At 52.0% G+C, this 70,361-nt stretch overlaps 5 protein-coding genes across 5 annotated transcripts; 3 read left to right on the forward strand and 2 right to left on the reverse strand.

The window, feature by feature from the left end:
* Positions 1–1,968: 1,968 nt before the first annotated feature.
* LOC309684371 (olfactory receptor 14C36-like) lies at positions 1,969–2,904 on the forward strand (the record flags this gene model as incomplete). The annotated part of the gene is made up of 1 exon (XM_082500295.1): positions 1,969–2,904. One exon carries the CDS (start codon positions 1,969–1,971, stop codon positions 2,902–2,904), a length of 936 nt encoding a protein of 311 aa, XP_082356421.1.
* An 11,470-nt stretch (positions 2,905–14,374) lies between these two features.
* LOC309684372 (olfactory receptor 14J1-like) lies at positions 14,375–15,310 on the forward strand (the record flags this gene model as incomplete). The annotated part of the gene is made up of 1 exon (XM_082500296.1): positions 14,375–15,310. The coding sequence occupies one exon, from the start codon at positions 14,375–14,377 to the stop codon at positions 15,308–15,310; it is 936 nt and encodes a 311-aa protein (XP_082356422.1).
* A 9,801-nt stretch (positions 15,311–25,111) lies between these two features.
* On the reverse strand, positions 25,112–26,047 carry LOC309684373 (olfactory receptor 14I1-like; the record flags this gene model as incomplete). Its single annotated transcript, XM_082500297.1, has 1 exon — positions 25,112–26,047. One exon carries the CDS (start codon positions 26,045–26,047, stop codon positions 25,112–25,114), a length of 936 nt encoding a protein of 311 aa, XP_082356423.1.
* Positions 26,048–37,223: 11,176 nt separating this feature from the next.
* On the reverse strand, positions 37,224–38,159 carry LOC309684374 (olfactory receptor 14I1-like; the record flags this gene model as incomplete). Its single annotated transcript, XM_082500298.1, has 1 exon — positions 37,224–38,159. One exon carries the CDS (start codon positions 38,157–38,159, stop codon positions 37,224–37,226), a length of 936 nt encoding a protein of 311 aa, XP_082356424.1.
* Positions 38,160–61,367: 23,208 nt separating this feature from the next.
* LOC309684375 (olfactory receptor 14A16-like) lies at positions 61,368–62,294 on the forward strand (the record flags this gene model as incomplete). Its single annotated transcript, XM_082500299.1, has 1 exon — positions 61,368–62,294. The coding sequence occupies exon 1, from the start codon at positions 61,527–61,529 to the stop codon at positions 62,292–62,294; it is 768 nt and encodes a 255-aa protein (XP_082356425.1). The 5' UTR covers positions 61,368–61,526.
* Positions 62,295–70,361: the final 8,067 nt, after the last annotated feature.

The raw sequence follows: 70,361 nt of genomic DNA on the forward strand, positions 1-70,361 counted from the left end.
CGTTAACCCCTGCACACGAAGATGTCCCTGGGCAGTGCCCTGATGCCAGGAGGGGTCTGCAGGGCAGAGCTGTGCACGCAGCAGGCGGAATGGGGTCTGTGAGCATGAAGAGGGAGGAGATATGGGGAGAGAGAAACAGGTCCTGGCCAAGACAAGCTCCAGGTAAGAGAGTCATGGGCAGGGAGGAAGAGAGCCGGGCTCCCAGAAATGCTGTGGGAAGGGGGATACAGGCATCTCCCTGCCCTCCCCGACAGTGCAGATGCCTTCCCTGGAGCAACCCCTGGTCCCCTCGCTCACACAGCAGAGCCTCTGCCCTTCGTGTCATGCGGGTTTGGTCATGAGTTGCCTTTCCAGCAACCTGACCACCACAGAGGAGATTTGCTCAAGTGTCCGACTGTGTCTCCCTCACCTGCCTGCCCTGGAAGAGGTACCTTGGCATCCCCTCTTCTCCCGTCTGCCCTTGTTCTTACTGTTACACTCCCTGGTGGGGGGGGCTAAGGATTGAAGCGCAGCTGAGACACCAACACTGCACGTACTTTCGTGCACGTATGTCCATGGAGGAAAAGCAGCCAACTTGCATCCTGTCTGCCTTTGGCGCTCTGGGAATCACAGTGTATGCGGCTGGAAATGACCTGATCGTGCCTTCAGGATAAGCAAATTTAAGATAAGTGATTCCTTCTTTGAGGGGTCCTGCTGGGCTGCAGGCTGCCCTCCAGAAGGACACAGTTCTCCCACGGCATCTCTGTGTTATCTAGCAGTCCCACAGAGAAGACATCGTGGTGCTAAAGCCATGGAAACGCTGCTGGGCAGCTGTCTGTGGGCAGCTGTAATGAGCCCTCTGTGTCCCTGGCTGGGAGGGCAGAGCTGAGGTCTTCCTCAGGTACGATTAGAGGGGCTGAGGGCTTTAGAGAGATGCACTTAGAAGGCACATTCCTCTGCTCTCACCAGTGCCACAGAATCGTAGACTCCTAGAATGGTGTGGTTGGAAGGGGCCTTTACGGGTCACCTAGTCAACCCCCTGCAATGACAGCCCGTTTGTGTCTCAGGACCCACAAGGCGCAGCAGGATTTCTGTCTTAAAAACACTCCCAAGGTGTGTTGGGGCAACTAAAACAGTACGAACACAACAACATCCCCACAGCTCTGCTCTGCAGCCGGGTGCATTGGGAGCCACAATGCTGAACAGCTCTTTGCTATCAAAAGTGGATTTAATCTGAGATCACCCCAAGTTCCTATTTTCCTTTTGCTGTAGGGCGGGTCTAAGTCCTGCAGAGCCAACAGCAGAACCTCCTGTTCTCTGGGGCACCCTCAGACAGCACCAATCTCAGCTCACAAAAGGTCTTCCTGGAAAGGTAAAAGTGGTTTGGGGGTGTTTTATGAGAAATTGAATAGATTATACTCAGAGAATTCCAGCTCTGGAGCCCCAAACAAAAGAAGGGCATGGGCCTGTTGGAGTGGGTCCAGAGGATGGCCACAAAGATGATCAGAGGGCTGGAGGCCCTGTCCGATGAGGACAGGCTGGGAGAGTTAGAGTTTCTCAGCCTGGAGAAGAGACGGTTCCATGGAGAACTTACTGCGGCCCTCCAGTAACTAAAGGGGCTACAGGAGAGCTGGGGAAGGACATTTTACAGGGGCATGTAGTGACAGGCTGAGGGGGAATGGCTTTCAACTGGAAGAAGGTAGATTTATATTAGGAAGAAATTTTTCACTTTTATGGTGTTAAGGCACTGGAGCAGGTGTCCCAAAGAAGTTGCGGAAGCTCCAACCCTGGAGGTGTTCAAGGCCAGGCTGGATGGAGCTTTGAGCAACCTGGTGTGGTTGGAGGTGTCCCTGCCCATGGCAAGGGGGTTGCAACTCAGTGATCTTCAAGGTCCCTTCCAACCTAAACCATTCTATGATTCTATGAATTCTACCCTAACTTGTCACTGTCTTTACATTTTGAAAAGGTCCCTGTGCCCAGAAGAAGAAAATGCCCAATGGCAGCTCCATCACCCACTTCCTCCTCCTGGCATTTGCAGACACATGGGAGCTGCAGCTCTTAACCTTCTGGCTCTTCCTGGGCATCTACCTGGCTGCCCTCCTGGGAAACGGCCTCATCATCACCGCCATCACCTGCGACCACCGCCTCCACACCCCCATGTACTTCTTCCTCCTCAACCTCTCCCTCCTCGACCTGGGCTCCATCTCCACCACTCTCCCCAAAGCCATGGTCAATTCCCTCTGGGACACAAGGGACATCTCCTTTTTGGGATGTGCTGCACAGGTATTTCTGCTTTTCTTCTTGCTCGGAGCGGAGTTTTCTCTTCTCACTGTCATGGCCTATGACCGCTACATTGCCATCTGCCATCCCCTGCACTACGGGACCCTCCTGGGCAGCAGAGCTTGTGTCCACATGGCAGCAGCTGCCTGGGTCAGTGGGTTCCTCAATTCTCTCCTGCACACGGCCAATACATTTTCACTGCCCCTCTGCCAGGGCAATGCCCTCTACCAGTTCTTCTGTGAAGTCCCCCACATCCTCAAGCTCTCCTGCTCACACTCCTACCTCAGGGAAGTTGGGCTTCTTGTGGTCAGTGCCTGGTTAGCATTGGGGTGTTTTGTTTTCATTGTGGTGTCCTATGTGCAGATCCTGAGGGCGGTGCTGAGGATCCCCTCAGAGCAAGGACGGCACAAAGCCTTTTCCACGTGTGTCCCTCACCTGGCTGTGGTCTCCCTCTTTATCATCACTGGAGTGTTTGCCCACCTGAAGCCCCCCAACATCTCCTCCCCATCTCTGGACCTGGTTGTGTCATTTCTGTACTCGGTGGTGACTCCAGCAGTGAACCCCCTCCTCTACAGCATGAGGAACCAGGAGCTCAAAGATTCCATTCAGAAACTGATTTCATGGTCACCTTCTAAGCAGCAGTAAAATTACCATCTCTCTCCACAGATGACTCATAGGATGTTCTACGCCAGTCCTGAGCTCTCTTTCTTCTCTTCATTCTTACTTTCATTCTTACTTTTTTTTTTAGATTTTTCCTGCAGAAAGGTTTCGATGCCTTCCACTTCAAAAGAGGCATTAACCCACTATCTCTCCACTGGTGCCTCTATAGCAGTGTCTAACACCAGGTCAGGACTGAAACTCTCACAGCATCCCTATAACAAAATGGGATCTACTTTGTGCTATGCAGAAACACTGGTCCTTACTTCTAAAGCTGGTCTCAGGAGAAGGCTTGAGCAATGGCATCCCCAAAAGGACTGTTGCTTTTGGGTTCTTTTAGAGCTCGAGGATTGGATTTAGGACTCACTCGTCAGCATGTAGTGACAGTGGAAGCAATGGCTGGTCACTGAGTGACATAGCCAAGGTTGTCACATACAAGCCGTGACAGACAACTTTATTCTCAAGGGGGAAATGGAGTTTCCTGGAGATCCCCTGGGCTCTCCACAAGCAGCATTTGCCTGGGGTAGGCACGGAATGGAGCCCCACAAAGTGAGAAATCACCCAAGATGGAGACACCAAGTTGAGTGGTGCTGTTGACTTGCCTGAGGGATGGGATGGCATCCAGAGGGACCTGGACAAGATGGAGAAATGGGCCCATTTGAACCTCATGAAGTTCAACAAGGCCAAGTGCGGGGTCCTGCACATGGGTTGGGGCAACCTCCCATATCAGTATAGGTCGGGGGGATGAAGGGATTGAGAGCAGCCCCGCTGAGGAGGACCCGGGGGTATGGGGCAATGAAAAGCTGGACATGAGCTGACAATGTGCACTCACAGCCCAGAAATCCAGCCGTGTCTTCGGTTCCATCAAAAGAAGCATGGCCAGCAGGGAAAGGGAGGTGGTTCTGCCCCTCTATTCTGCTCTCATGGGACCCCACATGGAGTGCTGCCTCCAGCTCTGGAGCCCTCAGCACAGGTGTCGTGGTTTAACCCCAGCCAGCAGCTAGGACCATGCACCCACCGGTGCAGTTCTCCCCCTTCCCCCAGGAGGAAAGGGAGAAGAGGGTGAAAAAGAGTGGAAAGGGAAATAAAACAAATAAGCAAACAAAAAAAAAAAACACCCAAAGTCATGCGTTGAGGTAAAGAGAGCTTAATAGAACAATAACAGAAAAGGAAAACAACAACAACAGCAACAACAATATTACTACTGCTACTAATGACAATACAAGTCACTGTCACCACTCAGTGAATTGGTGCCTTCCCGAGCAGCGTTTGCACGTACCCGCCCCCTGGTTAAACCCATCCAAATACTGAGCATGACTTCTGTGGAATGGAATATTTCATTGCCCATTCCATCATTCTCTCTCGGCCCCTTTGAGCTTCTACAGAAAGCTGAAAAAAAAGTCCTTGAAAAATATGAACAACACCTAGCAACAACTAAAACAATATGCATTACTGACATTCTTTTCCTACCAAATCTGAAACACAGCAGCCACTGGAAAGAAAATTAGAGTTGTGGTCAAGGTCTCCCTGTCCAAATGGTGGGCAGTGACGAGTGGCGTTCCTCAGAGGTCCGTATTGGGTCTGGTGCTGTTTAACATCATTGTTGGTGACATGGATGTTGGGATGGAGTGCACCCTCAGCAAGTTTGCCAATGGCACCAAGCTGTGTGGAGCGGTCGACATTCTGGAGGGGAGGAATGCCATCCAGAGGGACCCGGACAGGCTTGAGAGGTGGGCCTGTGCAAACCTCGTGAAGTTCTATTATGCCAAGGGCAAGGTCCTGCATGTGGGTCAGGGCAATCCTGTGAACAAATCCAGGCTGGGTGAAGAATGGCTTGAGAGCAGCCCTGAGAAAAAGGACTTGGAGGTGCTGGTGGATGAGAAATTCAAGATGAGCTTGCAATGTGTGCTGGCAGCCCAAAAATGTCAACCGCATCCTGGGCTGCATCACCAGTAGCATGGCGAGCAGGGCGAGGGAGGTGGTTCTGCCCCTCTACTCACTCTGGGGAGACCCCGCAGTGCTTCATCCAGCTGCTGGGCCCCAGCATAAGGAGGACATGGATCTGTTGGAGTGGGAAAAGAGGAGGCCACAAAGGTGATCAGAGGGGTGGAGCACCTCTGCTGTGAGGACAGGCTGAGAGAGTTGGGGTTGTTGAGCCTGGAGAAGAGAAGACTCCGGGAGACCTTATAGCAGACCGAGTAGCTGAAGGGGGCCTAAAGGAAAGCTGGAGAGGGACTTTTTACAAGTGGTAGTTGTGGAGCTGGAGCTGGTGGACAGTCAAGGTAGGCCAAAGCATCTCAGCTGAGACAACTGATTTCTCTCCCTCCGGGAGAAAAGGAAGCCTGGACAATTGCACCCAAGCTGTCCATCGCTGGAGGAGGATGGGCAAGGAGTGGGTGCGGATGTTGCAGAGTCTGCTTGGAGATGTTCCCGTAACCCAGACCCCTTCAAAAGAGCATGCCGTTCACTTTGTCTCTTTGCTTCCCTCTGTGAATGGAGGGAGCTCGTGACCTTAGCGTGTGACTCGCTGTGAGCCCATGTGAACCGAGTCCAGGGCAGGGAGTGCTTTGGTGTTCGTGGGATCCCAGTTTGGCACAAAAATGTGTTTTCCTTTGGTCTAAGGCTATCCACTGTGGAGAGTGGACTTCAGCGGAGGTAAGGTGGACTTAATGTACAGCAGAGGAGTGTATTTTGCATTTTGTATATTGTATTTTTCTATTCAACCATGCCTTCCTTTGGGCTTGTTTTTGGGTTGCAAAGAAAATTCTGTGTCTGGGTGCAGTTCATTCCCCAAGTGAAACAGGTGGAAACTGGTGCCAAAGGGCTGAAACCTGCAACTCCAGAGTGTAGCAGAGAAAGCTGAGATTTGAGGAAAGGTGGTGTAAGTCCCAGGTGGCTGATGAGAGAAAGGCGGGGTTGGAGGTGAGGACAAAGGCTGCCCACAGAGTGTCTGACATACAGGGTCTTGACTGCCCTACTCAGTCAGACTCTGTTTGGAGAGGTCCAGTTTCAGTGTCATTTGAAATTGCTGATATCAATAGACAGAGAAATTAAGCAGACAAATAAAAAAAAAGTAAGAAAAATAAATCCTTTCTTCTCATTATTTACTATTGAAACCTTTTCACTTCTGAAATCTCTCTAATTAACCACAGCAGAATTGTATAATAAGAAAATTATGCCCAGAGCCATTGCTCGTTATGGCATTTTGCATGTTAATGAGCCCTCTGGTGCCCAGTTCCTGAACTGCAGGTACTGAGGGTGGATTGAAGTGGTCTCTAGAGCAGTGCAAGTCAGCCTCCAAGGTTCTGAGGGCGTCAGCGGTCCCCACTGAGGGCCATCCCTGACTGTCCCTGAAGCAGAAAGCCAGAGGCACTGCTTCCAGTTGGAAATGAAATGTGAAAGTGTCTGTGAAAGCCCTTGCCGTGTCTCATCAAGCAGGATATTCAAGCGCTGATCCCCACACCCTGGCAATGGGGACTTCTTCCTTCAAGGGATGCTCAGGGCTCTTCCTTGGAGCGGTGAGATGAGGGAGTGTGTGTAGGAAACGTCTCGGGCTGTCTGGAGGGTGGGTGAGGAGGCAGCGAAGCAGTGTGTCTGTGAGGAACTGGAGTTCTCTCAGGGGTTCCAGTGGAAGAGTCCACAGCCATTGTGGAAAGGACAAGGATTTCAGTTCTGCTGGGGGGGGTGGGGTGTCGTGCATGCTGACCACAGGCTGTCCTACACTTTCCTCTGCCTGTGCCCGTTTCTCTGCAGATTTCAACCACCACCCCTGCTTCCCCACCTCACTCCCACCCCGTGCTGGCCCAAGCTTTACTCATGACTCTCTGTCTTCATTAATTCTTCAAACACAAAGCCATGTTTTTCTGAGCTTTTGCCAATGAGTTCCCCATAACCTGTGCAGCTTCTTCCAAAGCCCTCCTAATGCTCCTCTGTCTCCAGAGATGGAGCCACAAGAGGGAACCCCACCCCTGAGCCTTCCATCCTGTCTGTACTGAGAACTATGTGCCCATCCATTGCAGCACCACAAACTGTTTCATTTCTTCTACTGCACCTTCGCAGTGACTCCATCGCTGTCAATGGCAGAGGGCAGGGGCTGTGCGGCTGGGTAGCAGCTCCACAGGAAAGGCTCTGGTGGTCTTTGGGTTTCATTTGGTACAACAGGAGCCATCAGTAAAGACAGCCAACAGCATCCTTTGCTTCTTTTATCATTCCCTGAAATCACAAGTGCTTCTCTTTTATTCTCCTTATACCCTCCCAAAAGAACAGCCCACCTGTGCTGGTTTGACGTGAAACAGAACCCCTCTTCTGTTCAGCAACTTTACTTTGCAGCTGAGCCACTTTGAACTAACTGAACTCTCTGAAATTAACAGCATATTGTGGTGACACTGTTCAGACCGATAAAACCTGATTAGTTGTAATGTATGCCGAGGAATGGTATGCAGAATTCTCTTTCTCCTACTTATTGGTATAACACCCAAGGCCAGCTGACTTGTTTCTTTGCCCCATTGGAAGGTCAGAAACAGAAGAGCATAGAGGAGTCGCACCTGTCTGGAGGAGGGGCCAGGACAGGTGACCCCAAACTGACCATCAGGGTAATTCATCCCATCTGTTTCATGCTCAGTATAAAAGCTGAGGGATCAAAGGGTCAGGTTTTTTCCTTCAATGGCTGTTGTCTTGGGAGGTTTCTGGCTGTTTGTCTGTCTTTGATTGCTATCTGTGCATTCCTGAATGCAGTTCTCATCCATCCCAGAGTTGAGCTGGGGACTTTCCCCAGGCCTGCTGGTGACGTGATTATCATCCTGGGAGTTTGATCCAGTTCAGTATGTATGTCATTATTTCTTTTTTATTTTGTTATTAATATTGTGTTAAAGTACCAGACTTTCTTCTAAGTTCATAAGTATTTTTCTCTTCTTCCTGTCCATGGAGAGAGAGGTAGGGGAGAGCGTCTGTTGTTTGCTGCAATGGCCAGCGTGCTCCAAACCACAGTAAGAATAAGGGAACTGTACTGTTGGACTGAAGGCAGTCCTTGATCCTGCACATGGAATTCCGTCAACAAATAACTTGTGTTCATTTAATATTTGGTTGGCTGACTCAGGGAATTGTCCCTGACACTCCCTTGGCTGGACTCAAACAGTGTTTTCTCTGGGAAGCTGTCTGGAGGAACTGCCTCATATCAACTTCATTCCGTGGTCTGTAAACTTAGGGCCACGCGCTGCAGTTGAAGTGGAAGGTTCGTGGGTGATGGTGGTGACTGCAATGACACATCATGCAGCTTTTGGTCTGGGTCTCTGGACACTCTGAACCAATGGAACACTGAAGTGCAGTAAATCTGGATTTGGAGCATACGGAAAACACCATGAAAATGTTTAATCTGGTTGAAGCAGCAAAATTCTGTGAGTGTTTGCCCCTGTAGAGGCAGTATGGGAAGTGCACAGCATCAAATAGATGGTGCAGCTTGAGCGGTGTGAGTAGAATTGTAGAATCATAGACTCATAGAATAGTTTAGATTGGCAAGGAAATTAAAGATCACCAAGTCCCAGCCCCCCTGCCCTGGGCAGGGACACATCCCACTAGACCAGGTTTCTCCAAGCCCTGTCAAACCAGGCCTTGAACACCTCCAGGGATGGGGCAGCCACAGCTTCCCTGGGCAACCTGCGTCAGTGTCTCACCACCCTCACAGTGATATTTTTTTCCAAATATCTATTCTAAATCTCCCCTCTTCCAGTTTGAAAGCAATCCCCTTGTCCCGTCCCTACTTGCCCTTGTAAAAAGTACCTCCCCAGCTTTCCTGTTGCCCCCCTTCAGATACTGAAAGGCTGCTATAAGGTCTCCCAAAGAGCTTTCTCTTCTCCAGGCTGGATGCTGATGGTCCAGGGCCAGATGCCTGGCTGGACATCTGTGCCACCCACCACATGTGCTGTTTCATAGTCGGAAGCCATGGGCTGGAGCCTGCAGGTCCCTCTGTCACTAGAAGCTCATGACTGTCCTGCTCAATGACTTGCTGTGGTTCAGGTTGAAGGTCAGCCATCTCCCCTCCCCACAAGGTGTTGCATGGACAGCAGGGCCAGGGAACCCTGTGGGGTGTGCGTACGCCTGCCTCTGTTTCTGCTTGAGCCCCACTGGTGAGATGGGCCAGCATCCTGGGTGCTGGCAAGGGTCTCAGGCTCCCATGTGGGGTTTTGGAAGCTGTGGAGTGGCCACAGGGGACAAGCAGGCACCCTCCAGTGAAGCCCATAAGTGTTGCCCAAGCTCCCTCTCAGAACCTCAGGCCGTTTACCCACTGCTGTCCCATGTGCTGTTCATGGCCCAGCACAGGGCCGTCAGGACGACGACAGGGAGCACATTCATCACTGCCAGCGGCGGCACGTTGCAGCTGGAAGAGCCGAGGGGTCGTCACCACCAGTGCAGCAGCCGACGTATTGCCCACAGTCCTCACAGTGCCTGCGGTGCCCTTGTTCCCGGGGCTGATGTCACAGAGTCGCTGGTTCCGGGTGCTGGGCATGGTGGCCTCTCAGGGGGAAGGAGGGGCAGCCTGGGGGGTTCCAAGCAGGAGGGGAGGCAGAAGCTGGGATGGGACACCCCCGAGAGACCCCGCTGAATGCTCTGCCTGTGGGATGAGGGTGTGCAGGCCCTGTGGCAGGCAGCAGCGCCTGGCTCCGAGCACTGCCTGCTGACAAACCAAGCGTGGCATCATTGCCCTTTGGGCAGTGCCTGCTGCGACAGGGCTATGCGTAGATGTTTTAAGGCAAAAGAGGGTTGATTTAGACTACATAGACTACATCTTTGGCAGCAGGCTGGCCAGCTTGGTGAGGCGGGCTTGAATCCAGAAGACTTGGGGCTGGGGTGAAGGGGACAATGCTCATGCCATCACAGCTTACTGGGGAATAAGCCCGGCCAACCAGAACAGTGACAAATATTCCTAGGTGGACTCCCAAGGTGATATCCAGAAAGCCAACCACCTCCACGGTGCGTACGACTGTGATGGATCCTCTCGCTCTCCTCCAGGAAAATCTGCATGCTTGATGACCTCTCTGAAATGCCTGAATTGATGAGGCCTTCTACAGACAGCTGGAAATAGCCTCATGGTCACAGGCCCTGGTTCTCATGGGGGACCTCAGCCATTCTGGTATTTGCTGGAGAAACAACACAGCCAGTCACACGCAGTCCCAGAGGTTTCTGCAGAGCATTGATGAGAACTTTTTGACACAGTTGGTGGGGAAACCAACGAGGAGAGGTGCGCTGCTGGACATATTGCTGACAAATAAAGGAGGACTAGTTGGGGATGTGAAAGCTGGGGGTAGCCTTGGCTGCAGTGACCATGAGATGGTGGAGTTCCGAATCCTGTGTGGAAGAAGCAGGGCAAAAAGTAGAACTGGACTTAAGGAGAGCTGCCTTCGGACACCTCAAAGACATACTTGGAGGAATCCCATGGGCAAAGGCTTTGGCAGGAAGGGGGGTGCAGGAGAGTTGGTTAATAGAAAAGGTCCACTTCCTCCAAGCTCAAGATCGGTGCATTCCTAGGAATAAGCAATTGGGAAGAGGAGGCAGAAAATCTGCAAGGACCTTCTGGAAAAAATACAGGTGCAAGAGGGAAGTTTACAGAAAGTGGAAAAAGGGACTGGCCACTTGGGAGGAGTATATAAAAATTGGGGGAGTATGTAGGGATGGAGCGAGGAAGGCTGAAGCCGGCCCTCAGCAATCCCAGACCCTGGAGGAAGAGAAAAAGCCTGGAAAAGGGAAGATTTTCCCTTGGTCAAGGTGGATAGGGTTAGAGATCATTTAGGCAAACTTGACACCCACAAATCCATGGACCCTGAAGGGACGCACCCGGGAATGTTGAGGGACCTGGCAGATATTATTGCAAAGGTGCTCTCCATCATCTTGGCTTTAAACTGGAAGAGGGCAAGTTCAGATTGAACATTAGGAAGAAGATTTTCACTTTAAGGGTGGTAAGGCACTTGAACATGTTGCCCAGAGAGGTTGTTGAGGCCCCATCCCTGGAGGTGTTGAAGGCTAGGCTGGACGTGGCCTGGGGCGACCTGGTCTAGTGAGAAATGTCCCTGCAATGGCAGGGGGGATGGAACTTGATAATCTTTAAGGTCCTTTCAAACCTAAACCATTCTATGATTCTATGATCTTTGAAAGGTCACAGGGGACAGGAGAAGTGCCTGAGGACTGGAGGAAAGCCAAAGTCACGCCAGTCTTAAAAAAGGGCAAGAAGGAGGACCCAGGAAACGGCAGGCTGGTCAGCGAGACCTGGAAAGGCTGGAGAGTTGGGTGGAGAGGAACATAATGAAATTCAACAAGGGCAAATGTAGAGTCCTGCACCCTGGGATGAAAAATGCCATGCACCGGTAAAGGTTGGGGGTTCACCTGCTGCAAAGCAGCTTTGCCGAGAGGGACCTGGGAGTCCTGGTGGACAATAAGTTGACCATAAGCCAGCCCTGGTGGCCAAGAAGGCCTATGGTCTCCTGGGGTGCATTACAAAAGAGCGTGGGCAGCAGGTGGAGGGAGGTCATCCTCCCCCTCTGCTCTGCCCTGCTGAGGCCACATCTGAAGTATGGTGTCTAGTTCTAGGCGCCACAGTTCAAGAAAGACAGGGAACCACTGGAAAGAGTCCAGTAGAGGGCTACAAAGATGTTCAGGGTACTGGAGCACCTCTCTTATGAGAAACAGCTGAGAGAGCTGCGTCTGTTGAGCCTGGAGAAGAGAAGGCTGAGAGGGGATCTCCTCAATGCTTATCAATATCTAAAGGACGGGTGTCAAGAGGATGGGGCCAGACTCTTTTCTGTGCTGCCCACTGACAGGACAAGGGGAAACGGGCACAAACTGGAACACAGGAAATTCCATCTGAACACAAGGAAAAATGTCTTTACTTTGAGGGCACCAAAGCACTGGAACAGGCTGTCCAGAGAGGCTGTGGAGTCTCCTTCCGTGGAGATATTCAAAAGCCGCCTGGCTTCATTGCTGTCCAACCTGCTGAAGATGACCCTACTTTGGCAGGTTGGTTGCACTAGACAATCTCCAAGGGTTCCTTCCAACAACTACCATTCTGTGATTCTGTGGTCCTGTGATTCTGTGATCTTCTATGTTTTCCGTTGGCCAAAGGGATTCCCCACCAGTGCCCCCAGATGCTGCCCTATCTCTCACAATTGCTCCATTAGAGCATGCAGTTCCCTGCACGTGTCCTGAACCACCTCTGGCACCTCAAATGTCACCCGGTGTTTGCATCGGAAAAGCTCCCTCCTGGCCTCTGTCTCCATTGCTCACATGGCAGCTCAGAGAAGGAGCTCACACCGATTTAGGGCAGCTGAGCTGAGGCAAGAGGAATCCTCCCTCTGGTGGGTCTGTGGGGTGCACTGGAGAAACTGAATGTCCCTCCGGCCTCAGGAACACTGCTGAGAGCAGAGATGCCTCATTGACTTGGCTCAATCCCTGCCCTGCACCGGTGGAAATGATCCCTGGCCTGTCACTGCCTCCGTGCCCTGCCTGGCAATGGGGCAGGAATGGGGGTTTCCAGAGGGGCACACGGATACCTCCTGTAGGTCCGCACACCCTGACAGAGCACTTTCCACCACAGGGATCAGTCCGTCCAGGGTTCAGAGAGGGACACTCGGTGATGACTGCATTCTGCTTCAAACTCTGCTCCCCAGGAGAGACCCCGCTGCCTTGGAGGAGCTGTCAGCCCTGGAGGCGCAGGGACACCTCGAGGGATTGGGGCAGTGTGGGGAGGAGGCAGAGAAAGCCACAGCTGGTCCTCTGCTGCTGAGCTGGGCCGGGCTGCTGGGACGGAGGGAGGTCCTGGCAAGCGGGCAGCACTGCAGAGAGACAGCTCTGCCCAGGAGCAGCTCCTCTGCACAGCGCAGCAGGGCTGAGGGCACTGCCTGCAGGCAGCGAGGGCAGAGCAGGGAGGCAGAGAGAGGTTGAAGGCAGTCTGGAGAGGGAGGATGCTGAGGGCGAATGGGGGGAGAGCTCTTCCCAAAGCAAAGCAGCTGCAGTAGCTGGAGAGATCTCCAAAAGCTGGCACCTCCCACAGCCCGTGGGATCTTTCAGGAGGACGCTCACAACTTCTCTGCTGTGGAAGAAGAGGACATTCTCTAGATTGGGGCTTCCCTGCTTCACCATCAGAGGATCAGGGCATGACAGCTGCCTTCTCCCAGGAATGGCCAAAGGGCTGTGAAGGTGGGTGTGCAGGCAGGGATGGGCAGGGCTTTCCTTGCCAGCAGGGTCCCTGCACCCCGGGGTCTGTGTGCCGGGCAGGGACTCTGCCATCTGCCAGGGTCAGCTCTCCGCCTGCCCAGAGAAGTCCCACGTAGCTTCTGTGGGGAGAAGCTGTGGGTGGAAGGAGTGACCCCTGGCTGGGCAATGTCCTTCACCTTGAAGAGGGTGCTGTGTGGGTCAGGGTTCTTTACACCTCCAGATGACCTCTGGTCATTCCTGGAGGGACTTTTCAAGATGGAGTTCCCTTAATATGAAGGTAAATTTCTTTTGCTGTTTCTTCTCTTGGTTGGCTGGGTGGGCAGTGGCACATGTCCAAGAGGACTTTCAAATGAAAGATCAAAGGAGGGATCCCTGTAGAGATAAGGAGCTTTCCTGAGTCTGTGTCTTCGGTTTCCAGCTCTGGGGGCTACAGACAGCACCAGCATCCCCTTTCCAGTCTCACAAGGGTCTGTGGGACCTGCCCTTTAGCCCCTGCACACACGCAGAGACTGCAGGGCAGAGCTGGGCACACGGGGGCTGCCATGGGGTCTGTGAGCACTGGCAGGGAAGAGACGTGGGGGCAGGGAAAAGGCTGCTGGCACGGAGAGCTCCAGGCAGTGGAGATGGGCTGGGAAGGAGGGAGCTGCTCCTGGAAGCCCTGCTGCAGGGGAGATAGGGGCACCTCCAGCCACCCCTGCAGTGCAGATGCCTTCCCTGAGCCACCCAGCACAGCCCTCAGCCCTCACGGCCATGGGCTCTGGGGTGGGAGTCAGCTCTGTGCCCGGCAGAGCAGCAGGAGAGGCGAAGGGAATCCCTCCTGCCACGTGCCCCATTGCTGCTGCCCAGCGGTGGGGCTGAGGGCACCTGCCCTGCATGATCAGTGTCTGGGCGGTGGCGTGCCCAGCAGGGTGAGGGTAACGCTGTCCTGAGTGCCCGGCTGCCTCTCCCCGTGACTCTCCCAGCCAGACCCTCACGGGATTTCTCCTGGTTTCTCCACGTGTCTCCTTTAATGTTACATTTTATTGCTGTCAGCCTCCCTGGGATGGGAATTTCAGCTGCAGAGTCCCACACTGATCTTGTTCATCCACTCCTGCCGGTGTGTCCATGGGAACCAGTGTCCCCGCTTTCCTCTGACCTGTGGGGCTGTGGGCAATGCAGAGAGAGCCTACGGGAAATGGCTTTCATTTTTCTTACAGAAGTCTGCATTGACTTACTCTGTTTCCCTCCTTGGACAGGTGCCCCTGCCCAGAGGCAGCAAATGTCCAACAGCAGCTCCAGCACCCACTTCCTCCTCATGGAGTTTGCAGACACACGGGAGCTGCAGCTCTTGCACTTTGGGCTCTTCCTGGGCATCTACCTGGCTGCCCTCCTGGGAAACGGCCTCATCGTCACCGCCATCGCCTGCAACGACCGCCTCCACACCCCCATGTACTTCTTCCTCCTCAACCTCTCCCTCATAGACATGGGCTCCATCTCCACCACTCTCCCCAAAGCTATGGCCAATTCCCTCTGGAACACAAGGACCATCTCCTACTGGGGATGTGTTGTCCAGCTCTTTTTCTTTGTCTTCTTGATTGTAGGGGAGTATTGCCTTCTCACCGTCATGGCCTATGACCGCTACATTGCCATCTGCCAACCTCTGCACTACAGGACCCTCCTGGGCAGCAGAGCTTGTGTCCGCATGGCAGCAGCTGCCTGGGCCAGTGGGTTCCTCAATTCTCTCCTGCACACGGCCAATACATTTTCACTGCCCCTCTGCCAGGGCAATGCCCTGCACCAGTTCTTCTGTGAAATCCCCCACATCCTCAAGCTCTCCTGCTCACACTTCTACCTCAGGGAAGTTGGGCTGATTGTGGTTAGTGCCTGTTTAGCCTTTGGGTGTTTTGTTTTCATTGTGGTGTCCTATGTGCAGATCTTGAGGGCGGTGCTGAGGATGCCCTCACAGCAGGGACGGCACAAAGCCTTTTCCACGTGCCTCCCTCACCTGGCCGTGGTCTCCCTCTTTATCAGTACTGGAGTGTTTGCCCACCTGAAGCCCCCTTCCATCTCCTCCCCATCTCTGGACCTGGTTGTGTCATTTCTGTACTCGGTGGTGCCTCCAGCAATGAACCCCTTCATCTACAGCATGAGGAACCAGGAGCTCAAGGATGCCCTACACAAACAGGCCCAATGGACGCTGTTTCACCGAAAATAACCTGCCGCCCCTTCCATGCACATTGCCCAAGGCTTATCTTAGGCTCTGAGCCTGCTTTTTTCTCTTGTGATAATCCTGCTTATAGATATTTTTCTGAGTTTACACTGCTTGTCTTTAGGCTTGATCCTACTGTGTCTTACCCTTGCACAACACTGTTTCAGGTGTGGCCTGACAGATAACAGCTCTTCAATAAAAGGGCACCTCCCAAGTGCAGTGCCTGAAGGATGGACTGTTCCTCCAAAGTTCCTTCCAAAAACACGTTCAAGGAATCAATATTTTAATGAGTCTCTTCTTGTGTTTTCAATATTTCTGGAGCTAAGCTGATGGTACTATTGGGTTCCACTGCACCAAATATTCTGGATTTAAAAGCGCTCTTCTTGGTGCCCAATGGAAGGGGAGACAGTCCATGAGCTCCCATTATCTCCTCAGTCTTCTTCATGTATGAGAGGACTGACGGCATATACCGGACATTCTGGAAATGCATTTTTTAGGGGGGAGGAGAGGCGGGATTAGGGACTCAACACTTGCCCTTGGACTGGAACGGATGGAGACTCCAAAGGTGAAACACCCTCCAAGGTGAAGTCCACCAATATAAAGCACTGAATCAATGTGTCCACGCACAAGGACGCTGCAGTGCCGAGGGAGTCAGCAGGGCCTCATCAGGCACAGGGAGGGGAGAGTGGGGAGACGCATGAGGTGCCTGAGGGGACCCCAAGGCCAGGACTGCTGTGCCCTCATGCGCCTGGCCAGATTCACTTCTACCTGGGCTTTAGCTTTCCTAACCTGATCTCTCGCTGCTCGGACAATTCTTTCCAGGATACCTGTCCTTGCTTCAACCCTCTGTAGGCTTCCTTTTCCTTTTTGAGATTGACCAGGACCTCCTTGGTCATCCACGCAGGCCTCCTGCTGTCTTTGCCTGACTTCCTCTTTGACGGGATGTATTGCTCCTGAGCTTGGCTGAGGTAGCCCTTGGATATTAGCCAACTTTCATGGGTCCCTCTTCCTTCCAGGGCTTTGTCCCAATGTAGTTCACCAAGCAGGTCCCTGAAGAGGCCAAAGTCTATCTCCTGAAGTCCAGGATAGCGAGCTTACTGTGTGCTCTCCTAGCCACCTTAAAGATCCCAGACTCTGCCACCTCAAGGTCACTGCAGCCAAAGTTGCCCTTGACCATGACATTCCCCATGGGTCCCTCTTTCTTGGTCAGGACAAAGTCCAGCATGGCACCTCTCCTCATTGGCTCTGCTGTCACTTGGATAAGGATGTAATCGTTAATGTGTTCCAGGAACCTCCTGGATTGCCTGTGCGCTGCTCTGCTTTCCTTCCAACAGCTATCAGGGTGGCTAAAGTTCCCTCTGAGGACCAGGGCTTGTGAATGTGAGCCTACTCCAATCTGTCTATAGAGGACCTTATCCACTCGGTCTTCTTGGTACCCCCATGTACTTCTTCCTCTTCAACCTCTCTGTTCTTGACCTGGGCTCCATCTCCACCACTCTCCCCAAAGTCATGGCCAATTCCCTCTGGGACACCAGCGTCATCTCTTATGCAGGATATGCTACACGGGCCTTGCTGTTTGTCTTTTTCATTTCAGCAGAGTTTTCTCTTCTCACCATCATGGCCTATGACCGCTAGGTTGCCATCTGCCATCCCCTGCACTATGGGACCCTCCTGGGCAGCAGAGCTTGTGTCCGCATGGCAGCAGCTGTCTGGGGCAGTGTTTTTCCCTATGCTGTGCTGCACACGACCAATACATTTTCACTGCCCCTCTGCCAGGGCAATGCCCTCGACCAGTTCTTCTGTGAAATCCCCCATATCCTCAAGCTCTCCTGCTCACATTCAGACTACCTCAGGGAAGTTGGGCTTCTGGTGCTTAGTGTCTTACTAGCATTCAGGGCTTTTGCTTTCATTCTCTTTTCCTATGTGCAGATCTTGAGGGCTGTGCCGAGGATGCCCTCGGACCAGGGATGGCACAAAGCCTTTTCCACGGGCATCCCTCACCTGGTTGTGATCTCCCTGTTTATCAGCACTGCCATGTTTGCCTACCTGAACCCCTCCTCCATTTCCTCCCCATCTCTGGACCTGTTGGTGTCATTTCTGTACTCAGTGGTGACTCCAGCAGTGAACCCTCTCATCTACAGCATGAGGAACCAGGAACTCAGGGATGCCCTGTGGAAACTGATGACTGGTATCTTGTCAGAAGCAGCAATGAACTGCCCATCTTCTACATATCACACATGATGTAACTCATTACAGGCCCAGACCGTCTTTAGTACTTTTTTTTCTTTCCTTTGTTTGTTTTTTAGCTTTTCTCGGTTTTGTTAATGCTGTCAATAAAAGTGAAGAATCATCCTTTATCCTATTGCTATGTCAGGATCTGTCTGTGTTGTGGGAGCCACAGACTTTGTGTAAATAAGAAACTGTTCTCTCTTTGTTTTTAAAAAACTGAAGGGCCCTGCACTGACTTGTTTGTCGGAGATCCTTTTCCCGAGAACTTCTCTGGAGGTGCAGGGGCCACGTCTGTGTGCTGAGGTGAAGGGGGCAGGAGCCACCCGAGCTGGGTCTGCCTCCCAGCCTGACCAGCATGGCCCTGGGCACCACAGCCCCCAGCTCTGCAGAGCCGCACCACCAGCTCGGGGGCTGTGGGACGCCTGGGGAGGGGTGCAGGAACGGCTGGCCAGGCCAGCACGGATGAGCTCTCTCAGGAAAAGGCTCTGAGGGGAGATGGGCTGTGGTAGGAGAAGAGCAGGGCACCGTGTGTGTGCAGGGCAGCCATGGAAAGAGGAACCCTTTGCTCTGGTGGGACAGCTCACGGCAGGCTGCCCTGTCCCTGGGGCCAAAGGACCTTCCTGAGGGTGCCCTGGGCCAATTCTCTCATGCCATCCTGGGAAGGACGTTTGGCACGGGGGGCTGCAAGCTGCCTGGGGTGGTTATCTCCTCAGCATGAAGGCTGGGTGGACCATTGCCAATGAGGCTGCTCTGCTGGTCTGTGCTGGGAGAGAGCAGGAGGTGTCCAGATTCAGGGAGGGTGTGGGCTGGCGGGGCTGGCAAGTGCCCCAGAGAGGAAAAACCTCAGGGAAGAGCTGAAGTGGGGGAGTGTGCAGGGTGGGGGCACATAGCAGTGTCCTGGCACAGCCGGGCTCCTGCGAGAGACATGAGGGACCAGCAGAGCAGGGTCTGGGCTGTGCCTGTGCTCACTGGACACCCCGGGAAAGTTGTCCCAGCGCCATCATCACAGAATCGCACTATCATGGAATTTCCTATATTGGAGAAGACCTGTAAGATCTAATCATAGTCTAATCATTAACCTAACACAGACAAGCCCACCACTAAACCATGTCCCTCAGCACAATAACTACATGACCCTTAAACACCTGCAGGGATGGGGACTCCACCACTGCCCTGGGTAACGCATTCCAATGCCTGATGACCCTTTCAGTAAAGAAATTCTTCCTAATACCCAGTCAAAACTTCCCTTGGCGCAACTTGAAGCCATTTCCTCTTGTTCTAACACCCGTTACCTGACAGAACACGTCGACCCCCACCTCTCTGCCACCTCCTTTCAGATATGTTTAGAGAGCGATAAGGTCTCCAATCAGCCTCTTTTTCTCCAGGCTAAACCACCGCAGTTCCCTCAGCCGCTCCTCATAAGACATGTTCTCCAGACCCCTCACCCATTTCGTTGCCCTTCTCTGGACACGCTCCAGCGCCTCAACGTCCTTTTTGTGGTGAGGGGGCCGAAAGTGAACACAGTACTCAAGATGCGGCCTCCCCAGTGCCCAATACAGGGGGAAAATCTCCTCCCTGGTCCTACTGGCTACACTAGTCCTGATACAGGCCACGATGCCAGTGGGCTTCTTGGCCACCTGGGCACACTGCTGGCTCATGTTCAGCTGCTATACCAACAACAGAGGTCCCTCTCTGTGAGCAGCTTTCCAGACACTGATCCCCAAGCCTGTAGCATTGGCGGGGGTTGTTGTGGCCAAAGTGTGAGACGCAGCACTTGGCCTCATTGAAACTCCTACAGTCTGCCTTGGTCCATGGGTCCAGTCTGTCCGAATCCCTCTGCAGAGCCTCCCTACCCTCAGGCAGATCAACACTCCCCCCCAGCTTGGTGTCATCCGCAAACTGACTGAGGGTGCGCTCCATCCCCTCATCCCGATCATTGATAAAGAGGTTAAACAGGACTGGCCCCAGCACTGAGCCCTGGGGGACACCACTCCTGACCGCCCGCCAACTGCAATTAACTACGACCACCACCACTCTCTGGGCACGGCCTTCCAGACAGTTTTTTACCCAGCAAAGCGTGTGCCCATCCGAGCCATGAGCAGCCAGTTTCTCCAGGAGAATGCTGTGGGAAACAGTGTCAAAGGCTTTACTAAAGTCCAGATAGACAACATCCACAGTCTTTCCCTCATCCACTGAGCGCGTGACCACGTTGTAGAAGGAGATCAGGTTAGTCAAGCAGGACCTGCCTTTCATAAATGCCTTTGATAATGTGGCACTGAGTTCCACCTGTCTGTATCAGATTTTATCCCACAGCGAAGGACCGCAAAACTAGAAAGGGCTACTGCAATTGTGCCAAGAGAATTAGAAAAAGCCATTAATGAGGGCAGGCAGTATGACAGCCTTAGAGGAAGAAATCAAATTATTATCAAAAATGGTAATATAGAATGGCTTAGCTCTAGAGCACCTTTTAGAAGTACAGGACAGAGTAGGTGCGTTCTTGAATAAGAGCTGCTGGGGTTTTTATGTCAGTCAAGACCAGAAAAACAAAACTGAGAGAAACAAGAGAAAGACTCATTTAAAAATATTACACGAAATAGGGAAGGGATCTCCCCTAAATCTCTTTGGGTGGCTAACCTCTTGGCTCCCAGACTTAGGAACAGGACTGTGAACTGAAAGGATTTGGGTGGTTGTATTCACTCTCTTGTTTTGCTTTCTAATTAGATGGGTGTGTTTACAGTGTAATATTACCTTATGAACTTGACTTACGACTTAAATAATGAAGAGTATAGTGTGACCCTGACGGTGAAAGGAAAAGGAGGGACTGTTAGGAAAATCTCATTCCAGAACTATTGTAACAATTACTTTTTAGAGTACGAAACTGTATGAACTTTCTTAAGATATACAGCGTTTCTATTGGGTACTGCATAGCCATGGTTCAGTCAGCATGACTACAGGACCCAGCTCATTGTCGGGAGGAGAAGACAGCCCCCAGCCTGAAGAAGAAAGGATACTCCAGCACTGCGCGGATGACGCCAGCCTCCCAGCCCCTCTGACACCCCTGTGAAACCCTCCCCTCATCTGGCATCAGAGATAAGGAACTGCAGCAAGACCGACTCCAGGGACGTCTCCATTAGGAGAGCAGCAGGTGGATGATGATGCCACAGCATGAGAGTTGCTTTGCCAAACAGCAGCCTGCGTGTGCGTGTTACGTAGCCATCACTCAAATTGTGTTGTACCTGAATGCTCTAAAGGTATAAGAACCATGTGTGAAACTGCATTTGGGGTGTCCCAATTTGACTGGGACCACTCGTGCTCGTGAACAGAGAATCACTCATGTAATTCCATACTTTGTGTCCCAATCTCTCTCCTGGGACAGCATGGGCAGTTGGAAAGTTTTCATGATGTTATCCTCGAAGGCCGAGAATTGTCCCCAGAGGTGGCCCAGAAGGCACTTGACTGCTTTTATGGTGCTGTCCTCCCAGGCAATGATCGTTCAGGAAGGACTCTGACTGAAACCATGACTCGAATAGGACTGCCTCAAGAACATGAGAGCGATGTGCCATCCTCCCCTATGCAAGATGGTCCCCCTTTCGAGCCCAGTCGAAAGGAACGGGTGGTTTGCAAACTCTTTTGGGCAAGGATTTCCGATGCTTGTGCAATGCCTCACACAACTGTGGCCTGGGCACTCATAGACAACACATACCTGATCATTTCCATAGTGTCAGTGTCAGTGTGTGTGCCTTCGGAAACCATGCGCGTGCTAACAAGCAATGGGATTTGGGTGAGTGGCGTGTATGTACAGTGAATATGAACTTCAAATTTATACCCTTGTGAAGGCAGGATTTCAAAAGTTTCAAGCAAAGTCCTTACTGTCAAAAATGCTGAGTTTATTTTTTCTAAGCTAAGAATAACCTAGACTTTCTTTGTTTTAAATAAATGCCCTCTGTCCCCCCTTCCACTCTTCCTTGCCCAGCAAGACTGCAACCTGCTGCCTCCTGTTCTGTGGGTCGTGAGCCATCCATTGCAGAACAGCCTTAAACACGGCCTCTTCTTTCCCACGGAGCTCCTCCTTCTGCATGACACACAGGAGGTCTTTGACGGAATGCTGCAGAAACTCTCTCGACACCCTGGTCACCCCCTCCAAGTGATGGGGGATGAAAGCATGGGCGTCTTCTCGCAGGTCAATAATAAAGTCAATAATAAAGGCAGTAGTAATACTCGGTGAATCTCCAGATGCCAACGCAGTTCTCCAAGCACAGCTGGGACTTTAAGAACTCGCAGCACAGTCTGACGATGCCCATGACGTTGAACTGGTCGGCTGCTATCAGCAAACGTTCAACATTGTCGGCCGTGACCGGTACTGTGCCGGTGTAGGCGTACTTGGTAATGAGCCGCATCATTTCAGGTGAAGTGCCGGGGATTTTATAGACAACGTTCCCGGCATTGCTCCAGCGGGTGGAAAACAAAGCCCTGAAAAAAGCAAAGCAGTGCTGGGGGAAAAAGCATCTTTGCTGCATTAAACCCGGACCCTATTATCCCCTGTGCCTCCTTCCTGGGGCACCAATTTGGGCACACACAGTAGCCACGCTGGGAGGCCGTGGGGCTTATTAATTCATGTGTTACGAGCCGGTTGTTTTAACAAGGAGTCACCGCCTCCGGCTGTGCACAGAGAGCCACAGGGCCAGTGCCCTCCTTGCTTCAACAAGACCACCAGAGAATGGCGCTGTGTGGGGAAGGAACACCTCCCGCCCCACGGCAGACAAGCCCGGCTGGCCACGCTCCAGCCCTGCACCGCATCGGGGGGTTCGTCAGACACCGCTTCCAGTGCTGCTGTGAGATCTTGGGTTGGGGATGAATTCCGGTGTCCAGGGAGGCACCAGGACTATGGGGAAGTGCTGGAAAAGAGGTTCAGTGCCGAGGGAAGCGCTGGAGAGACACTAAGGCAGCGTGACACAGCCTGGGAAATGCTGTGTGTCCCCATCCCCTCTTGTTCCAAGCACTGACCTGAAGCATTGACTGCAGCTACAGAGGATGTTCTTGTGAGCACTGAACTCAATGCCACCCATCACAGAGTCTCTCCTCCAGGCAAAGCTCACTGAAGGCGGTGCAAAGCACAGCACTCCTCTTCCTCTCCCTGGGTGAGGATGAGTGTCGCTGGGAGCCAAGCTATCGCCCACGTCACAGCCTGTGGCAGTGGAAAGTGCTTCTCCTGGAGGTGCTACAGCGCTTTGTCTGTGCCCTCCCTCCAATATCGTCTCCCAACCCCTGCCTGTCTGGTGGCTCTGGAATGTGCCCCAAAGTGAAATCACAGGCGCAGGGGTGACCCGGGACCGGCTGTGAGCCCCCGTGCAGCTGGTGCTTTACCTCTATATTGATTCATGGGTGGTGGCAAATGCTCTGTGGGAGTGGTTACAGCAGTGGGAGCAGAGCAACTGGCAGTGCAGAGGTAGACCCATCTGGGCTGCTGAACTGTGGCAAGACATTGCTGCCCGGATAGAGAATCTGGTTGTGAAAGTACATCATGTAGATGACCACGTACCCAAGGGTCAGGCCACTGAGGAACATCAAAACAACCAGCAGGTGGATCAGGCTGCTAAGATTGAAGTGGCTCAGGTGGACATGGACTGGCAACGTAAGGGTGAACTATTCATAGCTTGGTGGGCCCATGACGCCTCAAGCCATCAAGGAAGAGATGCGACATATAGATGGGCTTGTGACCAGGGGGTGGACTTGGCCACGTTCACTATTGCACAGGTTATCCACGAATGTGAAAGGTGTGCTGCATTTAAGCAAGCCAAGCGGTTAAAGCTTCTTTGATCTGGAGGACGTTGGCTGAAATATCAATACGGGGAGGCCTGGCAGATTGGTTCTATCACACTCCCTCAAACCCGCCAAGGCAAGCACCACGTGCTCACAACGGTGGAAGCAAGCACCGGATGGCTGGAAACACACCCTCTGCCCCATGCCACCGCCCTGAACAACTATCCTGGGCCTTGAAAAGCAAGTCTGATGGCGACATGGCACCCCAGAGAGATTTGAGTCAGACAGTGGGACTCATTTCCAAAACAGCCTCATAGACACCTGGGCCAAAGAGCATGGCACTGGGCGGGTGTATCACATCCCCTACCATGCACGAGCCTCTGGGAAAATGAAACAATACAACGGACTGCTATAAACTACACTGAGAGCCATGGGTGGTGGGACCTTCAAAAGTCGGGATACACATTTGGCAAAGGCCACCTGGTTAGGTAACATTTGAGGATTTGAATATGTTCAGGAAGACAGTCTGGGATATTCCTGACACAGGCAAAGGCAAAATTATCTGTTGGATTTCTTTATTTTAAAGGCCCTGAGTGCACTTGGTGGGTGATGCGGGAGGATGGGGATGATCAATGTGTTCCTCAAGGGGATTTGATTTTGGTGAGAATGGCCAATGAATCAAATGATATGATATTTATTGCTAAATTACCACTATATGCTCTACCTATGGTATTACAGTGAGAGTGACCTAAATTAATGAAGAATGAACTTTGATGAAACTGAGCAAAGTGCAGAAGTGATGGAACCAGAAGTGGCTGCAGCAACTGGCACCCGGGAATTGTCTTGAGATCGACATCTTCAACCCACAGATGATGGGCATGGGCCATGCCGGCTACACCAGCTGTGAGCTCCAGATGCAGCACGCAACAAGTCAACACCACACATCACGTCTCCTGCCGGGAAAGACAGTTACAAGAGACGGAGCCCAAAGTCATGGACTAAATGAACTCAAGGGACATTTCAGTGGGATGGCCCATGGACTAAGGGAATGATATCTGTGTGCATATATACATATATGAAAGACAGGAAAATGGTGGTGATTTATGGAAAAGTGTAAGACCTGGGCATGAGGTAGATGGTATAGAATAAGGGGCGGACGCTGTCCTGGTTTTGCCTGGGATAGAGTTAATATCCTTCCTGGTAGCTGCTCTGTTTTGGATTGACTTTGAGAATAACATTGCTAACACATATTGTTTTAGTTGTTGCTGAGTGATGCTTATATTGTCACGGACTTTTTCAACTTCCTGTGGAAGGTGGGGGGCCACAGACAAAACATGCTGGCCAAAGGAATATTCCATCCCATAGATGTCATGCTCAGTATATAAATGGGAGTTAGCAGAGGGGCAGGGATCGGTGATCACATCTCCGGACAGGCTGGGTAGTTAATCATTGGGAAGTGTCAGCAATTTGTGTTGCATCACTATATTTTATTATTATTATTAGTAGTAGTAGTAGTAGTAATAATATCTTTTCTGTTACTGTTCTTTTAAACAATATTTATCTCAGCCCATGTCTTTTATTTCTGTTTCTCCCTTTTCTCCCTATTTTACCTGGGACATCCCATTTCATTTAAGAGCTGTTATCTGACCAGCTACATCTGACTCAGTGTTGTGCAAGGGTCAGACCCAGTAGGATCAAGCCTCAAAAAAAGTAGTATAAACCCAGAAAAATATCAATAAGCAGGATTATCACAAGAGAAAAATTCAGGCTCGTGGTCTAAGATCAACTCTGGGCAATGTGCGGAGAAGGGGCGGCAGGTTATTGTCGGTGAAACAGCGTCCATTGGGCCTGTTTCCACAGGGCATCCTTGAGCTCCTGGTTCCTCATGCTGTAGATGAAGGGGTTCACTGCTGGAGGCACCACCGAGTACAACACTGCCACCACCAGGTCGAGAGATGGGGAGGAGATGGAGGGGGGCTTCAGATGTGCAAACACTCCAGTGGTGATAAAGAGGGAGACCACGGCCAGGTGAGGGAGGCATGTGGAAAAGGCTTTGTGCCGTCCCTGCTCAGAGGGGATCCTCAGCACCGCCCTCAGGATCTGCACATAGGACAGCAGAATGAAAACAAAACACACAAATGCTAAACAGGCACTAACCACAATCAGCCCAACTTCCCTGAGGTAGGAGTGTGAGCAGGAGAGCTTGAGGATGTGGGGGACTTCACAGAAGAACTGGTCCACGACATTGCCCTGGCAGAGGGACAGTGAAAATGTATTGGCCGTGTGCAGGAAAGAATTGAGAAACCCACTGCCCCAGGCAGCTGCTGCCATGCGGACACAAGCTCTGCTGCCCACGAGGGTCCCGTAGTGTAGGGGATGGCAGATGGCAATGTAGCGGTCATAGGCCATGATGGTGAGGAGAGAATACTCAGCTGAAGTAAAAATGAGAAAGAAAAAGAGCTGGACAGCACATCCTGCATAGGAGATGGCCCTGGTGTTCCCGAGGGAGTTTGCCATGGCTTTGGGTAGAGTGGTAGAGATGGAGCCCAGGTCAAGAACAGAGAGGTTGAGGAGGAAGAAGTACATGGGGGTGTGGAGGCGGTGGTCGCAGGTGATGGCGGTGATGATGAGGCCGTTTCCCAGGAGGGCAGCCAGGTAGATGCCCAGGAAGAGCCCGAAGGTCAAGAGCTGCAGCTCCCGTGTGTCTGCGAATGCCAGGAGGAGGAAGTGGGTGATGGAGCTGCTGTTGGACATTTGCTGCCTCTGGGCAGGGGGACCTGTCCAAGGAGGAAAAGGCAGTGACAAACTGGGAGAGACTTCTCTGAGGAAATCCCAATGCCATTCCTCACAGAAATCCCCCTCCCACAGCTGAATGAGGAATGACCCAGCTCATTCCCAACCCCACAAACTCAGTGACACTCTCCCTTATCGGGTAAAATACTGCCTCGACACCAACTTTCCATGAGGGCACCTCTGGGGCACGAGTCAGAGGCAGAGTCAGAGGCAGAAGAGAAGCTGACCCGCACCCCCTCCCAAACTCCTTAGATGCAGAGTTCAACAGAGGGGTGGGGAAACAAGGAGAAACACGTATGTTCTCTGAAAAAATGAAGCGAGGAGAGGGAGTCAGGCAGGCGTGCAGTGAAGCCTTCTCCTCAGTGACAGTGTCTCCAGACAGCGACACTGCAGGGCACTTGCTTTTATGTTGTGCATCACTTGTAGGACACACTCACTTCTCCTGGACTGGAGGTGCAGCTGCTGAGAAGGCATCTCGGGCTCTGGACCCTGTGGCTGTGGGGCGGGCGGGAGAGGAGAGCAGAGGCTTGCTGCCGAGAAGTTGTCTGAAGTTCAGGGGGTGGCCGGTGGTGCCAGGATCCCCCCTGCCTGGGCACTTCTGGCAGCAGCTCCCTCTCTGTCCCTGCCTGTGTCTGGGCTGCCAGGAGCTGCCCCTGCCTGGAGCTGCTTCTCTGCCCCCGGGTCTCCTCCCTGCCAGTGCCCCAGAGCCCATCCCACCCGCTGTGTGCTCAGCTCTGCCCTGCAGACCCCTCCTGGCAGCACAGCGCTGCCCGTGGGCATCTCTGGGTGTGCGGGGGCTCAGGAGGGCTTCAGGGAAGAGCTAACGAGAACGGGGGTCTCTGTGCCTTCTCCACAAAGGAGAAATCCATTCCCACCTCCCACTGCCCACCCAGCAGCTGAGAGGAGAAATCCCACAGCACAGACTTGTTCCCTTTCAGGGGAAAGGTGCCTCGATGTCCTTCTTCAAAACGGGCCCTCTGCAAATGTCCTGGGGGTGATGGGGATCCGGGAGCAGCCCTGACCCACACAGGTCCATCTCAGCAACAGAAGGCATCTGCCTTGCTGGCAGTCACTCCTTCCACCCACTGCTTCTCCCCACAGAAGCTCCGTGGGAGCTCCCCGGGCAGGCGCAGAGCTGACCCTAGCAGAGTCCCTGCCCCGGCACACAGCCCCCGGGGTGCAGGGACCCTGATGGCAAGGACAGCCCTGGCCACCCCTGCCTGCACACCCCTACGCACACCTCCACAACCATCCCCAGCAGAAGGCAGCCCTCGGGCCCTGTCCCTCTCACCGGGCCGCAGGGAAGCCCTGCTCTGGAGCACATCCTTCTCCTCTACAGCACTGAAACTGAGAGAGTCCTCCTGACAGAGCCCAGCAGCTCTCAGATGGACCAGCTTGAGGAGATCCCTCCAGGAACTGGAGCTGCATTGCCCGGCACCCTGAGACTTACCACGCAGAGGCTGGTGAAGATTTCTGCCCCAGTGAGCTCTCACCACCACCCACTCCCAACTACCTTTAAGCTCTCTCTGCCTCGAAGGTCTCCCCTCTCTGCCTGCAGGCAGTGCCCCCAGCCCTGCTCCTGGGCAGAGCTGTCTCTCTGCAGCGCTGCCCGCTTGCCAGGAGCTCCCTCCGTCACAGCAGCCCAGCCCAGCTCAGCAGCAGAGGACCAGCCCATGGTGGAACTCTCTCTGTCCCCTCTGGGCTCCCTGGAGGTGTCTCTGGGGCTCCAGGGGAACCGCCTGTGAAAAAGGCTGATGCAATCTCTGATGTTCCCTCCCTCAGCTGTGCAGAGACACTTACTTCCAGCAGTGGTATTTCTCCCAGCAGAAGAAGAGCTGGCCATGAGTAACCCCTCTTCTTGTCCCATCAGTATCACACAGGGGTTCTTGGACTCTTGGTACCAGGATTCCTTATGGCAAGTCACCGCTTGCCTGGTGCCACAGCTGGGGGGCTTCAGCCCAAACGTGCAGCAATGATCTCAGCCAGGGGCACAGACAGGACGAGCTGGAGCTGTTCCTGTGGCAGACAGAGCTGTGACATGGTGGCAGAGCTCAGTCCAGCTGGTCTTCAAGGACAGCCTCCTCCAAGCTCAGCTATAGTCCAGATCGCAATTCAATCTAACCCCCAAAGGCAATTCAAGGGCACCAGAATGAGTGTTTACTCCTTCAGGAACAGTTTGAGGAGAAACAAAGCCACTGTGTGCCCACTTCTGAGTTTGATAGAGCAGGTGGAGCTATATCTGAGATTCTCTACATCCTCTTTGCCTCATTCTGCCCCAGCAAGGTCTCCCAGAGCTCTGAGACTCGGGGCAGGAATCTGGAGGAACGCCACCAGCAGTGGATTGTTCCCAAGTCACCTTAACTAAGACAATCCTTACCAGTCTATGGGACAGGAAGGGTGGCAGCTGAGGGAGATGACAGGGTAAGCCAATGTCCCAGCATGTCCAATGACACTCCGTAATCATTGAAAGGCCATGGAGGTTGAGGGAGGGAACATAGAGGGACATAGACAGGCCAGAGGGATGGACCAAAAGGAATATCATGATGTCCGATAAAGAGAACTCTGAAGTCCTGCCCTTGAGGTGCACTAACCCCGTGCAATGACAGAGGGCAGGGGCGGTGTGGCTGGGTGGCAGCTTTGCAGGAAAGGCTCTCGTGGTCCTTCAGTTTCATTAGGCAAAACAGGAGCCTGGGGCAAAGAAGGCCAACAGCATCCTTTGCTTCTCTTTCCATTCCCTGAAATCCCGAGTGCTTCTCTTTTATTCTCCTAATACCCTCCCAAAAGAACAGCCCACCTGTGCTGGTTTGAGGTGAAACAGAACCCATTTTCTGTTCAGTAATTTGACTTTGCAGCCAAGCCTCCTCGAACTAACTGAACTCTCTCAAATTTAATGCATATTGTCCATAAGCTGTTGGCTCTCAGAGTGACAAAACCTGATTATCTATAATTGATGCGAAGGCATGGTATGCAGAGAGGCTCTTGCTTAGACTTTTTGCTATAACAACCAAGGGCAGCTCACTTTGTTATATGCCCCGTTGGAGGGTCGGAAGCAGTAAATTGTAGAGGGGTCACACCTTTGGATAGGAGCGGAGATGAGAAGTGACCCCAAACTGACTAACTTATCTAAACTGACAAGTCCTTTCTCTCTCTCCCTCTTCTCCTTGGAAAGAGAGGTGAGGGAGAGTATCTGTCGTTTGTCGCAGTGGCCAGGCCGGCCCAAACCACGACAAGGGTGAAGGAACTGCACTGTTGGACTGAAGGCAGTCCTTGCTCCTGCACACAGAATTCCAGCCACAAATAACTTCATGTTCATTTAATATTTGGTTCGCTGTCTTGAGAAATTGTCCCTGACACACCCTTGGCTGGGCTCAAGCAGCATCTTGTCTGGGAAGCTCTCCTAACAAACAGCCTCATCCCAACTTCATTGCGTGGTCTGTAAACGGAGAGGCAAGCCCTGCAGTCAAAGTGGAAGGTTTGTGGGTGATGGTGGTGACTGAAATGACCCACAATGCATCTTTGGTGTGGCTTTCTGGATGCTCAGAACCAATGGACCTCTGAAGGAAAGTCAATCTGGAATTGGAGCTTACGGAAAACACATTTAAAACTCTTTTCTGCTGAGACGGTTGGAGCAGCAAAATTCCTGTTAGTGTTTGCCTGTGTAAAGGCTGTATGGGAAGTGCACAGCATAAAACAGACCATGCAGCTTGAGCTAAAATATACGTTAAGGAGGAAAAGGATGTTAGAAACTCAATAAGCAGGTGATTGAACCAGGGAAATGCCCTAGGAATCCCACTGTCTTAAAGTAGCAGATCCCACTTCTCCAACCTGTCAAGTTTACGTTAGTCATTGCAAAGTGAAAAAGGAAGCCAGTGCCATTGGAACCCTGTGGTGTGCCATGAATGATTCACAGGATCTCCTGAGAGAAATGGATGAGAAGGTAAAGAATGTGCAAAAAAAACCCATCTGTAAATTGAAGGAGGAGGAATTTCCCCAAATAAAGACAATCATCTTAATCAAAATTTGAGAGGAAGATCCCAAGGTAAACAGACATAGACCCTGGTTACAAATCAAACAGCTGGACTTAGAAGTTGGACAAGCACAAGATTTAGAAACAGAACTAAAGGTTTTAGAAACTGAGCTACAGAAAGCTGGAACAGCAGCTCAGCTTCCAGCAGAGTAACATATAGTCATGAACAGAAGTCACAACCAATCTAGACCCAAGGTGGGAAAATGTCATCTTCCAACCAAGGCAGTGAAAGGGATTAATGTGAAAAGACCCATCAGGTCAGCCTGCATAGTAAGGGAAAGCAATATTTATTATGCTGTAGATGCAGAAGGCAATAAGCATTGGATTTTGCCTCAGAATATTCAAGGAGAGTTTATCGAAGTTCATGCGTGAGCTCGGACAAAGACTCTGAGCAGCGGGTGGGGGCCTAACTTGAAGAAGTATGTATATCTCTGGTGTAGGAACTGCCTTTCTTGTGCCATGACCCATGCAGACAACCCTGGATCAAAAGCCCAACTCCAGCACCAACATATTGGAAGCCCACGGGCACAACTGCAGATCAATTTTGTGGGACCTCTGTAAGTGACAGCTTGAAACACCAAACACATCTTGGTAGTAGGAGATCCTTTTAGTATATAGACAGAAGCCCCCCCTTGCAAAACCAACATGATGGCCACCACTGTCAATCTGCTCTTTTAACTGCTCCACACCATAGAGTCTGATCTCAGCACTCACTTTATCACAAGAATTATGCATGAGCACTGCAAAGCTTAAACGTAAGATGTGCCACCCTGTCTCTGTCAACCCGTGGGGCAGAGGAGAGGGAAAAGCCAGTAACGGGGTTTGGATGTTGAAGGTGGGGTCCAGCAGAGATGAGGCGTCAAGGGAGTGGATGGGGAGAGATAGGCAAAGGTGAGACAAGTTCTGATCTTGATTGTGGGGCCACTACTGTTGTAGGAGCACGACTGGCCAGCAGCTGGCCCCAGCAGTTTGGGGACAAGAGGTTTATCACAAAACCGCTCTTCCCAGCAGAGCCAAGATAGGGTCAGAGGGAAAGAGGAGCGGCAGGCCAAGGGGAGATGGCTGGCATGGTGATGATTCTGAGGGCACTTCCACAGCAGCAGCCTGGTTGGCCCTCAGGAGACATGCTGGCCAGCAGGCATGCTGAGGTCATCCAGCGCATCAGAGACCCCACCCAAGAGGAACCCCATCCTTGGGGAGGGGAGGGGGTGAGGCAGGTGGAAGAGGCCCACCTGGGTTCTGATCCTGGGGGCACCTCTGTTACAGCAACCTGACCAACCATGGCAGACAGAAGGGCAGGCAGGGCTCATGGCCACCTGGCTCAGGGCGAGCCCTGACACTGGCAGAAAATCTTCTCCTTATCTCCAGGTTGAACATCCCCTCTTTCACCCAACACTTGTCTTTCATCCTCTTAATATGCACCAGAGGTGGAGAGCCAATCTCTGTATTTTTATGACCTCCTCCTAGGTTCTGACAGGCTGCAAGGAGGTCCCCCTAAGCCTTCTTTCTGCTCTTGACCTTCCTTGCAACCACTGGCTCAAGGGGAGCTTTGCCTTCCTAAAGACAATGACATCAATAGAGATAAGTTTCTTCCTTGTCATGTCCTTGCTGTCACCTCCGGGCAGCTGCTTTATGGCCCCTGTCAGAGCCAGCCTCATCCCTCTACTCACCCAGCCTCCCTGCCCCCCAAAAGCATTATCATCACGGGAAGACCCGTGGTGCATGAAGAGGTTTCTAGGGCAATCAAAACCACAGTCAGTGGAGAGAGGGAAACAAGGGTGGGCTCTTTGTGTGCTGTATTATGTTAGTGTAAGATATCTACCCATATAGACACACAGCAAAAACGGATCCTTCCGAGAGCTGGTCTGACACCTTCCATCTATCCAGAACCTGGCCCCGGGATCCCCTCGTCCCCCTTCTCCCCCCAGGCACAGACAAGCACACACTCACGCAAATGTCTCTCTCCAGCACAGAGTCACAGAATCATTGAGGCCAGAAGCCAGTCAGCGTCCAACTTCTCTGGGCTGCCCCTTCATGCTTCATTTTAGTCAGGACCTCCTTTCTCACCCATGCCAGGCTCCTGCCAGCTTTGACAGACTTCCTATATGATGGGGTGGACTGTTCTGGAGCTGCAAGAGTCCATCCTTGACTAGCAAAGAGCTCTCTGCTCCCCTCTTCTCCGCAGGGCCGTATCCCATGGGATTCTTCTGATCAGGTCCCTCAGAAGGCCAAAGATTGCTCTCCTGAAGTCCCCATCTTGGCCTTGTTCCCTTCTTTCAGGAGCCTCAACTCTACCTTCTCACCCCTGACTGTGACATCCCTGACAGTGGGAGATGGGAAATTTTTTTTCTACACTCTGGAGCAGGTACGGAGACCCCAGTTCTTGTTAGCATTTGTCTGAGCCTCTTCTTATCCCCTTGGCACGTAGAGATGTCCCTGGGCAGTGCCCTGCTGCCAGGAGGGATCTGCAGGGCAGAGCTGAGCACACAGCGGGAGGGATGGGGTCAGTGAGCACTTGCAGGGAGAAGATGTTGGGACAGAGAAACAGCTCCCGGCAGGGACAGCTCCAGGCAGCCCAGACGTGGGCAGGGAGTCGGAGGGACCTGCTCCCACAAACACCCTGGGAGAGGGGACTTGGGCACCCTCCCTGCCATCCCCTGCAGTGCAGACACCCACTCTGAAGGAACGCCCTGGTCTCCTCTTCCACCCAGCAGAGCCCAACCCTCTCTCCCTCTCTTGCCTCCTCACAGCAACACTCCTGGCATTTCTCCACATTTCCCCTTTCTGCTGGTTTAGGGCAGCTTATCGTATCTAGATGGGGACTTAAAAACATTGCCTTTTTATTTTGGGTGGCAGTATTTTGCTATGTTATCGGGTCTTTTTTAATGTTTCCATTTTCTGTCCCTTACGTAATTGCACCTTGCGAATTGCCACAGTCAGACTCACCTTGGGACGGCGGGAGGCCTCTGTTGGACATTGTGCATAATTACACCTTGGGTTATATTATGGGCCATTTAGCAAGAGGGGGGATGTCTCTTGAGTCTTTGTATGTGCCGGTGGCATCAATAGCAACAGTTTTTGAAAGTCTGGAGTACCCTTGGAATGTTTTGGTTATTGTGCTTGGGTTATTAAATTTTGCGGGCTCTTTCTTCTTCATTGGTGGATCTGGAGTATAGGGAAGTGTCCAGCGGCAACTCCCCGGCCCCCACAGCCGACATCATACCCGCACAGCCCCCACCTGTCCCTGTGACAGACAATGCGCCTGCACAGACCCTGCCGTCCCCTGCGACACTCAGACCCTGCCAGCCCCCATGGCAGGCATCCATCCGATCCAGACTCCGTTGGCTAAGATCCCGCCGGTTCCTATGTCAGGCACCGCACGGTATTTCTCCTGCACAGCACCCACCAGCCCCCATGACGGACATTGCACCTCTCCAGTCCCCGCTGGCTACCATGACAGGACCCGCAGCTGCAACGAGTATTACACCTACTCCGACCTTGGTGATGGATGATGCAGCTGAACTACAGACCCAGTCAGTGCCGGTATCAGTCAACCCTGTGCATAAGACGAGACGTGCAATAGGACCAGATAGCAACAGTCAGTCAGGGACATCACGCAATGAAGAAACAGAGGAAACCACTCCATCGTTATCCCTAAGTGAGCTGTGAGACATACGTAAGCATTACGGCTGTCAGGAAGGCGAGCAAGTGATTCCTCCGCTACTCGATTGCTGGGACACTGGAGCCGATAGTTTGGACTTAGATGGTAGAGAAGCCAAGCGGTTGGGACCATTGACTAGAGAATTGGGTATTGACAGGGTTTTTGGAAGAACACCACAATCCCTTAGCCTCTGGAGATGACTCCTGTAAAGTGTGAGGAGCAAGTATCCCTATAGGGACGCTATCCCATACCACCCATCCAAGTGGACAACTATTGAGAGAGATGTTCAGAATCTGAGGGAAATAGCTGTGCGGCAGATGATTTTTACTGATTTGGACAACCTGAAGACACCATTAGATCCAGATGCACTCAAAATTACCGGACCCACTTGGCGCATGTGGGTACGGAGAGCACCAGCGGCACATGCTCATGGATTGGTATTATTTTGCTGGAAAGAGGATGAGGCACCGACAGTGGGTCATGTGGATACTGACATGCAGCATTATGCACATAATCTTTTTCTGCCGCGCAGGACAGTGTTTCAGCATTGGACAGGTCACGTGACCAGGCCGCTGTCTCAGTTGAGGAAAAACCATAAATCTGCGGTAGCATGTGGCAGTGTATTGGACAACTGGTTAGATGATGTCCCTCGGCAGGTCAACACCTCAGCCATGGAAAGATCGTCTGAAAAAGCTAGGTGGGAACTTGATGAGATGTAAAACAGAACCAATTTTGTTCAGTAACTTCGCTTCTTAGCTGGGCTTCTTCTAACTACTGAAATTAAGAGTATATTGTGCAGACAGTGTTCACTCTCTCAGAGTGATCAGACCTATGGTCACAGCGGATGCCCAGGCACGGTGTGCAGAGAGGCTCTTGCTTATACTTATTGCTATAACACCCAAGGCCAACCAACTTTGTGGTTTCCCCCTTGGACGGTTGGAAGTGGAAAAGCATAGTGAGGTCCCACCTGCGGGGAGGAGCGGACAGGACAGGTGACCCAAAACTGACCAACGGGGTATTCCATCCCATCTGCCTCATGCTCAGTATAAAAGCTGAGGGATCAAAGGGTCAGCTCGCTTCCTTCAATGACCGGTCTGAGGAGGACTCTGTCTGTTCGTCTGCCTGTGATCCCGATCCTGAATCCTTATCTGGAATCCAGTTCCCATCCAGCACTGAGTCCAGTCTGGGATTGCCCCAGCGTCAGCCAGTGACGTGATCATCATCCTGGGAGCTTGATATGGTTTTGTATATATTTCATTATGGACTTTTTATTTTATTATTAATATTTCATTAACATAGTTTAGGTCCTTCTAAACTCGTAAGTCCCTTTCTCTCTCTCCTGCCTCTCCTCGGTAGGGGAGAGCATCTGCCGTTCTGCCTGAGTGGCCAGTCCAGCCCAAACCTCAATACCTACACATTCACCCTCCATTTGGAGAGGTCCAGTTTCAATATCATTTGGAAATTGCTGATATCACTTAATGCGTAAGCAGATAAACAAAGACAAGTGGAAGAAAAAGGAAACTTTTTTCTTTTCTTTTCTTTCATTTTTAAAATAATTTCACTTCTGAAATCTCTCAAATAAGAATTGTAAAGTGAAGAAAATTATGCTCAGAGCCTTGGCTTGTTAGGGCATTTTGCATGTTAATGAACTGGCCTCTTGAGAAGTAAAAGGCAGCAACAAAGCTTCAAGTTTCTGAGCATGTCAGTGGGCTGCACTGAGGGCCACCCCTGAAAAGACCTTGGGGGGAATGACCAGAAAAGGGACTGTCCCTGGAGGCTGGTGAAGCAGGAATTCAGAGGCACTGCTTACAGGTTGAAAATCAAACATGGAAGTGGTTGTGAAAGCCCTTGACCTGTCTCATCAAGCGGGATGTCCAAGCACTGACCCCCACACCCTGGGAATGGGGATCCTTTCCCACACAGGAAGCTCAGGGCTCTTCCTGGGAGCACTGAGATGAAGGGGTGTGTGATGCCAAGGGCAAGACAGTGGTAGGACACCTCTCAGGCCCTCTGGAGGGTGGGGTGGAGGCAACAAGGCCCCGTTGATGTAAGGAACTGGAGTGCTCTCAGGGGCCTCAGTGGAAGAGACCGCAGCCATAGTCAAAAGGACAAGGATTTCAGTTCTGTTGGGGAGTCCCAGCCCCAAAAAAGGGGCCATATGCCCCACAGGCTGTGGCTGTTTCTCTGCAGATGCCAAGATCAGAGGAGATGATGCCAGCATCAGAACAGATGCAGATGCCAACCCCTGCTTCCCCACCCCACTCTGACCCCATGCTGTCCCAAGCTCTACTGATGACTCTGTCTTCACTATTTCTTCAAACACAAGGCTGTCGTTTTCTGAGGTTTTCCTAATGGCTGTGAGTTCCCCATAACCTGTGCGGCTTCTTCCAAAGCCCTCCTAATGCTCCTCAGATGCCAAAGATGTCTCAGCCCATAGACTCATTTGAATCCTCTATTTAGCTCCATGTCATTGCACGGAACTGCACATCCTCCTTCTGCTGCTGCCTCAAAGACAAAACTAGATCTATTTCACTGCAGTATGACACCCTCCTGATATCCCAAATCTGAGTTTGTTACACGGTGTGCAAGCCAATAACACACAGAGCAGAGGTATTTCCAAGTTTATTCCATTAATGCGCGGAAATGGGGTGCTCAGCCCAAAACGGGAGCACAACTTAGCTTCAAAAGACTCCACTTCTATGCATTGATGTTTACATATTCAAACAATATATATATATATTCACAGTTACTCATTGTTATTCTCTTCAAGGATTGGTTGAGATTTCTTTGCTTCCCATGTAAATTAGTGCACAGACTCTGTCTTCTTCTTCCATTGTTCTCTTTTGAGTAGGTGGTATCATTTGGGTAGGTGGTCAGTGAGTCAGTGGTCGTGATCTCCCCCTGGCAGAATTACCTTTTACCACTTCTCTGATCTTGGCAGTTCCAAGAGGTTTTCTGGGTTCGCTGACCTGCCCTACAGTTCATCACTCTCTTGACAGGAATCCCCTGCTTCTCAACAATGCTACATTGTCTGGTGGTAGTTCCTTAACTGAATCATAGATAAATCATGTCTAGTTACTCTTTCTCTATTTTCATATTAGGTAAATTATTAAATAGGCTTGGGGCAGTACAGAGGACTTGAGCAGCAGCAGGTGTCCTTGGTTGCTTCAATTACAATGACATTTTATATTTCATTTTCCTAGTTTATGTCAATTTTCCTGCAAAAGAGAGAGCTGCCCTGTTATTACAGAGATGCTCCTCAGGAAGGCAGTTCTGACATATTTACCGAAGGCCTCGCTATTATCCAGCACAGTAGGGTCATGCTTCCGGAGATGTGGAGTGAATACAAACATTCCTGTACGAACAGGATCATCACAGCTGAAAAACAAATAAAGCCTAATCCTGCCCTGAGAAGAGCTAGGAACAGCCTGTGAGGAGACATGGGCAGCTTACTGCTGCTGAAGGTGAACCCATTGAATCCGTTTCTTCAATGCTTCTTTGAGCTCCTGGTTCCTCATGCTGTAGATGAGGGGGTTCACTGCTGGAGGCACCACTGAATACAGCACTGTCACCACCAGGTCCAGGAATGGTGAGGAGATGGAGGGGGGCTTCATGTAGGCAAACATGCCAGTGCTGATAACGAGGGAGACAACCACCAGGTGAGGGAGGCACGTGGAAAAGGCTTTGTGCCGTCCCTGCTCAGAGGGGACCCTCAGCACAGCCCTCAAGATCTGCACATAGGACACCACAATGAAAACAAAACACACAAAGAACAGGCAGACACTGACCACAAGGACCCCGTCTTCCCTGAGGTAGGAGTGTGAGCAGGAGAGCTTGAGGATGTGGGGGACTTCACAGAAGAACTGGTGCAGGGCATTGCCCTGGCAGAGGGGCAGTGAAAATGTATTGGCCGTGTGCAGCACAGCATAGGGAAAAACACTGCCCCAGGCAGCTGCTGCCATGTGGACACAAGCTCTGCTGCCCAGGAGGGTCCTGTAGTGCAGGGGTTGGCAGATGGCAACGTAGCGGTCATAGGCCATGATGGTGAGAATAAAAAACTCTGCTGACATGAAAAAGAAAAAGAAAAAGACCTGTGCAGCACACCCTCCATAGGAGATGGCCCTGGTGTTCCAGAGGGAATTGGTCATGGCTTTGGGGACGGTGGTGGAGATGCAGCCCAGGTCCAGAACAGAGAGGTTGAGGAGGAAGAAGTACATGGGCGTGTGGAGGCGGTGGTCGCAGGCGATGGCGGTGATGATGAGGCCGTTTCCCAGGAGGGCAGCCAGGTAGATGCCCAAGAAGAGCCCGAAGGTCAAGAGCTGCAGCTGCCGTGTGTCTGCGAATGCCAGGAGGAGGAACTGTGTGATGGAGCTGCTGTTGGACATTTCCTGCCTCTGGGTATCTCTTATTCTTAACTGTGACTATCTGTTAAGGAGGAAAAGACAGTACTGAGTCAGAGCAGACTTCTCCCAGCAAAATGGATTGCATATGTCTTTGCAGCCCCACATTCAGACCCTCTTTTCAGGAGCACCTCTCTGCAGCTCCCTCACTTGAGCTCCGGCTTTTGCTGGCTGAGGCTGCCACTGGGAGCAGGGCAATGGGCTCCCGAGGAGTCCTCCTTGCTCTGCAGCAAGAGGGAACTAGGACAGCAGGGCTATCTCCAATTAAATGTAATTGTGTTGTATCAAAGAGCTTTTCAGTGTTGTTGTCGGCAATTTGCCCAACTGCACATCAGAGGACAGGGGATTTTGTTTTCTCTGTTTTGTTCTGGTTGTACCTGCCACATTTCGGAGCGGTTTGGGAGGGCCGAAATCCCTGACATTTCTAATGCACTCCAGGTGAAGTCTTGTGGGTCCTGAGAGGCAAAGGGAGAGTCCCTTAGTGCAGAGAGAGGAGAGCAGCTCTGCCCATCAGTCCTCTTCTCCGCTGCCCTGTGCTGGCAGCTTGCAGCTGGAGGAGGATCCCTCTCAGGTGTTGCCATCAAAAGAAGCAGGACACTGCGGAGAAGAGAGGAATGCAGGTTCAAAGGGCAGATATACAGGCTCATTGCCTTTTCTCATCTCTCCCCTCCCGGACTGGGACTAGGAGGGATCACTGCAGCCACCCACGTACAGCTGCCCAGCAGCATTTCCATGGCCTGAGCACCGAGATGTCTTCTCCATGTGGATCCGAGGGAGCACAGAGATACTATGGGAGAACTGTGCCCTTCTGGAGAGCACCCTGCAGCCCCACAGGACTCCTCAGGGAAATAGTTAATGCCCTGAAGTTGCCTGGAGGAGACCTGGGCACATTGCTCCCACAGACACGAGTGCAGAGCAGGACCCAAAGGGTCGGCATCTGAACGGGAGCTGAATCTGCCACCCGCAACCCCCAGCCCCCGCACTGACTCAGTTTATCCTCAGTTTATCCAACGGTGAGAACAAGGGCAGCTCAGGCAGGAGGGGATGGCAGTGAATTGCCACAACACTCCTGACAAGGGAGGAGGGACATGCTAGGCAGACGGCAATCCGGGGTTCGTCCTTTGCTGGGCTCTGGCTGCTGCAGGGTCAATGCGTGCCCAAGACCCTGTGGGCTGGAGGGCAGAGCTGTGCCCCGGCTGGGAATGGAGACCAGGCAGGAGCTGCCAAGGGGAAGGTGTCTGTGCTTCAGGGACAGCACGGACGGGACCACATGCCCCTCGCCAGTGTTTCAGGCAGCAGCTCCCTCTCACTCCCTGCCCGTGTCTCTGCTGCCGGCAGCTGTCCCCCTGTCACCGGCTCAACTCCTGCTCAGGGCTCACAAACCCCATCCCACTGCTGTGCGCCCACCTCTGCCTGCCAACACCTCCAGGGACGGGGCACTGCCCAGGGGCATCTCTGAGTGTGTGGGGGCTAAAGACCAGTTCACAGCGAACCTGATGTGGCTGCTAACGGGAAGATGTTGCTGAGTTGGTGTGTTGCCCGAGAGGTCCTCTGAAAAATATCATGAGGTAGAGCTCACCTGTGCTGCTGCACTCTCTTGAGAGCAGAAGCACCATGCCCTGACCTGCTCATCCCTACCCTACCATGCTGGTGTCACTCCTTCCACCCACAGCTTCTCCCTACAGCGCCGTGGGAGCTCCCTGGGCAGGCGCAGAGCTGAACCTGGCAGAGTCCCTGCCCCAGCACACAGCCCCCAAGGTGCGGGGACCCTGCTGGCAAGGACAGCCCTGCCCACCCCTGCCTGCAAACCGATCTGCAGACCCCGGAGCCATCCCTGGGAGAAGGCAGCTGTCCGTCATTGTCTCTCTGAAGGTGCAGCAGGACATCCATGCTCTGAAGCACATCCTCCTGCTCCACACCAGACAAGCAAGGAGAGCCGTCCTGACAGCTCCTATCAGCCATGGCATGTGCCAGCTCTAGGACACACTGCCAGGAACTCATCTGCATTGCCCCACAGCCAGAGACTTACCATGTGAAAGGCTGCGAAGGTTTGTCCCCCGGTGAGCTCTCTCCTGTCCTCCCACCCCAGACTGCCTTTACGTCTCCTCTTCTCTTCTCTTCTCTTCTCTTCTCTTCTCTTCTCTTCTCTTCTCTTCTCTTCTCTTCTCTTCTCTTCTCTTCTCTTCTCTTCTCTTCTCTTCTCTTCTCTTCTCTTCTCTTCTCTTCTCTTCTCTTCTCTTCTCTTCTCTTCTCTTCTCTTCTCTTCTTCTCTTCTCTTCTCTTCTCTTCTCTTCTCTTCTCTTCCCTCACTGCCTGTAGGCACTGCCCTCAGTCCTGCTTCTGGGCAGAGCTGTCTCTCTGCAGCGCTGCCCGCTTGCCAGGAGCTCCCTCCGGCCCAGCAGCCCGGCCCAGCTCAGAAGCAGAGGACCAGCCCACGGTGGCACTGCCTCTGTCCCCTCTGGGCTCCCTCAGAGATGTCCCTGGGGCTCCAGGGGAACCACCCGGGAAACAAGCTGAAGTCATCGCTGATGTTTTCTCCCTCTGCTGGGCAGAGAAACTTCTTCCCTGCAGTGCCATTTCCCTTTCGGAGACAGAGTTATGTCCAAGAATCCCCTCTTCTTGCCCCACTAGGAGACAGCACACCCAGGCAGTGAAAGGCAGGAGTCTCCTGTACCTCCTGTACCCATGCAAAGCACAGGTGACACATGAGGTGCCAGAGGTGGTCTAAGACACGTGCTCGTAACTGATGGAAATATTAAGAGGGACAGGGCAGTGTCTGGAGTCATCGTTTTGAGGCTGGTGGGGCATGGTGGTGACACTCTCTCTCCTCCACCAGCTGTCTTTACCTCATCTCCTTTGGCACCCATGGCCCGTTTCTCACAGACACCCCTACAGTGCCCAACCTCATTCAGGGCAGCTGCTCCATTGGAAGGTGACCTACACCCTGCGGTGCTACGGGAGGTGCCAGGGCTCTCCTGCACAGCCGCATGCAGCCAGCAGGGACTACACAAGACCTGCAGCAACACGATCGCCATTCAGAGCAGCCGTGTAACACACCCCAAGAGAACCTCTGGGACGTTCAGTGCCTTTGTTCATGCAGCTGCAGTGAGGCAAGTCCTGTCCCATCTCCATCCAGTAGATGTAGGCAGTGCTTCTCCCACAGCCTTTAGTCATCCCTTTGATGATGCAATCATGGAACAGAGCAATGATTTACCCCATGTTCTTGGATCACAGGATGTCCATCGCCGAGGACATTTTCCAAAGCACCTTGTCTTTCCTGGAGATCAGCTTCCCCTTGCACCACAGGCCCTGCAGGCCTGCAGAGATTTCCCAGAGAGCAAAGCCCTCTCCTACCAGGGCTGCACAGCCCAGCCCTGCTTCTCTCTGGTCCTGAGGGTTTGCTCTTCTTCGGGTCACCTCATTTCCTCTTTCTATTGCCATCTGCCATCCACCCCTGCATGCTCTGAACAAAACCTTTGCCTTGCATGGGACCTTGGGCACTTGGCACCAGATTCCTTTGTTGCACATCTGAGTGTGGTCTTCGTACCTTGGCTGAGGTCCAGCACAACTCTGCTCTGACCTAAAGAACCTATAATGAGGGAGAAGAAGGGGACAAATTCTTATCTTATTTACATCTCCATTTCACAGCTAAATGGAGAAGTTGAAACACGTGTGGAAAAGGCCTTGGTGTAAGGTGTGTGTAAGAAGTCCTCCTCTTGAGAACTTTGATGTTGGTCTGTACATTCTCATGTTTTTCATAAGACAGACCAGCAAGATGATACTTTCTCTGCTCCTATGTACGTAGAGATTTGTGCAGCCATCTGCAAAACCACATTTCCTCCAACAAACTGAATGTAGAAAGTGTGTTCCGAGAACATGTTTCTATCAGGACGTTTCACATCTAAATGGCGCCGGGAGCAATGATGCTTGGGTAAACTGGATAGATCCTGCTTTTATTTCTTTGCTATCCAACATTGCCCCCACCTGCTAGCGCTTCCCTCCTGACATCCCTTTCTTTGAGAGGGTCAGTGCTAGATGGCAACTGATCCACATATTGCCCGAGTTCATCCAGTCACCTTCTCTTCCAGGCACACAGAAAAGCAATCCAAGGGGACATGACCTGGGACATGTTCCTCATTGTCGTGGTTTAGGCCAAATCCACCACTGGGGACCCGAGGGACCCCAGACGGGACCGACAGATGCTCCCCTCTACCTCTCTTCAAAGAGAGAGGCAGAGGAGGAAAAAAGAGACTTATGAGTTTAGAAGAAACTAAACTACTTTAATGAAATATTAATAATAAAATAAAAAGAATAATGAAAAATATATACAAAACCGTATCAAGCTCCCGAGATGACAGTCATGTCACCAGCTGGCACTGGGGAAGTCCCAGGCTAGACTCAGTGACGGACGGGAACTGGATTCCGGATCTGGATTCAGGATCGGGATCACAGGTAGACGAACAGAGTCCTCCTCAGACGTCGGCCATTGAAGGAAGAGCCCGTGACCCTTTGATCCCTCAGCTTTTATACTGAGCATGAGGCAGATGGGATGGAATACCCCGTTGGTCAGTTTTGGGTCACCTGTCCTGTCCGCTCCTCCCTGCAGGTGGGACCCCACTATGCTTTTCCGCTTCCGACCCTCCAACGTGGCATATAACCAAGTTGGTTGGCCGTGGGTGTTATAGCAATGAGTATAAGCAGGAGCCTCTCTGCATACCACGCCTGGGCATCAGCTATAAACAATTGGCCTTATCACTCTGAGAGAGTGAACATTGTCTGCACAATATGCAGTTAATTTCAGTTGTTAGAAGAGGCCAGCTAAGAAGTGAAGTTACTGAACAAAATTGGTTCTGTTTTACCTCAAACCAGGACACTCATCTAAAGTGAAGCTAAGCAGCCTCAGCTCTGCAGCTCATCCTCTGGATCTTTTGGAAAGATGCATGCCACGTTGCTTTTTGCAGTTGTCATGGAGTCCCCCAGCCTCCAGGACCTTTCCAAGATGATAGAGAGTGGCCTCACTGTGCCATTCTCTTCCTTTCTCAGCACCCTTGCATGCTACCTCTTTTCCCACATACTGGTACTGGTTGACTTTGCCCAAATCACCTTTGATTTGATTCCCATCCAGCCCTGGCTCTTCTCCTCCAGAGTCTTGCCTTGAGGCACCAAGGCCTGGGAGACCGTGCTGGTGAAATCTGAGGCAAGACACACATGGAGTATCTCAGTTCTATCTACGCTGGCTCCTACTCAATTCAGCAGTGTCCAGTCAATATCTTTGTTTTCTTCTTTAATTGCTCCTGAGGTAGGCAAAGATCATTATGATTCCCTTGAATTTGCCCTCAGGTTTCAACTGGGTTTTGATACAGACAAATGCTTGGAAGATGCTGTCCTTGAAGACCAGCTGTAGTGAGCTCTGCTGTCCTTCAGTGCTGCTGCTGATTGGATCCCCACTAAAACTGCCCAGAACAGTCCCAAGTCTGCTCTCTAATGCCCAGCATCTGCAGTCTTCTATTCTTGTCCCTCCCTCCCCTCGGGACCTGGGACCCCCCTGTTTCGGGGTCATGACAGCCAATCTTCACATCCTGCACCAGCTCTTCTTTGCTTGCAAGGATCAGATCCGGGTTTGTATTACCCCTGTTGACCCATCTGGTCGCTGTGCTAAGGTGTTGTCCTCACACATTCCAGAAACTGCCTGCAGTGTGCACGCTGCCGTATTCCCCTTCCAGAAAATGCCCGGGGCACTGCAGTCCCCAGGGAGACTCAGGCTTCTACAGCCAGAGACTTCCTTGGCATGCTGAGCAAAGGCTATGCCCACTTCCTCACCCTGCCTGCAGGTTCCTGAACTCCCACTATGGGAGGCCACTTCTGCTAGCCTCTCCTCTGACCTTCCCTTACAGGGGCTCGTCAAACTTTTCACCTGGTCCACAGAGTAGCTCCATACATCCAGCAAACCTCTTCACTTTCAGTGAACCCCACCCCAGATCCTTCCTGCCTGTCTCTCCTGGAAAGCCGAATCATAGAGTCATAGAATGGCTTAGGCTGGAAGGGACCTTGAAGATCATCCAGTTCCAACCCCCCTGCCCTTGGTAGGGACATGTTCCACTACACCAGGTTGCTCAAAGTCCCATCCAGCCTGGCTTTAAACACCTCCAGGGATGGGGTAACCATAGCTTCTCCAGGGAACCTGGGCCAGTGCCTTACCATCATTGAAATGAAAAATTTCTTCTGAATATCTAATCTAAATTTCCCCTCTTCCAGTTTAAAGCCATACCTCCTGGTCATATCACTACATGCCCTTGTAAAAAGTCCCTCCCCGGCTTTCCCCTAGACCCCCTTTAAGTACTGCAAAGTCGCAATGAGGTCTCCCTGGAGCCTTCTCTTCTGCAGGCTGAACAACCCCAACTCTTTCAGCCTGTCCTCAGAGGAGAGGTGCTCCAGCCCTTGGATCAACTTTGTGTCCCTCCTCTGGACCCGCTCTGACAGGTCCATGTCTTTCCTCTGTTGGGGGCTCCAGAGCTGGATGCAGTAGGCTAGGTGGGCTCTCACCAGAGCAGTTCCCTTGACCTGCTGGCCACGCTGCTTCTGATGCAGCCCAGGATGCGGTTGGCTTTCTGAGCTGCAAGCACGCATTGACAGCTCATTTCGATCTTCTCATCAATCGGCACCCCCAGGTCCTTCTCCTCAGGACTGCTTCCAGCCATTCTCTGCCCAGCTTGGATTTGTGCTTGGGATTGCCCCAACCCAGATGTAGGACCTTGCGCTTGGCCTTGTTGAACTTCATGAGGTTGGCATGGGCCCACCTCTCCAGGCTGTCCAGGTCCCTCTGGATGGTATCCCTTCCCTCCAGTGTGTCTACCTCACCACACAGCTTGGTATCATCAGCAAACTTGCTGAGGGTGCGCTCGATCACACTGTCCATGTCACCAACAAAGATATTGTCCCAGTATCAACCCCTGAGGAATGCAACTCATCACTGCTCGCCACTTGGACATCGAGCCGTTGACAACAACACTTTGTGTGTGACCGTCCAGCCAGTTCTTTATCCACCAAGTGGTCCATCTGTTGAATCCATGTCTCTTCAATTTAGAGACCAGGATATCGTGTGGGACAATGTCAAAGGCTTTGCACAAGTCCAGGCAGGTGACATCAGTTGCTTTTCCCTTGTCCAGTACCACTGTATCGCGTTCATAGAAGGGCACCAAATTTTGTCAGGCATGACTTGCCCTTGGTGAAGCCATGCTGGATGCTACCTATCACCTCCTTATTTTCTATGTGCCTCAGCAGAGTTTCCAGGAGGATCTGCTCCATGATCGGGCCAGGCACAGGGGTGAGACTGACTGGCCTGTAGTCCCCCAGGTCTTCCTTATTTCCCTTTTTGAAAACAGGGCTTATGTTTCCCCTTGGCCAGTCAGCAGGAAGCTCACCAGACTGCCACGACTTCTCAAATATGAGGGACAGTGGCTTAGCAACTTCATCTGCCAGTTCCCTCAGGACCCGCAGATGTGTCTCATCAGGTCCCATGGACTTGTGCACCTTCAGGTTCCTCAGGTGGTTTATACCTGATCTTCACCTACAGTGGGCAGTTCTTCATTTTCCCACTCCTTGCCTTTGCCCTCTGCATCATGGGCAGTGCGGCTGCAGTCTTTGCCAGTGAAGACTGAGGCAAAAAAGTCATTGAGGACCTCAGCTTTGTCTCTGTCCCGAGTGACCAGTTTTTGTATTTCCTACTGGAGAGGGCCCACATCTTCCCTAGTCTTTCTTTTCTCGCTGACATACTTAAAGAAGGATTTTTGTTTGTCTTGATGCCCCTGGCCAGATTTAGTTCTATCTGGGCTTTAGCTTGCCTAACCTGATCCCGGGCTGCTTGAACAATTTCTCTGTATTCCTCCCAGGCTTCCCGCCCCTGTTTCCACCCCCTATAGGCCTCCTTTTCACTTGTGAGCATGTCCAGGAGCTCCTTGTTCATCCATGCAGGCCTCCTGGCTTTTCTGCCTGCCTTCTTCTTTGTAGGGATGCATCACTCCTGAGCTTGGAGAAGGTGAGCCTTGAATATTAACTGGCTTACTTGGGCCCTTCTTCCCTCCAGCGCTTCATCCCATGGCACTATACCAAGCAGATTCTTCAAGAAGCCACAGTCAGCTCTGCTAAAGCCCAGGGTGATCAGCTTGCTGCGCACCTTCCTCGCTGCCTTGAGGATCTCAAACTCGACCATTTCATGGTCATGGCAGTCCAGGCTGCCCTTGAGCTTGACACTGCCTACCAGCCCCTCCTTGTTGGTAAGGACAAGGTCCAGCAGAGCTCCTCTCCTCGTTGGCTCCTCTACCACTGGGAGAAAGACGTTGTCAATACAATCCAAGAACCTCCTGAACTGCCTATGCCCTGCTGTGTTACCCTTCCAACAGATGTCAGCAAACTTGCTGAGGGTACACTCTGTGCCCTCATCCAGGACGTTGATTAACATGTTGAACAAGACTGGCCAGTACTGACCCCTGGGGAGCACTGCTACTTACAGGCCTCACAGAATCACAGAATCACAGAATCATCAGAGTTGGAAGGGACCTCTAGAGATCATCTAGTCCAACTCCCCTGCTAAAGCAGGATTGCCCAGAGCACATTACTCAGGACTGCATCCAGGCGGGTCTTGAAAATCTTCAGAGAAGGGGACTCCACCACCTCCCTGGGCAGCCTGTGCCAGTGCTCTGTCACCCTCACCGTAAAGAACTGTTTCCGTGTATTTGAACGGAACTTCCTGTGTTCTAACTTGTGCCCATTGCCCCTCGTCCTGTTACTTGGAACCATTGAAAAGAGCCTGGCTCCATCCTCCTTCAACCCACCCTTTAGATACTTGTACGCCATAATAAGGTCTCCCCTCAGCCTTCTCTTCTCCAGGCTAAAGAGTCCCAGCGCTCTCAGCCTTTCCTCATACGGGAGATGCTCCAAGCCCTTAATCATCTTAGTTGCTCTTCGCTGGACTCGCTCCAGCAGTTCCCTGTCCCTCTTGAACTGGGGAGCCCAAAACTGGACACAGTATTGCAGTTGTGGCCTCACCAGTGCCGAGTAGAGGGGGAGAATGACCTCCCTCGACCTACTGGCCACACTCTTCCCTATGCAGCCCAGGATTCCATTGGCCTTTTTGGCGACAAGGGCACATTGCTGGGCCATGGATAATTTACTGTCTACCACAACCCCCAGATCCTTCTCCTCCAAGCTATCTCCCAGCAGGTCAGCCCCTAACCTGTACTGGTGCCTAGCATTCTTCCTCCCCAGGTGCAGGACCTTGCACTTGGTTTTGTTGAACCTCATTAGGTTCTTCTCTGCCCAGCTCTCCAGCCTGTCCAGGTCACGCTGGATGGCAGCACAGCCCTCTGGGGTGTCAGCCACCCCACCCAGTTTGGTATCATCAGCAAACTTGGCCTCAAGTTTCTCCAGGGGAGATTTACATTGCATATTAGGAAAAATTTCTTCAGCTAAAGGGCTTTCGAGCACTGGAACAGGCGGCCCAGAGAAGTGGTTGAGTCACTATCACTGGGGGTATTTAATGGATGTGCAGATGTGGCACACAGGGACATGGTTTAGTGGTGGACTTGGCAGTGTTAGGTTTACAGTTGGACTCTATGATCTTAAAGGTCTTTTGCAATTCTCAATGATTCTTTGATTCTTTTGGGACTCTGGATTTTGTTTTGTCCTTGCCCCTTTTTGGGAGGGCAGGAGGTGTCACAGAATTTTCCTACACTCAGCCTCGCTCACCCTCACACCCCACTGCCCCCAGGAAGAGCCCTGAGTCACCAGTGAGGGGCAGGACCTGCCTTCCCAGGGCCTGGGGGTCAGGGTTTGGCCTTTCTGCTGCATCAACCAAACCAAGGGGTTCCTCAGCATTACAGCCACCTGCACAGTGCCTTTGCCTACCTGCAGCCACAGCCTCCAGTTATCTCCTCTAACGAGTCCCTGGGGAGACTTTGGCGTTAACGACCCTCAGTGGGGCCAATCAAGGCTTCAAGGTACTTTGCTTCTGACTTGGACTTCTGGAGCACTTTGTTCAATCTTCTCTCAGTGCCTGAGGCTCATGGACTTAGCACCAAATACACCGTGGGGCTCATTAAAAGACAGAAAGCCCTAACAAGGTGTTCATCGTTCTTGTAATTTTCTTCAAATCTTCAAGACTTGTACAGCCAATTAGAGAGGTTTCAGAGTGTAGTTAAGGAGGAGATTTCAAAGTGCACCTAAGAAAAATGTCTTTTTTATTTTAAAGGGTATAATGTATTACTCCTGATTATCACTTATGATTAGGATAGACGCATTCTCTGATTGTTCTGGATACAGGGTGTCCCTTCAGGGGGTCTGGACAGGGAGGAGAAGCAGTCCCTGGAGGTCTGACACTGTAGGACAGCTTTGCTCCTCACCTCCCCACCCTCCACATTTCTGACATTGGCCACCTGGGACTGACACCCCTGGTCCTTGCATCAGACTTCTCCACTGAAGTCTGCAGCTGGATGTCACAGCTCCATTGCCCCATCTCCCACCTGCGCTCCTCAGAGCCCTGGCTGCACCCAGGCGCAGGAGAACTTTTCCTGTTTGTAAGAAAAGAAAAGTAAAGCATAATCAGATTTCCTAAACAATAACACACAGTCCGCAATCACACGCTCAGGACAAGCTACCTCTAATGAGGCTGCCTTTCTACAAGGGAGTTCTTATGAGAAAGAGTTTAGGAAGGTAGATAGACAAGACAGATATAAACACAATTAAGGAGCTGGCTGAGGAGACAATTAGATTGTTGAAAGACAGGCAAGCTTTGAACTCCTTGAAAGTCAAAGCAGCAGCACAGGTGAGAGGTATCTGAGTGAAGAAAGAGTAAGGGGAGGAGAAAACTGGCGAAGAATGGAAAGGGCCTTTGCCCAGAGAGTCTGCATCTGCAAAGATGACTTTAGAAATGAACATTGTCCCAGGAGAAGGGTAAGCATCTGAAAGATTAGAGAAAGTACACACAGTGTGTAACAGGGAGAAGAGTGGTAATGAGGTTACAGGGGAAGATCAATATTTCTTTGGAATATCCCTTTTGAAAGGTCATGGGATTGGCAGAGGTCTCTGGTGAGAGAGGACAAGCAAGTGTAGCACCTGTCTTTGAAAGAGTCCAAATGTGCGACCCGGGAAGCCACTGGCTGTCCAAGCTCACTTTGTTGAGGAGTGTTGTGCCATCAGTCAGAGTCCTCCGTGGTGACATTTCTGGGCACCAGCAGCAGAAGAATGTGTCCAAGAACCATCAGCATGGATTTCATAGAATAGAATCACAGAATCATAGAATTGTTGAGGTTGGAAGGGACCTTTAAGATCATCAAATCCAACCATTAACCTACCCTGGAAGAACCACTTCTAAACCATGTCCCCAAGTACCACATCTACCCTTTTTTTAAACACCTCCAGGCATGGCAAATCCATCACCTCCCTGGGCAGCCTATTCCAATGCTTGATAACCCTTTCAGTGAAAAAAAAAAAAAAAATCCTAATATCCAATCTAAACCTTGCCTGGCATAACTTGAACCCATTTTCTCTTGTCCTATCACTTGTCACCAGGGAGAAGAGGTCAGCCCCACCTCTCTACAAGCTCCTTTCAGGGAACTGTAGAGAGCAATAAGGTCTCCCCTCAGCCTCCTCTTCTCCAGGCTAAACAACCCCAGTTCCCTCAGCCGCTCCTCATAAGGCTTGTCCTCCATACCCCTTACCAGCTTCGTTGCCTTTCTCTGGACACGCTCCAACACCTCAATGTCCTTCTTGTAGTGAGGTGCCCAAAACGGAACACAGCACTCGAGGTGGGTCCTCACCAGTGCTGAGTACAGAGGGATGATCACTGCCCCAGTCCTGCTCACCACACTATTTCTGATACAAATCAGGATGTCATTGGCCTTCTTGGCCACCTGGGCACACTGCTGGCTCATATTCAGGCAGCTGTCAACCAACACCCCCAGGTCCTTCTCCCCTGGGCAGCTTTCCAGCCCCTCTGCCCCAAGCTTGTAGTGTCCATGGGGTTGTTGTGACCCAAGGGCAGGACCTGGCACTTGGCCTTGTTGAACCTGAGACCTTGTTGAACCTAAAGGCTTGTTGAACCTGTTCTTATGGAAATAAGCACAAATGAAGAGTTTCCTAAAACCAGAATTCAACAGACTACTGACAGTCAAATTTTAACTGCCTGAAGCTCAAAGCAGCAGTGGGATTGTTGAGAGGTGTCTGAATGATGAAAGAGGAAGGGGAAGGGGAATGTAGAGAGCAATCGCAAGTGCTTCTGTTCACGTGCATTGCTGGAAAGGTGCCTTCAGACATGGCCACTTCGTTTAGGAGAGGTGGAAATACGTGAAAGATGAGGGGGATTAAATTCAGAGGCTGAGAGAGAGTCCTGAGAATGCAAAGAGAGGGAAAGGTCAGTAGCTCTCATCTTTCTGTCAATGGACATCCTGAAAACTCCTCATCTACATCTCATGGGAGAACACCAAATGTTTATTAAAATTATTCTCTTGTTTTAGCTGATGAGGTCGTGCTCATACACATGTCAAAATGTCTCAGGCTTCCAGGCAGCGCTCCGCTGTCTGACCATCAGTACCCAGTGGTACCTCCAGAGGACCCTGTGTCTCCGAAGCACCTGCCTGGGCCTGGCCGCTGTCCCAGAGGAGCTGCTGGAGACCAGAGCCCCTGGGAAGCTGCAGCTGGAGCCTGGGCAGAGGGTCCCAGGCACCTACACTGGCACCTCGCTCCCGTGTCCCTGCCAATGCATCCCACCCCAATTTTATGATCACTTGCCTTTGCAAACAAAGGCAGCACACAAAATCGCTGAGAAATCACTTATTAAAACAAGACAAATCCAAGCAAAGACAATAACAACACCAAAAATGTTTGAAGTTTAGAGTTGCAAGAGGAAATCAACCAAAGCACAAATACAGGCTGGGTGCAGAATGGATAGAGAGAAGCCCTGAGGAGAAGGACTTGGAGGTGTTGGTGGATGAGAAGCTCAACATGAGCCAGAAATGTGTGCCTGCAGCCCAGAAAGCCAACCACATCCTGAGCTTCATTAAAAGCAGCATGGCCAGCAGGTCGAGGGAGGTGATTCTTCCCCTCTACTCTACTCTTGTGAGACTCCACCTGGAGTACTGGATCCAGGTCTGGAGCCTCCAACAGAAAAAGGACATGGACCTGTTGGAGTGAGTCCAGAGGAGGCTCACAAAGATGATTAAAGGGCTGGAGCACCTCTCCTCTGAAGACAGGCTGAGAGAGTTGGGGTTGTTCAGCCTGTATAAGAAAAGGCTCTGGGGAGACCTTATTGTGGCCTTCCATTACCTAAAGGGGGCCTACAGGAGAGCTGGGGAGGCACTGTTTTCAGGGAGTGTAGCGATAGGATGAGGGATAACGGTTTGAAACTGAAAGAGGGGAGACTGAGATTAGATATTAAGAACAAATTCATTACTCCAAGGGTGGTGAGACACTGGAACATGTTGCCCAGGGAAGTGGTGGATGCCCCGTCCCTGGAAGGCTGGATGGGGCTTTGAGCAAGCTGGTCTAGTGGGAGGTGTCCCTGCCTATGGCAGTAGGGTTGGAAGTAGATGGTTTTTAAATTCCCCTCCAACCTAAACCATTCTATGATTCCATGAAATATGGAATAAGAAATATGAAATAAGAGATGACATAAGCTCTCTGAGAGATCTCCTCCAGTGCTTGACTATCTTGATGGGGAGAAAGATTTTCTTCATGTTTTTCAGCTGACGTCCATTGGCCTTCCTCCTCCCATCATGCACAACAAGGAAGAGCTTGGTAGCCTTTTAATGCAAGAAGATACAGGGAACTCATGAAAGAGGATGAAGAGATTTGTCAAAGTCTTGGTGATGTTCCCCATTTGCAGGAGGGGAAACTGCATTAAGGAGGTTTGATTGTCCCCCTCCCCTTTCTTGGCCAGAAAGCCAAGGAGGGATAACATAGCAGACAGAGGAATTGGTAATGAGCCTGTCCAAGGCAGGTGAGATGAACCTCACTGGGATAGTGTGGGTTGTTCCTGGAGTCAGACACAAATGTCAGGGCTGTGAGGTGTCCCCACCTCATTTGGCCTCATGCACTCCTTGTACACACAGGGGTGTTTGGAGACACGAGTCCTTCCCTTCCAAAGGCAGAGGCAGAGCATTGCAGCAATCATAGTGTCTCCCTGGCCTCCTGTTGCCAGTGCCAGAGGCTGGCCGGCACCTCAGCCCTGTGGTGTGTCCCCCTGCTCTTCACTCATATGAGATGCCCCAAATCATGAAGAATGAACAGGGGGACCTCAGTTCAAGGAAGCACATTCCAGTGCTTCATTAAGAGGGTTTCCCAGGGGACCATACTCTCCAGGTGGAGTAACCTCAGGACACCGTCTGTCCCACAGTCCTTCATGGCACCCCTAAGAACAGCTGATGGCGTTTGTGCTCACTTGGGTTCATCTTACCACCCGCACGCAATGTGTATGCTTCTGTCTCCTCTGTACAATGCAAACACGGTCTTCACACTTTGTCTTTCAATGTCCCTCTGTGGAGGGAAGAAGAACCTCTCTGAGCTGGGTGAGAGGGCAGTGCTGGAAGCGGTGCTTGTTAGTGGGTGCCCTGTGACGATTGCCCCGGGGCAGCTTCCCTGGGGTGTCCCATGAACAAAGGCAGAGACATCACCCTGCTCTGCTGCTCCTGTGTGTCTCTCCCAGGAGCCCGGGCTGTGTGAGGACACTGCTGTGTGCCCCTACCCTGCACGCTCACACACTTTAGCTGTACATTGGTGTTTCTCCCTCCCCAGCGTTTCCGAGCCCAGCCGTCCCAGTCCTTCCCAGCTCTCCCCACTCCTCTACCTTCTCCCCAGCCAAGCAGAGCAGCCCGGTCTGGTTGGGCCCTTCAGCAAGGAGGAAACGGAGGTAAGTAGCAGTGTCTCTTCTGCTGTCATGTCCTGGAGATCCCATCCCAGGAAGCGTGCAGCCCCCGTTACCAGCAGCGCTCCCCAGGAAAGCACAGAGTCCTGGCCCCGGCGCTCCTCTGGCAGCTTCTGCTGTCCCAGCCTCAGGGCAACCTTGCTCAACCTGGCCCAAGCTGGCACAGCGAAGTGTTTCTCTTTCCATGTCTCCCCTGCACACACACCGTTCCCTGCTCTTTTCCCAGGACATCCCACCTGCCCACAGAGCCTTTCCCAAGGTCAGCACGCCTGTGCTGGCTCAGCCAGTCATTGCTGCGCCCTGTCCCCATGGTCCCCACAGCCCTCGAGCTGGTGATGCTGCTCTGCAGAGCAAGTGAGCTGTGGTGCCCAGGACCAATGGGGTGATTCTGCTGGGCTGTGCTGGTCAGGCTGGGAGGCAGAGCCAGCTGATGGTGGTCACTGCCACTGAGCACCTCCCACACAAGCTCTTATGTGGCCATGGAAGGTGCTCAGAGGTACCCTGCCTTACTCCAGTGCTGTGAGATGTGTTTGGGTGCTGCGCTGGATCCAGTCTGTGAAAGTTCACTGAGGGTAAAATGAATCACTTGCCAGACTCCTTTCCCTGTGCCAGCTGTCTCCCTCGGGGTTGCAGAGCTCTCATTTGCAGGCTCATACACAGACTTGGTGTGTTGTCTGTGGGTGACACCAGAATGGACAGGCTCGTGCTCAGTCGGCACCATTCACTGCTGACTCCCTGGCACACGCTGTCCCTGCAGATCCCTTGTGCTCTTCTGGCAGCTCCCAAGTCCCTCCAGAAAAACGCTGCTCTGCCATCAGCCCTATGAACTGCTGCAGAGCCCCAGGCAGGTTTGTTGGAGACCATTCACTGTCTGCATGGGCCCTGGCCACCAACAAGCAACACCTGAACCAGCCCTAAGTCCCTAGAAGGCCATCCTGGGACCACAATCTCATCACACTGAGCCCACAGAGAACAAACAAAGCAACAAGGCTCTTTAGAGTCTATTCCTTGGGCATGTTCTTGAGAGCAACTTTGGAAGAAGACCGAAGCTTTCAAGCACTGTGTTGAGGACATCCCCTGTCATAATGGAGATGCCGTTATAAAGGTCAGCTGAGTCACAGAAGTGCTCATGGACTGTCCCTGCCTGCAGTCACAGGACTACCACACAGCAGGACTGTGACCCCTGAGGCCTTACACCTACACAAGGGCTCCAAATGAGAGCGTGGAAGTGGCAAGAGAGCAGCTCTGGCAAGACCGAGGCTGGTGCGCCCTGGCAGTGCTGCTGTGCTGGGACTCGTTCCCCTCCACCTCTGCACACAGGCACTGCCCTGTGTCTTTACAGAGGTCTCAGAGGAAGGATCTAAGACAAACAAGTCACTGCAGGGTCCTTTCTTTTGTTTGAATACACAGAGAGCACTGCACCTGATTTACACAGTCTGTGGGTCAAATTCTACAGGTACACAATGAATTAGAAGTGGGAAGAATAATAAAATTTTGCTGAGCACAACATTATAACAAGAAAAACAAAGAAACACACACACAGCAAAAACCTGAGAAGACATTCTGGACCTGCTATGAGTTACACTCTGAATGCTGTGCAGAAGAAAACAGGCAATCTATTGCTTCTGAAAAACATCCAACCATCATTTTTCTCAGAGCATCCTTGAGCTCCTCGTTCCTCATGCTGTAGATGAGGTGTTCACTGCTGGAGGCACCACCGAGTACAGCACTGACACCACGAGATCAAGGGATAGGGAGGTGAGATAGACAGGGGCTTCAGATGGGTAAACGCTGATGTGCTGACAAACAGAGGCCATGAGGAGGTGAGGGAGGAACGTGGGAAAGACTTTGTGCTGCCCCTGCTCCGAGGGGATCCTCAGCACAGCCCTGAAGACCTGCACATAGGACAGCACAATAAAAAAAAACAAACACCAAATCCAAAAACAATACTAATCACAAGTACTGCATCTTCTCTGTGGTAGGTGTCTGAGCACGGGAGCTTGAGGATGTGGGGGATTGCACAGAAGAACTGGTGCAGGGCATTGCCCTGGCAGAGGGGCAGTGAAAATGTATTGGCCGTGTACAGCACAGCATAGGGTAAAACGCTGCCCCAGGCAGCTGCTGTCATGCGGACACAAGCTCTGCTGCCCAGGAGGGTCCCGTAGTGCAGGGGTTGGCAGATGGCAATGTAGTGTTTGTAAGCCATGACAGTGAGAAGAGAAAGCTCTGCTGCAACACAGAAAAAGAAAAAAAAAATAAAACAACCAAACACCTGAAGAGCACATCCTGAGTAAGAGATGGCCCTTGTGTCCCAGAGAGAATTGGCCATGGCTTTGGGGAGAGTGATGATGGAGCCCAGGTCCAGAAGAGAGAGGTTGAGGAGGAAGAAGTACATGGGGGTGTGGAGGAGGTGGTCGCAGGCGATGGCCGTGATGATGAGGCTGTTTCCCAGGAGGGCAGCCAGGTAGATGCCCAGGAAGAGCCAGAAGGTCAAGAGCTGCAGCTCCCGAGTGTTTGCACATGCCAGAAGGAGGAACTGGGTGATGGAGCTGCTATTGAACAGCTACTCTGGGCATGGCGCACTGCTGAAAGAGAAGAAGACATTGACAAGTTAAGGGAGACATCCTTGAGCCCATCCTGTGCTCTTTCCCAACAAATCCCCCGATAATGACTTCTTTTTCTTTGGCATACTTTCTCCATTTCTGGGAGGACATGTGTTGAAGGACATGTGTCTGAAGGACATGTGTTAGGCACAAAGACTGAAGGACAGCAGTAAAATGATAAGGCTTCTGGGTCAATACTTCCTTCAGTGAAAACCCTGACACAGCGTCCCAGCCTTCCTTTCCACAAAACCCTTCCAGAGGGGATGATGGCCACAGGGCCATGGTCTCATTGCAATTACAGAGACATGGTGGGATAGCTCGCAGGACTGGAATGCTGTCACGGATGGCTATGTACTCTTTCGGAAAGACAGGCCAGCAGGGTGAGGTGGTGGAGTTGCTTTCTACGGGACAGAGCAACTGGAACTCATTGAGCTCTGTCTGCAGCTGGATGAAGAACGTGTTGACAGCTTATCGTTAAGAATGAAGGGATAGATAATGTGGGAGACACTGCTGTGGGTGTTTACTACAGACCACCAGATCAGGAAGAGGAAGTTGATGAGGCCTTCTACAGACAACTGGAAATAGCCTCATGGTCACAGGCCCTGGTTCTCATGGGGGACCTCAGCCACCCCAATATTTGCTGGAAACAACACAGCCAGGCACACACAGTCCTGGAGATTTCTCCAGAGCATTGATGAGAACTTTCTGACACAGTTGGTGGGGAAACCAACGAGGAGAGGTGCGCTGCAGGATGTCTTACTCACAAATAAAGAAGGACTAGTTGGGGATGTGAAGGCTGGTGGTAGCCTTGGCTGCAGTGACCATGAGATGGTGGCGTTCTGGATCCTGCGTGGAAGAAGCAGGGCAAAAAGTAGAATTACAAGCCCGGACTTCAGGAGAGCTGACTTTGGCCTCTTCAAAGACATACTTGGAGGAATCCCACGGGAAAAGGCTGTTACAGGAAGGGGGGTGCAGGTGAGCTGGTTAATAGAAAAGCTCCACTTCCTCCAAGCTCAACATCAGTGCAAGCCTATGAGTAATAAATCAGGCAGAGGAGGCAGGAAATCTGCATGGACAAGCAAGGACCTTCTGGAAAAACTCAGGTGCGAGAGAGAAGTTTACAGAATGTGGAAAAAGGGAGTGGCGACTTGGGAGGAGTATATAAACATTGCGAGAGTATGTAGGGATGTAACGAGGAAGGCTGAAGCCCACTTGGAATTAATCCTGGCCAGGGATGTCAAGGACAATAAGAAGGGCTTCTCCAAGTACCTCAGTAGTAAAAGGCAGACCAGGGAAAATGTGGGCCTGCTACTGAATGAGGTGGGTGCCCTGGTGACGGAAGATGCAGAGAAGGCAGAATTACTGAATGCCTTCTTTGCTTCAGTCTTTACTGCTAAGGCCGGCCCTCAGCAATTCCAGACTCTGGAGTGAAGAGAAAGAATCTGAGAAAATGAAGACTTTCCCTCAGTCAAGGAGGATCAGGTTAGAGATCATTTAGGCAAACTTGACACCCACCGCCCTGATGGGTCACTCCCAGGAGTGTTGAGGGACCTGGCAGATGTTATTATGAAGTCGCTCTCCACCATCTTTGAAAGGTCAGGGGGACAGGAGAGGTGCCTGAGGACTGGAGGAAAGCCAAAGTCACGCGAGTCTTCAAAAAGGGCAAGAAGGAGGACCCAGGAAACGGCAGGCCGGTCAGCGAGACCTGGAAAGGCTGGAGAGTTGGGTGGAGAGGAACATAATGAAGTTCAGCGAGGGGAAGTGTAGGGTCCTGCACCTGTGGAGGAAAAACCCCATGCACCAGTAAAGGTATGGGGTTCACCTGCTGCAAAGCAGCTTTGCTGAGAGGGACCTGGGAGTCCTGGTGGACAATAAGTTGACCATAAGCCAGCAATGTGCCCTGTTGGCCAAGAAGGCCTATGGTCTCCTGGGGTGCATTACAAAAGAGCGTGGCCAGCAGGTGGAGGGAGGTCATCCTTCCCCTCTGCTCTGTGCTGCTGAGGCCGAATCTGGAGTAGTGTGGCCAGTTCTAGGTACACCAGTGCAAGAAACACAGGGAACTACTGGAGAGAGTCCAGTAGAGGGCTACAAAGATGTTCACGGGACTGGTGCACCTCTCTTATGAGAAACAGCTGAGAGAGGTGGGTACGTATAGCCTGGAGAAGAGAAGGCTGAGAGGGGATCTCCTCAATGCTTACCAGTTTCTAAAGGGAGGGTTTCAAGAAGATGGGGGCGGACTCCTTTCTGTGCTGCCCACTGACAGGACAAGGAGAAACGGGCACAAAGTGGAACACAGGAAATTCCATCTGAACACAAGGAAAAATGTCTTTACTTTGAGGGCACCAAAGCACTGGAACAGGCTGTCCAGAGAGGCCGTGTAGTCTCCTTCTGTGGAGATATTCAAAAGCTGCCCGGCTTCATTCCTGTCCAACCTGCTTTAGGTGACCCTACTTTGGCACGGGGGTTGCACGGGGGTTGCACTAGACGATCTAGGAGGGTTCCTTCCAACAACTACCATTCTGTGATCCTGTGATTCTGTGGTCTTCTATGTTTTCTGTTGGCCAAAGGGATTCCCCACCAGCATCCAGGACAATGCCCCCAGATGCTGCCCTGTCTCTCACAATTGCTCCATTAGAGCTTGCAGTTCCCTGCACGTGTCCTGAACCACCTCTGGCACCTCAGATGTCACCCGGTGTTTGCATTGGAAAAGCTCCCTCCTGGCCTCTGTCTCCATTGCTCACAGGGCAGCTCAGAGAAGGAGCTCAAAATGATGTTGGGCAGCTGAGCTGAGGCAAGAGGAATCCCCCCTCCAGTGGGTCTGTTGGGTGCACTGGAGAAGCAGAATGTCCCTCCGGCCTCAGGAACACTGCTGAGAGCAGAGATGCCTCATTGACTTGGCTCAATCCCTGCCCTGCACTGGTGGGAACGATCCCTGGCCCGTCACTGCCTCCATGCCCTGCCTGGCAATGGGGCAGGAATGGGGGTTTCCAGAGGGCAACATGGACACCTCCTGTAGGTCCGTACAACCTGGCAGAGCAATTCCCACCACAGGGATCGATCCGTCCAGGGTTCAGAGACGGACAGTCAGTGATGACTTCATTCTGCTTCAAACTCTGCTCCCCAGGAGAGACCCCACTGCCTTGGAGGAGCTGTCAGCCCTGGAGGCGCAGGGACACCTCGAGGGATTGGGGCAGTGTGGGGAGGAGGCAGAGAAAGGCCCAGTGGTCCTCTGCTGCTGAGCTGGGCCGGGCTGCTGGGACGGAGGGAGGTCCTGGCAAGCGGGCAGCGCTGCACAGAGACAGCTCTGCTCAGGAGCAGCTCCTCTGCACAGCGCAGCAGGGCTGAGGGCACTGCCTGCAGGCAGCGAGGGCAGAGCAGGGAGGCAGAGAGAGGTTGAAGGCAGTCTGGAGAGGGAGGATGCTGAGGGTGAGTGGGGGGAGAACTCTTCCCAAAGCAGAGCAGCTGCAGTAGCTGGAGAGATCTCCAAAAGCTGGCACCTCCCACAGCCCGTGGGATCTTTCAGGTGGACGCTCACACTTCTCTGCTGTGGAAGAAGAGGACATTCTCTAGATTGGGGCTTCCCTGCTGCACCATCAGAGGCACAGGGCATGACAGCTGCCTTCTCCCAGGAATGGTTGAAGGGCTGTGAAGGTGGGTGTGCAGGCAGGGGTGGGAAGGGCTTTCCTTGCCAGCAGGGTCGCTGCACCCTGGGGGCTGTGTGCCAGGGCAGGGTTTCTGCCGCCTGCCAGGGTCAGCTCTCCGCCTGCCCAGAGAGCTCCCACGTAGTTTCTGTGGGGAGAAGCTGTGGGTGGAAGGAGTGACCCCTGGCTGGGCAATGTCCTTCTGCTTTGAAGAGGGTGCTGTGTGGGTCACGGCTCTTTACAACTCCAGATGACCTCTGGTCATTCCTGGAGGGACTTTTCAAGATGGAGTTCCCTTAATATAAATGTAAATTTCTTTTGCTGTTTCTTCTCTTGGTTGGCTGGGTGGGCAGTGGCACATGTCCAAGAGGACTTTCAAATGAAAGGCCAAAGGAGGGTTCCTGTAGAGATAAGGAGCTTTCCTGAGTCCGTGTCTTCGGTTTCCAGCTCTGGGGGCTACAGACAGCAGCAGCATCCCCTTTCCAGTCTCACCAGGGTCTGTGGGACCTGCCCTTTAGCCCCTGCACACACGCAGAGGCTGCAGGGCAGAGCTGGGCACACGGGGGCTGCCATGGGGTCTGCGAGCACTGGCAGGGAAGAGACGTGGGGGCAGGGAAAGAGCTGCTGGCAGGGAGAGCTCCAGGCAGTGGAGATGGGCAGGGAAGGAGGGAGCTGCTCCTGGAAGCCCTGCTGCAGGGGAGATAGGGGCACCTCCAGCCACCCCTGCAGTGCAGATGCCTTCCCTGAGCCACCCAGCACAGCCCTCAGCCCTCACGGCCATGGGCTCTGGGGTGGGAGTCAGCTCTGTGCCCGGCAGAGCAGCAGGAGAGGCGAAGGGCATCCCTCCTGCCACGTGCCCCATTGCTGCTGCCCAGCGGTGAGGCTGAGGGCACCTGCCCTGCATGATCAGTGTCTGGGCGGTGGCGTGCCCAGCAGGTTGAGGGTAATGCTGCCCTGAGTGCCCGGCTGCCTCTCCCCGTGACTCTCCCAGTCAGACCCTCACGGCATTTCTCCTGGTTTGTCCACATGTCTCCTTTAAAGTTATCTTTTTATTGCTGTCAGCCTCCCTGGGATGGGAATTTCAGCTGCAGAGTCCCACACTGATCTTGTTCATCCACTCCTGCCGGTGTGTCCATGGGAACCAGTGTCAAAGTTTCCTTCTGACTTGTGGGGCTGTGGGCAGTGCAGGTTGTGTGGGTGGGGAAGGAGTCCATTTTCTCTCACTGAGATCCCATAAATTGGGTATGTCCTTTGGGTGTCCATGGAAGCTGTGACCTGCCCTCCAGGATGCCAACCTGTCCCATAGCACCTTTGTGTTATCGAAAAGCCCCACAGAGAAACAGAGATTCTGTGACTGAGGAAATGCTGTTGGGTGGGTGAAGTGAGTCATGTGTGTCCTTGGCTAGAGGTGGGCTGCTGAGACCTTGAGAAAGGGTGAGACATTTCATAGTCTGAGATGGATCCTTCTACTCTCAGCACTGTCTGATGGCATAATAAAAGAGGGGAATCCCCCTCCATGTCATGACAGTGCAAGATGGAGGGACAAACCATCTCCATTGACTCTGCTGTCTGCCCCAGGCAATCCTCATGTCTCACAGCACTCACTCTGTTCTCCTGGAGGGAAGCAGAAATGCTGAGGGTTTCTGACATCCCAGAACAGTGCCCAGGGGAGGTGGGGGAGCTGTAAAATACCCAAAGCCTCTCCAACTGCCTTCTGCCATCCTGGTTCCTTAGCAGTGCATGTGCAGATGCTGACAAGCCCTTCTGCATTGTAGGTGGTTCCATCAGAACAGGCAGAACATCGGCACGGACCCCGGTCCTCACTCTTCCCAGGAACTCTTCCCTCCTCACAGCACAATCAGCAAGAGTAAACCAGAGCTCGAGTCAGGACGCTGAGGAATGTCTCCTGGAAAAGGAAAAGGGCGTATTACAGGAGGGGTAAAGTCTATGGGAAATGGCTTTCATTTTCCTTAGGGAAATCTCTGGTAACAGACCTCGACCACGTCCCCCTGCCCAGAAGCAGCAAATATCCAACAGCAGCTCCATCACACAGTTCCTGCTCCTGGCATGTGCAAACACTTGGGAGCTGCAGCTCTTGACCTTCTGGCTCTTCCTGGGCATCTACCTGGCTGCCCTCCTGGGAAACGGCCTCATCATCACCGCCATCGCCTGCGACCACTGCCTCCACACCCCCATGTACTTCTTCCTTCTCAATCTCTCTGTTCTGGACCTGGGCTGCATCTCCACCACTCTCCCCAAAGCCATGGCCAATTCCCTCTGGAACACCAGGGCCATCTCCTATGCAGGGTGTGCTGCTAAAGTCTTTCTGTTTGGCTTCTTCATTTCAGCAGAGTTTTATCTTCTCACCGTCATGGCCTATGACCGCTACATTGCCATCTGCCAACCCCTGCACTACGGGACCCTCCTGGGCAGCAGAGCTTGTGTCCGCATGGCAGCAGCTGCCTGGGGCAGTGGGTTCCTCAATTCTCTCCTGCACATGGCCAATACATTTTCACTGCCCCTCTGCCAGGGCAATGCCCTGCACCAGTTCTTCTGTGAAATCCCCCACATCCTCAAGCTCTCCTGCTCACACTCCTACCTCAGGGAAGTTGGGCTTCTGGTGGTTAGTGTCTTTTTAGCCTTTGGGTGTTCTGTTTTCATTGTGGTGTCTTATGTGCAGATCTTGAGGGCGGTGCTGAGGATCCCCTCTGAGCAGGGACGGCACAAAGCCTTTTCCATGTGCCTCCCTCACCTGGCCGTGGTCTCCCTCTTTATCAGCACTGGTATGTTTGCCTACCTGAAGCCCCCCTCCATCTCCTCCCCATCCCTGGACCTGGTGGTATCATTTCTGTACTCGGTGGTTCCTCCAGCAGTGAACCCCCTCATCTACAGCATGAGGAACCAGGAGCTCAAGGATGCCCTATGGAAACTGGCCCAATGGACGCTGTTTCACCGACAATAACCTGCCGCCCCTTCTCAGCACATTGCCCAGAGTTTATCTTAGATCAGGAGCCTAATTTTTCTCCTGTCATAACCCTGCTGATTGATATTTTTCTGGGTTTATACTACTTATTCTGAGGCTTGATCCTACTGTGTCTGACCCTTGCACAACACTGAGTCAGATCTGGCCGGTCTGGTAACAGCTCTTAAATGAAACGGGATGTCTCAAGTAGAATAGCGAGAAAAGGCAAAAAGAGGGAGAAACAAAACATGGGCGGAGATAAATATTTTTTAATAGAACAGTAACAGAAAATAAAAGCAGTAGCAGTAACAACAACAACAATAATAATAATAATAATAATAATAATAATAATAATAATAATAAGTATATATAGAATAAAGTGATGCAAAATATATTACTGTCAACACCCAATGATCATTTGCCCCGCCTGTCCGAAGAAGTGATCACCGATTCCTTCCTCCAAGCCAACTCCCATTTATATACTGAGCATGACGTCTATGAGATGGAATATTCCTTTGGCCAGCTTGTCCTGTCTGTGCCCCCCCACCCTCTACGGGACGTTGAAAAAATCCGTGACTTAATATAAGCATCACTCAGCAACAACTAAAACAATATGTGTTAGCAATGTTATTCTCAAAGTCAATCCAAAACACAGCAGCTACCAGGAAGGATATTAACTCTATCCCAGGCAAAACCAGGACAGCGTCCGCCCCTTATTCTATACCATCTACCTCATGCCCAGGTCTTACACTTTTCCATAAATCACCACCATTTTCCTGTCTTTCATATATGTATATATGCACACAGATATCATTCCCTTAGTCCATGTCCCATCCCACTGAAATGTCCCTTGAGTTCATTTAGTCCATGACTTTGGGCTCCATCTGTTGTAACTGTCTGTCCTGGCAGGAGACGTGGTGTGTGGTGTTGAATTGTTGCGTGCTGCATCTGGAGCTCGCAGCTGGTGTAGCCGGCAGGGCACATGCCCATCATCTGTGGGTTGAAGATGTCGATCTCAAGACAATTCCCGGGTGCCAGTTGCTGCAGCCACTTCTGGTTCCATCACTTCTGCACTTTGCTCAGTTTCATCAAAGTTCATTCTTCATTAATTTAGGTCACTCTCACTGCAATGCCAGAGATAGAGCATATAGCAACCATATCAGTGATGACATATAGTGATAATTTAGCAATAAATATCATATCATTTGATTCATTGGACATTCTCACCAAAATCAAATCCCCTTGAGGAACACATCGATCATCCCCATCCTCCTGCATCACCCACCAAGTGCACTCAGGGCCTTAAAAAAAAGCAATCCCACAGATAGTTTTGCCTTTGCTTGTGTCAGGAATAACCCAGACTGTCTTCCCAAACATATTCAGATCCTCAAATGTTACCTAACCAGGTGGCCTTTGCCAAATGTGTATCCTGACTTTTGAAGGTCCCACCACCCATGGCTCTCAGTGTAGTTTATAGCAGTCCGTTGTATTGTTTCATTTTCCCAGAGGCTCGTGCATGGTAGGGGATGTGATACACCCGCCCAATGCCATGCTCTTTGGCCCAGGTGTCTATGAGGCTGTTTGGAAATGAGTCCCACTGTCTGACTCAATTCTCTCTGGGGTGCCATGTCGCCATCAGACTTGCTTTTCAAGGCCCAGGATAGTTGTTCAGGGCAGTGGCATGGGGCAGAGGGTGTGTTTCCAGCCATCCGGTGTTTGCTTCCACCGTTGTGAGCACGTGGCGCTTGCCTTGGCGGGTTTGAGGGAGTGTGATAGAACCAATCTGCCAGGCCTCCCCGTATTGATATTTCAGCCAACGACCTCCATATCAAAGAAGCTTTAATCGCTTGGCTTGCTTAAATGCAGCACACCTTTCACATTCGTGGATAACCTGTGCAATAGTGAACGTGGTCAAGTCCACCCCCTGGTCACGAGCCCATCTATATGTCGCATCTCTTCCTTGATGGCTTGAGGCGTCATGGGCCCACCAAGCTATGAATAGTTCACCCTTACGTTGCCAGTCCATGTCCACCTGAGCCACTTCAATCTTAGCAGATTGATCCACCTGCTTGTTGTTTTGATGTTCCTCAGTGGCCTGACCCTTGTGTACATTGTCATCTACATGATGTACTTTCACAACCAGATTCTCTATCTGGGCAGCAATGTCTTGCCACAGTTCAGCAGCCCAGATGGGTCTACCTCTGCACTGCCAGTTTCTCTGCTCCCACTGCTGTAACCACCCCCACAGAGCATTTGCCACCACCCATGAATCAATATGGAGGTAAAGCACCAGCTGCGCAGGGGCTCACAGCCGGTCCCGGGTCACCCCTGCGCCTGTGATTTCACTTTGGGGCACATTCCAGAGCCACTAGAGAGGCAGGGGTTGGGAGATGATGTTGGAGGGAGGGCACGGACAAAGTGCTGTAGCACCTCCAGGAGAAGCACCTTCCACTGCCACAGGCTGTGATGTGGGCGATAGCTTGGCTCCCAGCGACACATCCCCACCCAGGGAGTGGAAGATGAGTGCTGTGCTTTGCATCACCTTCAGTGAGCTTTGCCTGGAGGAGAGACTCTGCAATGTGGTTATCAGTGTGGGTGGCATTGAGTTCAGTGGTCACAAGAACATCCTCTGTAGCTGCAGTCAATACTTCAGGTCAGTGCTTGGAACAAGAGGGGATGGGGACACACAGCATTTCCCAGGCTGTGTCACGCTGCCTTAGTGTCTCTCCAGTCCTTCCCTCGGCATGAAAACTCTCCTCCAGCACATCCCCATAGTCCTGGTGCCTCCCTGGACACTGGAATTCATCCCCAACCCAAGATCTCACAGCAGCACCGGAAGCGGTGCCTGACGAACCCCCCGATGTGGTGCAGGGCTGGAGCGTGGCCAGCCGGGCTTGTCTGCCGTGGGGCGGGAGGTGTTCCTTCCCCACACAGCGCCATTCTCTGTTGGTCTTGTTGAAGCAAGGAGGGCACTGGCCCTGTGGCTCTCTGTGCACAGCCAGAGGTGGTGACTCCTTGTTAAAACAACCGGCTCGTAACACATGAATTAATAAACCTCACGGCCTCCCAGCGTGGCTACTGCGTGTGCCCAAATTGGTGCCCCGGGAAGGAGGCACAGGGCGTAACAGGGTCCGGGTCTAACGCAGCAAAGATGCTTTTCCCCCAGCACTACTTTGCTTTTTTCAGGACTTTGTTTTCCACCCGCTGGAGCAATGCCGGGAAGGTCGTCTATAAAATCCCCGGCACTTCACCTGAAATGATGCGGCTCATTATCGAGTACGCCTACAACGGCACAGTACCGGTCACGGCCGACAACATTGAACGTTTGCTGATAGCGGCCGACCAGTTCAACGACATGGGCATCGTCAGACTGTGCTGCGAGTTCTTAAAGTCCCAGCTGTGCTTGGAGAACTGCGTCGGCATCTGGAGATTCACCGAGTATTACTACTGCCTTTATTATTGACTTTATTATTGACCTGCGGGAAGCAGCCCACACGTTCATCCCCCATCACTTGGAAAGGGTGACCAGGGTGTCGAGAGAGTTTCTGGAGCTCTCTGTCAACGAGCTCCAGCGCGTCCTGCAGAAGGAGCAGCTCTGTGGGAAAGAAGGGGCCACGTTCAAGGCCGTTCTGCAATGGATGGCTCAGGGCCCGCAGAACAGGAGGCAGCAGGTTGCAGTCTTGCGGGACAAGGAAGAGTGGAAGGGGGGACAGAGGGCATTTATTTAAAACAAAGAAAGTCTAGGTTATTCTTACCTTAATAAAAATAAACTCAGCATTTTCGACAGTAAGGACTTTGCTTGAAACTTTTGAAATCCTGCCTTCACAAGGGTATAAATTTGCACTTCATATTCACTGTACATACACGCCACTCACCCAAATCCCATTGCTTGTTAGCACGTGCATGGTTTCCGAAGGCACACACACTGACACTGACACTATGGAAATGATCAGGTGTCTGTTGTCTATGAGTGCCCAGGCCACAGTTGTGTGAGGCATTGCACAAGCATCGGAAATCCTTGCCCAAAAGAGTTTGCAAACCACCTGTTCCTTTCGACTGGGCTCGAAAGGGGGACCATCTTGCATAGGGGAGGATGGCACATCGCTCTCATGTTCTTGAGGCAGTCCTATTCGAGTCATGGTTTCAGTCAGAGTCCTTCCTGAACGATCATTGCCTGGGAGGACAGCACCATAAAGGCAGTCAAGTGCCTTCGGGGCCACCCCTGGGGACAATTCTCGGCCTTCGAGGATAACATCATGAAAACTTTCCAACTGCCCATGCTGTTACAGGAGAGAGACTGGGACACAAAGTATGGAATTACATGAGTGATTCTCTGTTCACGAGCACGAGTGGTCCCAGTCAAATTGGGACACCCCAAATGCAGTTTCACACATGGTTCTTATACCTTTAGAGCATTCAGGTACAACACAATTTGAGTGATCGCTACGTAACACGCACACGCAGGCTGCTGTTTGGCAAAGCAACTCTCATGCTGTGGCATCATCATCCACCTGATGCTCTCCTAATGGAGACGTCCCTGGAGTCGGTCTTGCTGCAGTTCCTTATCTCTGATGCCAGATCAGGGGAGGGTTTCACAGGGGTGTCAGAGGGGCTGGGAGGCTGGCGTCATCCGGGCAGTGCTGGAGTATCCTTTCTTCTTCAGGCTGGGGGCTGTCTTCTCCTCCCGACAATGAGCTGGGTCCTGTAGTCATGCTGACTGAACCATGGCTATGCAGTACGCAATAGAAATGCTGTATATCTTAAGAAAGTTCATACAGTTTCGTACTCTAAAGAGTAATTGTTACAATAGTTCGGGAATGAGATTTTCCTAACAGTCCCTCCTTTTCCTTTCACCATCAGGGTCACACTATACTCTTCATTATTTAAGTCGTAAGTCAAGTTCATAAGGTAATATTACACTGTAAACACACCCATCTAATTAGAAAGCAAAACAAGAGAGTGAATACAACAACCCAAATCCTTTCAGTTCACAGTCCTGTTTTTAAATCTGGGAGCCAAGAGGTTAGCTACCCAAAGAGATTTAGGGGAGATCCCTGCCCTATTTTGTGTAATATTTTTAAATGAGTCTTTCTCTTGTTTCTCTCAGTTTTGTTTTTCTGGTCTTGACTGACATAAAAACCCCAGCAGCTCTTATTCAAGAACGCACCTACTCTGTCCTGTACTTCTAAAGGGTGCTCTAGAGCTAAGCCATTCTATATTACCATTTTTGATAATAATTTGATTTCTTCCTCTAAGGCTGTCATACTGCCTGCCCTCATTCATGGCTTTTTCTAATTCTCTTGGCACATTCACAGTAGCCCTTTCTAGTTTTGCGGTCCTTCGCTGTGGGATAAAATCTGATATAGACAGGTGGAACTCAGTGCCACATTATCAAAGGCATTTATGAAAGGCAGGTCCTGCTTGACTAACCTGATCTCCTTCTACAACGTGGTCACGCGCTCAGTGGATGAGGGAAAAGCTGTGGATGTTGTCTATCTGGACTTTAGTAAAGCCTTTGACACTGTTTCCCACAGCATTCTCCTGGAGAAACTGGCTGCTCATGGCTCGGATGGGCACACGCTTTGCTGGGTAAAAAACTGTCTGGAAGGCAGTGCCCAGAGAGTGGTGGTAAACGGAGTTAATTGCAGTTGGCGGGCGGTCAGGAGTGGTGTCCCCCAGGGCTCAGTACTGGGGCCAGTCCTGTTTAACGTCTTTATCAATGATCGGGATGAGGGGATGGAGTGCTCCCTCAGTCAGTTTGCGGATGACACCAAGCTGGGTGGGAATGTTGATCTGCCTGAGGGTAGGGAGGCTCTGCAGAGGGATTCGGACAGACTGGACCCGTGGGCCAAGGCAGACTGTAGGAGTTTCAATGAGGCCAAGTGCTGCGTCTCACACTTTGGCTACAACAACCCCCGCCAATGCTACAGGCTTGGGGAGGAGTGTCTGGAAAGCTGCTCACAGAGAGGGACCTCTGTTGTTGGTTGATAGCAGCTGAACATGAGCCAGCAGTGTGCCCAGGTGGCCAAGAAGCCCACCGGCATCGTGGCCTGTATCAGGACTAGTGTAGCCAGTAGGACCAGGGACGTGATTTTCCCCCTGTACTGGGCACTGGGGAGGCCGCATCTTTAGTACTGTGTTCACTTTTGGCCCCCTCACCACAAAAAGGACATTGAGGCGCTGGAGCGTGTCCAGAGAAGGGCAACGAAACGGGTGAGGGGTCTGGAGCACATGTCTTATGAGGAGCGGCTGGGGAAACTGGGGTTTTTTAGCCTGGAGAAAAGGAGGCAGAGGGGAGACCTTATCGCTCTCTAAACATAACTGAAAGGAGGTTGCAGAGACGTGGGGGTCCACCTGTTCTGTCAGGTAACGGGTGTTAGAACAAGAGGAAATGGCTTCAAGTTGCGCTAAGGGAAGTTTCAATTGGATATTAGGAAGAGTTTCTTTACTGAAAGGGTCATCAGGCTTTGGAATGCGTTACCCAGGGCAGTGGTGGAGTCCCCATCCCTGGAGGTGTTTAAGGGTCGTGTAGTTATAGTGCTGAGGGACATGGTTTAGTGGTGAGCTTGTCTGTGTTAGGTTAATGATTAGACTATGTGATCTTACAGGTCTTCTCCAATCTAGGAAATTCCTTGATAGTGCGATTCTGTGATGATGGTGCTGGGACAACTTCCCCGGCGTGTCCAGTGAGCACAGGCACAGCCCAGACCCTGCTTGTCTGGTCCCTCATGTCTCTCGCAGGAGCCCGGCTGTGCCAGGACACTGCTATGTGCCCCCACCTTGCACACTCCCCCAGTTCAGCTCTTCCCTGAGGTTTTCCTCTCTGGGGCACTTGCCAGCCCCGCCAGCCCACACCCTCCCTGAATCTGGCCACCTCCTGCTCTCTCCCAGCACAGACCAGCAGAGCAGCCTCATTGGCAATGGTCCAGCCAGCCTTCATGCTGAGGAGATATCCACCCCAGGCAGCTTGCAGCCCCCCATGCCAAATGTCCTTCCCAGGATGGCATGAGAGAATTGGCCCAGGGCACCCTCAGGAAGGTCCTTTTGCCTCAGGGACAGGGCAGCCTGCCCCAAGCTGCCCCACCGCAGCAAAGGGTTCCTCTTGCCATGGCTGCCCTGCACACACACGGTGCCCTGCTCTTCTCCCACCACAGCCCATCTGCCCTCAGAGCCTTTTCCTGAGAGAGCTCATCCGTGCTGGCCTGGCCAGCCGTTCCTGCACCCCTGTCCAGGCGTCCCACAGCCCCCGAGCTGGTGGTGCAGCTCTGCAGAGCCGGGGGCTGTGGTGCTCAGGGCCATGCTGGTCCGGCTGGGAGGCAGACCCAGCTCGGGTGGCTCCTGCCCCCTTCACCTCAGCACACAGACGTGGCCCCTGTAGCTCCAGAGAAGTTCTCGGAGAAAGGATCTCAGACAAACAAGTCAGTGCAGGGTCCTTCAGTTTTTCAAAAACAAAGAGAGAACAGATTCTTATTTACACAAAGTCTGTGGCTCCCACAACACAGATCCTGACATAGCAATAGGATAAAGGATGATTCTTCACTTTTATTGACAGCATTAAAAAACCACAGAAAAGCTAAAAACCAAATAAATGAAAGGAAAAAAAGTACTAAAGACAATCTGGGCCTGCAATGAGTTACATCATGTGCGATATGTAGAAGATGGGCAGTTCATTGCTGCTTCTGACAAGATACCAGTCATCAGTTTCCACAGGGCATCCCTGAGTTCCTGGTTCCTCATGCTGTAGATGAGAGGGTTCACTGCTGGAGGCACCATTGAGTACAGAAATGACGCCAACAGGTCCAGAGATGGGGAGGAAATGGTGGGGGGCTTCATGTAGGCAAACATGGCAGTGCTGTTAAACAGGGAGATCACAACCAGGTGAGGGATGCCCGTGGAAAAGGCTTTGTGCCGTCCCTGCTCCGAGGGGATCCTCAGCACAGCCCTCAAGATCTGCGCATAGGAAAAGAGAATGAAAGCAAAAGCCCCGAATGCTAGTAAGACACTAAGCACCAGAAGCCCAACTTCCCTGAGGTAGTCTGAATGTGAGCAGGAGAGCTTGAGGATGTG

Source organism: Vanellus vanellus, assembly GCF_965231255.1.
Source record: "Vanellus vanellus genome assembly, contig: HAP1_SCAFFOLD_53, whole genome shotgun sequence".
Lineage (NCBI taxonomy): Eukaryota > Metazoa > Chordata > Aves > Charadriiformes > Charadriidae > Vanellus > Vanellus vanellus.